Source organism: Oryctolagus cuniculus, chromosome 16 (genome assembly GCF_051225735.1).
Source record: "Oryctolagus cuniculus isolate XC-2025 breed Fujian yellow rabbit chromosome 16, ASM5122573v1, whole genome shotgun sequence".
NCBI lineage: Eukaryota > Metazoa > Chordata > Mammalia > Lagomorpha > Leporidae > Oryctolagus > Oryctolagus cuniculus.
The window spans coordinates 19959024-20021202 of NC_142882.1; the positions used below are offsets into that span (position 1 = coordinate 19959024).

Genomic DNA, 62179 nt, shown 5'->3' on the forward strand with positions numbered 1-62179 from the left:
CCACAGCAGGGAGCGGGACCGGAAGTGGAGCGGCCGGGACTCGAACCTGCGTCCCCGGAAGCCGCTGCGGCACAGCGCGGCCCCTGTACGGGGTCTCAGTCGGCATCAGGTTCTCCGGGTCCGTCCGCGCGGTAGCAGGGGTCGGGCCTCAGCCCTTGTCCTGTCCGGTGGCCGCGTCTGGCCCTGGGGCCCCCTCCCCCCCCCTTCCTGTGGCTCCATCCACGTCCCCAACATGGGCAGCAGGGTGGTGGTGGGGGGAACCTGAGCGGTCAAGGTCATGGTCAGGGCTGCCTCCCACGGCGCGCATGCGCAGGGAGCCAGCTCAGAAAGCCAGGACTTGGGGACTCGGACTGGGTACTGGCTGGGCTGGGAGATGCCTGGGGGTGGCCCGAGCTGAGCTGCAGCCGCTCCGGGCCCAGCGCGCAGCAGGTGCCCAGCTGAGCCTGGGGGGATGGAGCCACAGGAACAGGAACAGTCTCTCATCCCCGCGCCGTCCTTTGTCAGTCAACAAACACTGGAGTGAACCAGGGACTCCACGACCTGGAGCTGGGGACAGGGGCCGGGGCTGGGGGCGGGGGAACCAATTGACAAGAAGTGGGGGGGGCTCTGTCTCTAAGACGCCGCCTGCCAGGTCCAATCTCAGGGGGAGAGGAGGGTCCAAGTGTGCCTCAGTTTCCCTATTTGCCAAAGGAGGCTGAGGCCGGAGGGAGCCGGCGCCGGCTCCCGAGGGCGAGGCTGGGAAGACACCTGGGCACGCGGCTGGGATGGCAGCCCCCCCAGGGGGCCGGGGCGGAAGCAGGGCCCGGAGGAGGGGTGGGGGAGGGGCTGCGGCCCCTGTAACCTGATCCGCAGGAATGCGCGAGGCCCCCACCTGGGCCCTGGCGGGTGGGGGTGGGGCTGTCCGTGCCCGCCCGACCCGCCCCCCGGAGTCCCCTCCGCCTGCCCCCCCCCCACTGCCTGGTAAAGGCTTTCTTTCCCTGGGGGCCGCGTGCTGCGGGCCGCGTGGGTGTCCGGCTGTGCCAGCAGCAGCCTGCCCCAACCAGAGATGCCAGTCCCGGGCCGGGCCGCCAGGGTCGCTCCTGCCTGGCCCGTGTCCCCATCACCCCCCTGGGGGGCTGATGAGGCTGCTGGGAGGAGAGGCGCCCGCCCTCTCGCCCAAGCCCCTGGGGGCGAACCTCACCTGGCCTCCCCCAGCCCTCTCCTGCGCGGGCTGCACCGTGGTGACCCGAGAGAGCTCCCAGCGAGCCCCTGCTAGGTCGTCCTCGGTCCACTTTCAGGAGGGGGAGACTGAGGTTCACAGAGAGAACACAGGCCCCTGAGGGTGCCCGCCCTGGCCAAGGTCCACGCGCACAGGGCTGGGGCTGGCCCCACCCACCTACAGCTCGCCCAAAGTCCCCCCACGCCCCACACACACTCCGGGGCGCAGGGCCACTGGGCAGCACACACAACACGTGCAAAGGCCCAGGGGTGGCCAAAGTTCAGCGAGGGTGAGAGGAGGTCAGGGGCAGCCTCCCGGCCCGGCTAAGGAGTGAGCTCCCTCCCGGGGCCAGCGCGGCTCAGGGCGGGTGGGGAGCGTCCCTGGGGTCCTCTGTCCCCTCTCCCTCCCACGCCTACCCAGCCGGCTTAATGAAGCCCTCGCCACCACGGGGGCCCTGCAGGCAGGCAATAATTAGTAGCTGGGACTCCTGCTCATCCGCTTCGCCCTGGGAGCCGCTTCAGGCCCGGGCAGACCCAGGGTTAAACGCGTGGGCGGGGCCGGGGTGGGGGGCCCCCTCCTCGGCTCCCCCCAGGCCCTGATGGGGACGCCGCGCCCTCCCCCGGGCCGCCAGGTCCCCGGCGCACAGCAGCGGCGGGCGGCACCGTCGGAGCAGCGGGGCGGGCGGCGCCAGGGACTTATTTATCCGCGCCGGACCCCCACCCACTGCGGTCCCTGGAGGCCGGCGCCGCCCCCGCCCGGCCCGGGCCCACGCGCGTCCGCGGGGCGGGGCCTGGGGCCGGGGCCGGGGCCCTGGGGCGGGCCCATCACGCCACCCGGGAGGCGGCGCCGGGGCAGCGGCCGTCCGTCCAGCTCGCCTGCCCCCCGTCCCCGGACGGCCAGGCGGGCGGAGGCGGGGGGAGGGGAACCAGCCCGGGCGCGCGGCCCCGCCCCCATGACGTCAACCCACAAGGCTGCGCGCTGTTGTGCGCTGTACCGCGCGTCGCCGGGGCAACGGCGGCCGGGGCGCGGCCCCGCCCCTGCATGCAAATGAGGACGTCGCCCTGGCCCAATGGCGAGCAGGGGCGGTGAGCTCATCGCTCGGGGCCGAGGCTATAAGAGGGCGCCCGGGCGGCGCGGCGCAGGAGCCGCCGCCAGCGCAAGGCCGGGCGCAGCGGCCGCGGCCGGGGCCGAGCGCACGCGGGGGGCCGAGCGCGCGGGCCCCCCGGGAGGCCGCGGCCACTGCCCCTCCCCGGGGCGGCGGAGCATGGAAACGCCCTTCTACGGAGACGAGGCGCTGAGCGGCCTGGGCGGCGGCGGCGGCGGCTTCGCGGCCCCGGGCCGCCCGTTCCCCGGCGCGCCCCCGCCGGCCGGCGGCATGCTGAAGAAGGACGCGCTGACGCTGAGCCTGGGCGAGCAGGTGGCGGCGGCGCTGAAGCCCGCGCCCGCGGCCCCGCCGGCGCCCGGCGCGGCGCCCCCCGACGGGCTGCTGGCCTCGCCGGACCTGGGGCTGCTCAAGCTGGCCTCGCCGGAACTGGAGCGCCTGCTCATCCAGTCCAACGGGCTGGTGACCACCACGCCGACCAGCGCGCAGTTCCTCTACCCCAAGGTGGCGGCCAGCGAGGAGCAGGAGTTCGCCGAGGGCTTCGTCAAGGCCTTGGAGGACTTGCACAAGCGGAGCCAGCTGGGCGCGGGCGCGGCCGCCGCGGTGGCTGCCGCCGCCGCCGCCGCCGGGGGGCCCTCGGGGACTGCCGCGGCCGCCGCGCCCCCCGGCGAGCTGGCCCCGCCGCCCGCCGCGCCCGAGGCGCCCGTCTACGCGAACCTGAGCAGCTACGCGGGCGGCGGCGGCGGCGGCGGCGGCAGCGGCAGCGGGAGCGGCGGGGGCGCGGCGGGCGCGGGGGCCGCCTTCGCCGCCGAGCCGTTCCCGCCACCCCCGGGCGCGCTGGGGCCGCCGCGCCTGGCCGCGCTCAAGGACGAACCGCAGACGGTGCCGGACGTGCCGAGCTTCGGCGAGAGCCCGCCGCTGTCGCCCATCGACATGGACACGCAGGAGCGCATCAAGGCCGAGCGCAAGCGGCTGCGCAACCGCATCGCCGCCTCCAAGTGCCGCAAGCGCAAGCTGGAGCGCATCTCGCGCCTGGAGGAGAAGGTGAAGACGCTCAAGAGCCAGAACACGGAGCTGGCGTCCACGGCCAGCCTGCTGCGCGAGCAGGTGGCGCAGCTCAAGCAGAAGGTGTTGAGCCACGTCAACAGCGGCTGCCAGCTGCTGCCCCAGCACCAGGTGCCCGCGTACTGAGCCGGCGGCGGGCGCATGCGCGGCCCCCGCGCGCGCGGGGCGGAGCGGCGGGGGCGCGCGGAGGCCCGGGGGGCGCCCCGGAGTCGGTACCACGGCGCGGTCCCCGGAGGGAGCGCCCCTGACTCGGAGACCACGGTGGGGCGTCCCGGACTCGGAGACCACGGAGGGGGGGGCGCCCCGGACTCGGAGACCACGGAGGGGGGGGCGCCCCGGACTCGGAGACCACGGCGCGGCCCCCCTCCCGCCTCTCCCAGCGGAGCCCCCCTCCCGCCCCGCCCCCCCCCGGACTCGACAAGCTGGACCCCCTGCTCCCGGGGGCCGAGCGCAAGACCCCCGCTGCCCGCGCTGCCTCGGGCCGCCCCCCTGCCCCCCGCCGCTCTGTGCGCGGCGCCGCGGGCGAGGGGCGCATGCGGCTCCTTTTACTTTTATTTTTTTGGTTTTTTGTTTTGCCTTTGGAAGCGAGGAGATCGGAGTGTGCGGTTCCGCCCTATTTATGTTTCTACTCGGGAACAAGCGTCGGTTGCGTGCGTGCGTTTTCCTTGTTGGTTTTTTTTTTAAAGAAATGGGAAGAAGAAAAAAAAAAAGACCCCGCCCCCTCCCCTCCCCTCCCCTCGCCTTCCCCCCCGCCGCCCTTTTTTTTTTCCTGGTTTTGTTGTGTGTTGTTCCGCTCCGAGCCCACATTCCTGTCGCTCTCCCTGGGTCCGCCCCGTGTTCTGTTTGCAGTAAAAGTCTCCGTTCGCCAGCTCGGCTCCGCGCCTCCTCCTTGCCCCCCGCCCCCGCCGCGGGGCGGGGCCTGGCCGCCGCCCCGCCCCCCGCCGCGGAGGGGGCAGTGGGCGGGCCGCCGGCAGGGCTCGGGGTTGGGGTGGCTGGCGGGAGGCGGTGTAGACGGGGGCAGCCCCGGGCCGAGGCCGGGAAGCTGCACAGGCCAATTTTATTTGATTTTTTGGTAACTTTGCGCCGTGGGCCTCTGCTTCCCTCTCTGTGCAATGGGGGGACCACCCTGGTCTGGCCTGGCCTGGCCTGGGAAGCCCCGGGGTTAGGAGCCGGTGCCCAGAGGGTAGGGAGTCTGATGGCTGGGCTTGGGGGTTCCGCGGGGCAAGGGAAGACAAACGGGGGTGCGGGGAGGCGGCGGGGTGGGGGGCCTGCCTCCGGGCCTGGAGGCGTGGCCACGCGGCCGGCTGGAGGGCCCACGGAGCCTCCCCGGCCTTCGCGGGTGGGGCCCCGGGCTTGTGACTCACTCGGGGACCGGGAGACGCCCCCGGTCTTGGTGTGACGGCCCCACCCCGCCCGGCCAGCAGGTGCAGCAGGGAGGCCCCCCCCCAGCTGCCCCCGGCCCTCGACCGCGGGAAGCATGGGGTCTCCCCCAACCCCGTGCGCCCCCGGGTGTCGCCAGAGACCGTGGGGGACAGGGCTCCGGTTGTGGGGAGACGGCTTCCGGACCTGTGCCCCAGCCGAGCTCTGGCTGCCCAGGGGGCCGCTGGGTCGTGTGCGGGAGGCTTGGAGGGGCAGGGGTGGGGTGGGTTCGGCCTCTGGGAAATGCAGGGTCCAGCACGGAGGCCCCGGCTCCTCGCCCGCGCCAGGACCCCTGCCCGCCGCGCAGCCGGCCACAGCCACTTGGGGGGGGAACGGCGTGAGCACGCAGGTTTTCTGGGCTCACAGATCTGACCCCAACTTGACGGGGTCAGTCCCCTGGCGTGACCTCAGGGCCTTAGTACAGAGCCTGCCTGGTTCCCCCCCCCATCCTCAGAGGCTGCCACTTCCTTGAAGGCCCCCCTGATAACCTCCCCCAGCACTGTCCCTGAAGCCACACCCACCACCTGGAGGAGGCTGGGGGTCCCCCCCCGGTGAGGCCCCCGCCGGCCTCTCAGTGGCTCCCCGGGGAGGCCGGGCCCGGCCGTGTGGCTTGGGCTGGAGCCCGCTGCGCCGTGGCCAAGGCATGTGTCAGCCCCAGCCCGGCCAGCGGTGACTCACCCTGGGCCCCGGCCCAGCCTGGGGAGGTGGCCCAGGACTTGGCCTCGCGTCCCCTCCTCCGGGGCCGCGGCTCGGGTCCACACCCGCTGTGGCTGTGGGGCCCCCAGGCCGGCCAGCCCTTCCCTCGGGAGCCCCCAGACCCGAAGCGAGACCCGGGCTGCCGGCGCGGTCTCCCTTGCTGTGAACCCTGCCCTGGCTCCCCGGTGCCCCCTGGGTAAAACCCAAACTCCTACACTACCCTCTGAAGCCCTACTGGCTTGGCTCCTGCTGTGTCCTGCCCTCCAGCATGCAGGCCCCTCTTTCTCCCTTTCTGGCTCAGCTCTCTGATCGGTTTTTTCCTACTTAGCACCGCCCACCCCCTACCCAGAACAGATCCAGCATAGGGTATACAGTAGGTGCTCAGAAATTGCCCAAAGGGACGAGCAACCGGAGCTCCCTCTGGATACGTAACGTGGGGGCGGGGGTGGACACAGGAATAAGCAGCCGCCGTGACCTTTCACCCCGCCCCTGGACCCCCCCCCCTTCTAGAATGCCTGCCCCCGAGGGCCGCTGGGATTGGCCGGAACCCGGTGACCGGTCACAAAGGCGCCGTGGCACCAGGTCCCGAGGCCGCCGGTCGGGCCGGTGGGTTCAGCTTCAGGGGCAGGTGAGTGGGGCTGGGGGCTTCGGCGCCGAGCCCGGGGGCCGCCCTGTGCTCCTGGTTGGGCCGCCGGGCGGCCGTGAGCCGTAGGGCGGCTGAGCCCCCCCGAGGGCAGGGGTTGGCGGTCCTGGCCCGTGTGACCCCTAGGGAGACAGGCCGCCGGGGGGCCGTGTCCGCCCCGTCTGGCTCCTCCCCTGCCCCTCGCACTCAAAGCCTTCGTGGGACGGCGGGAGGGGCTCAGGGGCCGGGGTTTGCTCCTCAAAGCAGGGCTGGGGGGGGCCGAGTGAGCCCCTGTCCGCTGGGTCACCCCCCAGGTAGCCCTAACACACGGCCTGGGCTGGGCCCCGGCTTTGTGGCCATCTGGGGAGTGACCCAGTGGATGGACGGCCTCCCTCCCTCCCTCCGTCACCCCGAGAGGGACAGGCTGAGCTTGGAACCGGCATGTGCAAAGGCCCTGTGCAGTGACCCAGCGCTGCCTCCCCCCGTGGGAGACTGGCTGAGGACTTGAACCCGGGGCCTGTGCCTGTCGGGGCCGCTGCCTCTGCCCGGCTCGCTGGGGTCTCCCCGGCGTGGGGAGGAGGGGCTGCGCCCCCACAGCCCCCGGGGGCTGAGGAGGGCTGGAGCCAGAGGCAGCCCTGGGCACAGAGGTGCGGCTCGGCCCGGGGCGGGTCAGCACCTGAGCCCAGGCCGCCGCACTGCCCGAGTCGCTGTGCACCCTGGGAAGGTGGCGGGCGAGGTCCAGCCTTTGTGGTCTGTTTTCCTCCCCCCCCCCGCCCGCACCTTGTCCAGGGCGGCTCCGCCTCCTCTTCCGGGCTGTATAGAGCTCCGCAAGGGGGGGCGGGTCTCATTCCTTTTCCCATCTCTGGGCCATGCGGGAAGACCCCGCCCCCTCCACGGCCCGGTGTGCGCCCCCAGTCCCCAGCCCCCAGGACCCCCATCGGCGACAACAATGAGTGATTGTGACTGCGCGTGAGGCCCCGCCCACCCGCAAGGGGCGGGGCTCCCAGCCACTCCCCGCTGGCCCAGGAGACCCCCCAGACTCAGGGATGGCAGTCCCCGAGGACACAGAGAGGGGGCTCCGCTTCTGACCCCCGGTGTTGAAGCCAGGGGTGTCACATGGGCCTGGGGGGCGGGGTCCCTTTCCAGGGCAAAGGGCACCCCTGGGCCTCCCTTCCCGAGTTGGGGTTTCGGACCCCGGGGCCGACTGTGCTGACTGAGCGACCGGAGGGCGGCCCCGCGGTGGTCCCCTGGGACCCGGGCAGGTAACCCCCCACCCCCACCCCACACGCCAGGAATACGAGTCCGGGTTTCAGGTCGTCCCTGTCTGGCTTAGAGAGAGAGAGAGAGAGAGAGGGCCTCCCTCCGCTGGGTCACTCCCCAAGGGACTGCAACAGCCAGGGCTGGGCCAGGCCAAAGTCCAGAGCCAGGAGCCCCACCCGGGTCTCCTGCGTGGCTGCTGGGGCCCAGGCCCTCGAGCCCCGGCTCCCTGCTGGCCCACACCCTGGGAAGCAGCTCCAGTGCGCCCCACCCCCCACACGGGAGACCCGGGCGGGGCTCCTGCCTCTGGACTTTGGCCTGGCCCAGCCCTGGCTGTTGCGGCCACTGGAGGAGTTTGCCTGTGGACGGCAGGTCTCTGTCCCTCTGTCTTTCAGATCCAAGTAATTGAAACAATGTAAAATGCCCGAAAGGAATTAGTTTTTAATGTGAAGTGGGCGCGATGCTGAGAGTGCCCAGCAGAGGGCGCTGGCGAGCCACGGGCCGCCCGCCCCAGGCTCCGGGTGCGGCTGTGGCCCCCCTGCAAGTGCGCGCCGCCCACCTGGAGCAAACGTTGCGGATCTCCCGGCAGCCGGACCGAGCCCCGGGGGGCCCGCGAGCTCAGGGGGACCCTTCGGCCCGGCCTGGCCGCCCCTCTCTCGCCTAGGCGCGACCTGGCCGCCGCAGCCTCTGTCCCTGCTCTCTCGCCGTCTCCTAGGAGACCTGAGTCCCGCCCACATCTGCCTGCTGTGAGGACTGTCCAGCAAGAGCTGAACCGGAAGTGGAGCAGCCGGGACTCGAACCGGCGGCCCTAGGGGATGCCGGCACTGCAGGCAGAGGCTTAGCCGGCTGCACCACAGCGCCGCCGCCCACCCCTCCTGGCACTGCCGGCCACTCTCCCCCCAGGGACAGCAGCCTGCCATGCCCCCAGCCATGCCCCCAGCCTCCCCGGGAGTCCCAGGCGCCCCAGGGCGCTGTGTCCTCTGCTGTGGTCTGGCGACCGCGGTCCCAGCGATTGGCAGGCACTGCTGGCCTGCAGCCGAGCCCGCTCCGCCCCGCTCCAGCCGTTTGGAGCTGTGGGGCCCGGTCTCTGGTGCCCAGGCGCCCGGTGGGATGTCCCTTGCTCATCTTAACGCTCCTGCTTCCCTGGCCCAGGGCACAGAGCCAGCCCAGAGCAGTGTTGCTGCCACCGCGTGGGATGAAGACTGGAGCCGGCCTCCTCCTACAGGCTGGCTTCCAAGACTGCACCTTCTTCTCCCGCTCCTCCACCTCTGATGACCTAACAAGGTAAGACGATGGCTGCGCCAGGGGTCCCGCAGGGCCGGCCCCGAGGAGGGCCCCCCACAGGCTGTGGGGCCCATGCGTTTATCCAGAGACACACAGACACAGACACACACGCGCGCGCGCGCATGCGCGGTCCCCGGCCTGCATGACCACCGCTCCTCGGGGCACGCACAGAGCAGGTAGGAGGTGCAGGTGTCGCATCCGGGCGAGGACGCCCACTGGGCACCAGCACGGAGAGCGGTTGGGCAGCGAGGGGCGGAGCCAGCGAGGGGCGGAGCCATAGGCAGGCGGCGGGGGTGGAGCCAGCGTGGGGCGGAGCCAGCGAGGCAGGCGGAGGGGCGGAGGGGGGCGGGCGCCGGGCACGGGCAGGAGGGGCCTCCAGGAGCAAGACCTGGGCTTCCGGGAAGGGTCCGCTCCAGCCGGGAGGTCTCTGACCCACACGGCGCCCACTGCCGGCCCGGCCCGGCCCATCGCCCTGCCGCCCCCGGCACGCCCCCCGGGGCATCCGCCCATCCGCCAGGCTTCTGCCTCCGCCTACCCCGCCCCTCATCTGTCCGCCCACCGACCCACCCGTCCCCCACCCATCCGCCCACAGGCAGAGCTGACCTGCTCAGGAACCAAGACAATGCAGCAAGCAACACAGCTCCAGTTCACGAACCAGGTGTCACCCAATGGGCAGCGCGCCCCCGCGCCCCCGCCCGCCCCGAGTCTCCAGCGTGAGCCCCCCAAGTCCAAGGAGAGCCTCCCGCCGCGGCCGGCCCCGGAGCCGGCGGCGCCGCCGCGCCGGATTCCGCGCCTGCGGGCCGTGGTGGAGAGCCAGGCCTTCAAGAACATCCTGGTGGACGAGATGGACATGATGCTGTCCCGCGCGGCCACGCTCATCCAGGCCAACTGGAGGGGCTACCGGCTGCGGCAGAAGCTGATCTCGCAGATGACGGCGGCCAAGGCCATCCAGGAGGCGTGGCGGCGCTTCAACACCAAGCGCATCCTGCACTCGAGCAAGGCGGCCGTGAAGCGGGCGGCGCCGGAGGACGGGGACATCCCCTACCACCCGCCGCAGCAGGTGCGCTTCCAGCCCCTGGACCGCTGCCCCTGCCCGCGGCTGCCCGTCATGGTCAGCAAGGAGACCCAGTTCCCGTCCTCGGACAGCCTGGCCACCTGCGCCCCGCACGGGACCGCCCTCCGCACCACGCCCTCCTCGCAGGGCGTCCCCGGAGCCCCCGCCGGGGTGGCTTTCCTGCCGCACCAGGCGGTCGCCATCCGGCTCCCATGCCCCGTGAGCCTGGGTCCCAAAGGCCAGCCGTGCCTGCTGACCGAGACCATCAGAAGCGCCTGTCTCATCCGGCACATTGAGGGCGACGCGGTGAAGACCAGGCACGTGACGGCCAGGGGCGGCAAGGCGGGGGCCCCGGAGCCGGCGCCGGGCCCCAAGTGCGCCCAGGCCCACGCGGACACAGAGATCTTCAAGGTCCCCCCCGCCGCGCCGTGCCCGACGCCCACAGCCGCCAAGGCCCCGGCCAGGACCTACGGGACCTGCGCGGCCACCAAGGCCCCGCCCAAGACCTGTCCCGTGCCCACCATGATGGTGGTGAAGTCGCTCCCGCACGCCTGCCCCCCGCACACCTGCCCGGCGGCCACGCTCCCCAAGGCCCAGCCTCAGGTCCGGCCCACAGCCTCGCTGACTAGCACCTCTCCGCCCGCGCGCCCGGCTGGCATCATGGCCAAGATCCCGCCCCAAGTGTGCCTGCTGGCATCCATGCTCAAGCCCCCGCCCCAGGCCCGCCCGGCGGCCCCCGCGGCCAAGACGCCGCCCCAGCCGTGCCCAGTGCCCGTGATGACCAAGACCTCGCCCCATATACGCCTGGCGGCCGCCAGAAGCCCACTGCAGTCATGCGCCGTGGCCCCCGTGCCCAAGACGCCGTCCCAGACGTGCCCCGGGGCTGTGGTGGCCAAGCCACCGCCCCAGACGCGCCTGGCCGCCATGATCAACAAGACGCCGGCCCAGATCCGCTCGGTGGCCGCCGTGCTGAAGACCCTGTGCCTCGCCCCGCCCCCGGCGGCCGGCAACCTCAGAGCTCCGCCCCCGGCCGTGGCAGCCGCCGGGCTCCCCAGCGCCTCGTCCCACATACACCTGAACATCCCCAAGACCAAGGTCACGGTGAACGTGAAGCAGACGGCCGGCGTGGTCAAGCTGTCATCGCACTCCTGCCTGGCTGACGGAAAAGCCAGGGTCCCCCGGCCGCCGGCCCTGGAGGCCGCCGCCGCCAAGATGCCACCCGGGTGTCTCCTGGAAGCCGAGAAGGGCAAGCCGTGCGCCCTGCAGAGGCAGCCGGCGGTGAAGGCGGAAGCGACGTCCAAGACCAACGTGGCCGTGGACCTGGCCAGGCTCCCGTCGTGGACCAAAGTCACCGAGAGCCAGAGCAAGCCCCCGGCCCAGCAGCACCCGGCCACGGAGGTCATCAAGGTCCAGTCCCAAATGTACGTGCCCGTGGAGACGGCCGAGGCCCTGCCACAGCCCCAGCTGGCCGTGCCCCTGACCAAGGCCCTGTCCCAGGCCCACCTGCCCTGCCGGCAGCCCAAGGCTGTGTCCCAAGTCCACGTGGCCACCTCCCTGACCCAGGCGTCCTCGCAGGCCCAGCTGTCCACCTGCCTGAGTGAGGCCGCATCGCAGACACAGCCGCCCGGGGAGCTGTCCGAGGTCCTGCCCGAGGCCGCCCTGGCCGCCTGCCCCGCCACCGCACTGCCGCCAGGCACCTGCGCGAGCAAGGCCTCGGCCCCCCGTGTCCACCCACTGGCCGAGCAGACCAAGGCCTTGTCCCAGGGACGCCTGCCCACCTGCCTGAGCAGGTCGTCCCCCCCGATGTACACACCCACCAAGCTGGCCAAGGCCTCGTCGCAAGCCCGCCTGGCCACATGTCCGCCCAGCACCTGCCCGGCGAAGGTCTCGTCTCAGGGACGTGTGTCCACCGAACACCTCCAGGCCGCGTCCCAGCTGGCCGCCTGCCTCACCAAGTCCTCCACGCGGTCACACCCGCCTCCGGAGCTGACCGTGGTTCTGCCCCAGGCACACCTGACGGCCTGTGCGCCGACCTCCGTCTCCCAGGAGCTCCTGGCCACGTGTCCAGCCAAGGCCACCCCCCAGGCACCCCCGCCCGCCAAGCTGGCCAAGACCCCTTCGCTGGCCCAGCTCATTTCGTGCCTGTCCAAGGCACAGTCCCAGGCGCACCTACCCGTCGGCCTCACCAAGACACAGTCGCAGGCACAGCTGGTCACCGAGGCGTCCAAGTGCATGTTCGCGGCCCGGCCGCCCGCCGACCTCAGCGCCAAGACCCAGTCGCAGCCGGTCCTGGCCCGGCCCAAAGCGTCCGCCCAGCCCTGCCACCACCTCGGCACCCTGGGCGCTTTGCCCCGAGCCAGGCCTGAAGACAGACTGACCCTGCTGCAGGGCAAGGCGGCCCCCGAGCCCCCCGGTGTGCTGGTGCCTCTGCTGGCCCCCGCTGGACACACCCCGTGCAACATGGAGTCCTGGGGTGACAGCGGGCCGGCCCGGGGGCAGCCGCCCGCGCCCAGCCAGGACGACGCGGCCGCTTCGCAGATCGCCTCCCTGTGCGCCGAGCTGGCCGCCGTGCTGGGCTCCCAGGAGGACCTCCGGGCCCTGCTGGCCAAAGCCCTGTCCCAGGGTGAAGTGCGGGCCGCCTTGAGCCAGGCGCTGTCCAAGGAGGTGCTGGGCGCCACGGTGGCCAAGGCCCTGCCGCAGGGCATGCTGGGACTGGCCCTGATGAAGGCGCTGTCGTGGGGCGAGCTGGGCATCGCGCTGACCCGTGCGTTGTCCCGGGGCGAGCTGCGGCCGGAGCACACCAAGGCCATGCAGGGCAAGCTGGCCGAAGTCCTGGGCAAGGCCCTGAGTGACGAGGAGCGGGCGGCCCTGAGCCAGGCCCTGTGCCAGGGCGAGCTGGGCGCCGTCCTCAGCCAGTCCCTGTCCCAGGCGGCCCTGAGGACCGGCGCCATCTTCCCCAAGGCCGTCCCTAAAGCAGCGGGAAGCGGGGCGCCGGCCACGCTGGAGGCGGACTTCCGGGGCAGCCCGACAGCCTCCTGGGGGCCCACCCTGGGACTCGTGAGGCCGCAGCCCAGCAAGGTCAGGGTCTCCCGGGTCGCCGGCTGGGGGGGCGTCCCCGTGGGCCAGCGCGCCGCGCTCTGGGAGGCCATGGGGGACGGGCCCGCGGTCGGGGGGTTCCTCTGCTCCCCGCTGGCCTCTGTGGGCACCACCAGCCATCACCACTGCCCCGTGGCCGTGGGCCTGGACTGGGGGCCCGGGCCAGGCAGGGGCTTCTCCCTGAAGCAGACGGCTGCGTGCCTGATGTCCGATTTTAACCCCCTGGCGAGCGGCGAGGGCCCTCACCTGCCCAGCCCGCCGCACCTGCAGCCGCCCCCCAGTCTCTGGCAGCCCCTCATTGCCAATGGCGTGGGCCCCAGCACCAACCAGCCATCGGTGGCCTACGGCAATGCCCCGAGCTCCCACAAGCCGAACGTGGTCAGCAGGGGAGCCGCCCGGCCGTGGACGGTGACGGGGGAGGGCAGGGTGGCCTCGGGGAGGCTCGTGAGCAGCGAGGGGCGGGGGAGGGCCCCCCACGCCTTCCTGTCGTCCCCCGCCTGTCGCGGTGCCGCCTGCTGGTGTCAGTCCCCGGGGGCCAGCAGGGTTCCCCCCAACCTGTACCCCCACCCCTCTGGCGTTGGTAGCCCCAGTAAGCCAGCCCGGGCCTCGGAGGAGACCTTGGCCAGACTCCCAACCCCCAAGCAGGCGCCGCTAAGCGTTCGGGACATGATCACCAAGATGGCCCCGGGCCCGCTGAAGGCGGCCATGGCGGGCAAAGTGCAGGTGCACAAGGCCCAGCTGGGCTGTGACCTGTTCCAGACTGCCTCGGGCAGCAGGCTGGCCCCGGGCCTCCCCCAGGCGCCCGCGCCCAGACAGGGCAGGGCTCCCGCCCAGGGCCCCCCCCAGGAGCTGGCCGCCGGCCACCCCATCTCCATTCTCACCGAGCTGGTGGCCGGCCGGCAGCCGCGGCCGGAGCGCAGCCTGGCTAAGAGCTTCCGCCAGGCCTCCGCGGCCTACAGCCCCGTGGAGAGCAATTCCCAGAGCTCCATGCAAAGCTGCAGCTCCCTCAGCCTCTCCACCATGTCCGTGGCCAGCCTGATCCCGGTCGACCTGGTGGAGGCATCCTGGGAGGGCACCCTGGAGGAGGCGCTCCCACTGGACGCCCTCCTTTCAAAGGAGGCCACCCAGAATGCCCAGAGGCTGGGGGACAGGGAGGGCGTGGCGGGGGGCGGGCGCCAGCTCATGGTCGCCGACCTGTCCCCGCAGCCGCCCCCGGCCCCTGGGCTCCTGCCCATCCTGCGCCACAATTCAGCCTGCAGCCGCCTGACCCTGAGCGTCCACTGGGGTTCCGACAGCGAGAGGGGCCAGTTCTCCTCCTGCCACAGCTCCCTGGACCTGCTGGGGAGGGGCCCCCAGGAGCAGTACAGGATGGCGATGAGGAGGAGCCGCAGCCTGGGCTCCGTGGTCCCCCCCATGTACCAGGCGCCATTCCTGGGCGGCAGCATGGCCCCGAGTCCAGCCCAACCCACCTTGGCCAGCGGGGTGGCCCCAGGCTTAGCCCAGCTCTCCATGGCCAGTGGGGTGGCCCCCAACCTCACCCAGCCATCTGCCACCAGTAGGGTAGCGTCCAGCCAAGCTCACCCATCCATGGCCAACGGAGCATCCCCCAACCTAGGCCAGCCATCTATGGCCGGTGGGGTGGCCCCAGGCCTAGCCCAGCCATCTATGGCCAGTGGTATGGCCCCAGGCCTAGCCCAGCCTTCTATGGCTAGTGGGGTGGCCCCAAGACTAGCCCAGCCTTCTATGGCCAGTGGGGTGGCCCCAGGCCTAGGCCAGCCATCTATGGCCAGTGGGGTGGCCCCAAGCCTAGGGCAGCCTTCTATGGCCAGTGGGGTGGCCCCAGGCCTAGCCCAGCCTTCTATGGCCAGTGGGGTGGCCCCAAGCCTAGGGCAGCCTTCTATGGCCAGTGGGGTGGCCCCAAGCCTAGCCCAGCCTTCTATGGCCAGTGGGGTGGCCCCAGGCCTAGCCCAGCCATCTATGGCCAGTGGGGTGGCCCCAGGCCTAGCCCAGCCATCTATGGCCAGTGGTGTGGCCCCAGGCCTAGCCCAGCCATCTATGGCCAGTGGGGTGGCCCCAGGCCTAGCCCAGCCATCTATGGCCAGTGGGGTGGCCCCAAGCCTAGCCCAACCTTCTATGGCCAGTGGTATGGCCCCAGGCCTAGGCCAGCCATCTATGGCCAGTGGGGTGGCCCCAAGCCTCGCCCAACCATCTATGGCCAGTGGTATGGCCCCAGGCCTAGCCCAGCCTTCTATGGCCAGTGGGGTGGCCCCAAGCCTAGGGCAGCCGTCTATGGCCAGTGGGGTGGCCCCAGGCCTAGCCCAGCCTTCTATGGCCAGTGGGGTGGCCCCAAGCCTAGCCCAGCCTTCTATGGCCAGTGCTATGGCCCCAGGCCTAGGCCAGCCATCTATGGCCAGTGGTATGGCCCCAGGCCTAGCCCAGCCTTCTATGGCCAGTGGGGTGGCCCCAAGCCTAGGGCAGCCGTCTATGGCCAGTGGGGTGGCCCCAGGCCTAGCCCAGCCTTCTATGGCCAGTGGGGTGGCCCCAAGCCTAGGGCAGCCGTCTATGGCCAGTGGGGTGGCCCCAGGCCTAGCCCAGCCTTCTATGGCCAGTGGGGTGGCCCCAGGCCTAGCCCAGCCTTCTATGGCCAGTGCTATGGCCCCAGGCCTAGGCCAGCCATCTATGGCCAGTGGGGTGGCCCCAAGCCTAGGCCAGCCATCTATGGCCAGTGGGGTGGCCCCAAGCCTCGCCCATCCATCTATGGCCAGTGGGGTGACTCCAAGCCTAGCCCAACCTTCTGTGGCCAGTGGGGTGGCTCCAAGCCTTGCCCATCCATCTATGGCCAGTGGTATGGCCCCAGGCCTAGCCCAACCTTCTATGGCCAGTGGTATGGCCCCAGGCCTAGGCCAGCCATCTATGGCCAGTGGGGTGGCCCCAAGCCTCACCCATCCATCTATGGCCAGTGGGGTGGCCCCAAGCCTAGCCCAGCCTTCTATGGCCAGTGGGGTGGCTCCAAGCCTAGCCCATCCATCTATGGCCAGTGGGATGGCCCCAAGCCTCACCCATCCATCTATGGCCAGTGGGTTAGCCCCACGGTCACGCCAGCCATCAATGGCTGGTAGAATATCCCAAGGCTTAGCCCAGCCATCTATGGCCAGTGGGGTGGCCCCAAGCCTAGGGCAGCCATCTATGGCCAGTGGGGTGGCCCCAAGCCTCGCCCAACCATCTATGGCCAGTGGGGTGGCCCCAAGCCTAGGCCAACCTTCTGTGGCCAGTGGGGTGGCCCCAAGCCTAGCCCATCCATCTATGGCCAGTGGGTTAGCCCCACGGTCACGCCAGCCATCAATGGCTGGTAGAATATCCCAAGGCTTAGCCCAGCCATCTATGGCCGGTGGGGTGGCTCCCAGCCTAGGCCAGCCGTCTATGGCCGGTGGGGTGGCCCCAAGCCTAGGGCAGCCATCTATGGCCAGTGGGGTTGCCTCAAGGTCACGGCAGCCATCTGCAGTCAGTAGGGTATCCCCCAACCTACCTCATCGATCCATGGCCAGTGGAGTGGGCCCAAGCCTAGGGCAGCCATCTATGGCCAATGGGGTGGCCCCAAGCCTAGGTCAACCTTCTATGGCCAGTGGGGTATCTCCCAACCTACATCGCCGATCTATGGCCAGTGGAATTGTCCCAAGCCTAGGTCATCCCTCAATGGCCAGTGGGGTGGCTCCAAGCCTAGGTCAACCATCTATGGCCAGTGGAGTGGCTCCAAGCCTTGGTCAGCCATCTATGGCCAGTGGGGTGGTTCCAAGCCTAGGTCAACCATCTATGGCCAGTGGGGTGGCCCCAAGCCTTGCCCATCCATCTATGGCCAGTGGGGTGGCCCCAAGCCTCGCCCATCCATCTATGGTCAGTGGGGTGGCCCCAAGCCTAGGTCAACCTTCTATGGCCAGTGGGGTATCCCCCAACCTACATCGCCGATCTATGGCCAGTGGAATTGTCCCAAGCCTAGGTCATCCCTCAATGGCCAGTGGGGTGGCTCCAAGCCTAGGTCAACCATCTATGGCCAGTGGAGTGGCTCCAAGCCTTGGTCAGCCATCTATGGCCAGTGGGGTGGCCCCAAGCCTAGGTCAACCATCTATGGCCAGTGGGATGTCTCCCAGCTTGCTTCGCCGATCTATGGCCAGTGGGGTGGCCCCAAGCCTTGCCCATCCATCTGTGGCCAGTGGGGTGGCCCCAAGCCTAGCCCATCCATCTATGGCCAGTGGGGTGGCCCCAAGCCTCGCCCATCCATCTATGGCCAGTGGGGTGGCCCCAAGCCTCGCCCATCCATCTATGGCCAGTGGGGTGGCCCCAAGCCTCGCCCATCCATCTATGGCCAGTGGGGTGGCCCCAAGCCTAGGTCAACCCTCCATGGCCAGTGGGATGTCCCCTGGCCTGTCACGCCGTTCTATGGTCAGTGGGGTGGGCCCGAGCCTCACTCACCCCTCTATGGCCAGTGGGGTCTCCCCCGGCTTGTCTCGTCGGTCCATGGCCAGTGGGGTGGGCCCGAGCCTGGGCCAGCCATCGCTGTCCAGTTGGGTGGTCCCAAGCCTCACCCATTCATCTCTGGTGCTTGGGATTCCCCCCAGCCTAGCGCAGCCACACATGGCCGTGGGGGTGACCCCCAGCTTGGCCGAGCCGTCTGTGACCGGCCTGTTCCAGACCCTTTCATCCAGTCGGGTCATCTCAAGGCCGGTCCACCCATCTCTGGCCAGCCGTGGAGTGCCCAGCTTGTCCCAACCTTCCATGGCCCACCTGGAGCCCCTCAGCCTGGTCCATCCGCCCATGGCTGCGAGGTTAGCTTCCAGCCTGTCCCAGCCGTCCGTGCTCAGTGGCATGGGGCGTGGCCTCTGCGACCCAAACTGGGTCTCCAGGGTGAACCCCTGCCTGCCACCCTCCAGGGCGAAGCTGGCCCCGGGCCTGGGCCACCCGTCTATCATGATCTCGGTCGGTCCGGGCAGGCAGTACCCATGTGTGCCCGGTAGCACGGGCCAGGGTCTGAGCCAGCCACCTCTGGGCTTTGAGCTAGCGGAGAACCAGGAGGCTGTGCCGATGGCGGGGATGCTGTCCCACCTGCAGGAAGCGGAGTTTGACCAGGTGTCTCTCGGCTTCCAGCCCCCCGTGATCTGCGGTAGGCAGTCCAGCGTGGTCACGGTGTCCACGCCCAACCTCTACCACGTGTCCGTGACCAATGAGGACGGATGCTGTCTGGCTGAGGGAGCCGTGAAGTCCCACCCGGCTGCGTTCAGGGGCATGGTCCCCGGGCCAGCCCAGGCACCTGTCGCCACCCCCGGCATGTTCCTGGGTGTGCCCGGTGTGGCCCGGGGCGTATCCCGGAGAACTGTGGCCACTTCTATGAGTCAGAGTCAGCCCGCGGGGGCCGACGGCAGCGCCCCCGTGGCGCCCCAGTTCTCGGAGGCAGGGGCCCCTCTGATGGGAGAAGGCCCCCCCTTGGCCCCCGGCCTCTTACCATCCCCGACGGCTGAGAGACTGGACACAAACCGGTCCAGCATGTCCTTGAGCAGTGTCGGCCCTAGTGTCTCCCAGATCAGCATGGCCGTCCCCGTCACCCTGGAGCCCAAGCACCCGTCGGTGGCCACGGTGGTCCCCTCCAGGTACCAGTACCCCGGCGTGGTCCCGCAGGACGCCATGATGGCCATGACTGGCAGTGACCTTGTGTCAGGTCCTGTAGGCAGTAGGGTGACCACATCCGTGGCTCCGGGCACCGTGGCCAGTGGCATGGCCCTCAGTCTTCCCCGGGGTTCTGTGATCAGGGGCGTGGGGCAGAGCCTCCCTCCGGGGTCTGTGATGGGCAGCTCGGTCCATGGTAGCTTCTCTTCGGATCCCACGGCCAGCAGCGTGGCCTACAGCTTACCTCCAGGCTCCGTGGCCAGTAGGGCGCCCCCTAGTGGAGTGGCAGCATCAGGCGCTGGCAAGAGGAGGCAAAGTTTGTCTGTAGGTCCCGTGGCCAGTGTGGCCGCTCCAGACCTGCCCCCAGGTTCCATGGCGAGCGGGTCTCCCAGCTCTGGGGGCCACAGCCTCCCCCAAGGGTCCATGCTCATCGGGCTCAGTCCCCGCCCTTACCACAGCTCCGTGGCCAGCGAGGGCACCACAGTGCCCTTCCAGGCATCGCAGGCCACCGGCCTGGCTCAGGCTTCGCCTCCGACTCCCTCGCGGGCCTCTGTGGGCAGGAGATTGTCCCATAGGATGCCCACAGTCCTGTCGCTGGCCACGCAGTTCGGCCAGGACCCCGGGCTGGCCTCGTTCGGGACACTGGATGACCAGTCCCCTGCGAGGCCCCGAGAATACGAAGATGGTCTGTCCCAGGCCTCGGGCTCCAGCGGAGACTCCATGAAGTCCGAGGTGCTCGAGGCCACCCCCTGGATGTACCCCGGGACCCCAGCCGCTGGCGCCGACAACAACCGAGGGCCCCTGTTGGAGAATGAGGCCGTGAAAAGCCAGGTGCCGTTAGGGGGGGCTGCTCCTGGCCCATCTGTGGGGGCCCCCGTCTCTTACCAGTCCTCCAGTTTGCCCATGCACCCCATGGCCAGCAGCGTCACCCCGACTCTGCAGTCCAAGTCAGCCATCGGTAGGGCGTCCCCTGGTGGCCGCAGCATGCACGCACGGTCGACGGCCACGGGCAGGACCTGGAGCCAGGCCACGGCTCCCGGGGTCGCCGAGGTCCCGTCCATCTTCCAACAGGAGCCCATGGCTCCCAGTGGACCTCAGAGCCTCTCGCAGGGGACGGTGGCTTCTCCTGTGGGCCCCAGGTCCCCCCAGCTGGGCTCCGGCAGTGCCATAGCCGCCAGTTTGCTGCCGGGGTCCATGGCCCAGATGGGGAGCCCACATGCTCAGAGGCCCAGGGCCCCCAGCACCGTCTCCCAGGGGCCGCCATACGGGCCCCCGGCGCGGAAGCTCAGCTCCTTCCCCTCGGACTCGGCTCCGAAACCCGTGCCTGGGAGCCCGGCGCAGGGCAACCCCAGCCCGCTGAGCCCCCGGAAGTCCTACCGGTCCGTGCACGGCAGCATCGTGCCGGAGCTCATGGACCAGGCCACGGCCGCGGCCCTGCCCTCCCTGCAGAAGCAGGTGTCCCGGGCCCCGGCGGGCAGCGCCCCCTCGGCCGGCATCGTGCCCATCATCCACACGGGCACCACGGCCACGCCCGGCGCCCCCATCCCTAGGCTGTCCCCGGGGGTCCGCAGGGTCTCTCTGGGCTACGAGTCTTCCCCGAGTGGCTCCCGGAGGCCGATCCTGGACCAGGACTCACACGAGACCGTGAGTTCCACCCCCAAATACCCCAAGTCGTCCCTGGTCTCCGCCATATTGCAACGTCGCCGCAGCTCCACTGGCTCGGCCGGGAGGGCCATCAGGCCGCCGGCAAACGCCCAGGGCGTGCAGGGCCCGGCGTCCCGGGGCACCGGGAGCACGGCCTCTGGCCGCCGCAGGCCGTCCATCATCCCCACCCTCCTCCAGGCCCAGGCCTCCCTCTACGGCCCCCCCGCCGCCGCCGCTGCCCCCCGCCGCCAGCCCTCCCTGGCCCCTGGTGCTGGCCGCGGCCAGGCCTCGCGTAACCTCACCAACTCGGCCATCTTCCACCGCAACAAGACCCCCCTGACCCCCGGTGTCCTTCAGGGTCCCGTGGACGCTGGCGTGGCCGGTGGCCAGTCGTGGAACTCTGCCATCCCAAGCATGGCAGTGAGACCTCTGGACAGCGCCCTGGCCGCCCGGGCCAGCAGTGGCGCCGCGCCTGTGCCGTGGGACGCCGTGGGCCGCGAGGGGGCTGCCGGCCCCAGGCAGTCAGGGGAGCTGATGGTGTCGGTGCAGACCATGGAAAAGATCATCACCCACGCCGTGATCACCATCCAGGCGTGCGCGCGCGGCTACCTGGTGCGCCGCACCATCCGGCTGTGGCACCAGTGGGCCACCATCATCCAGGCCACGTGGCGTGGCTACTGCGTGCGCCGGAACCTGGCCCGGCTCTACCGCGCCACCACGGTCATCCAGGCCGCCTGGCGAGGCTACTGCACGCGCCGGGACCGCGCCCAGCAGGTGCTGCTGCCGGCCATGTGGGCGGAGATGGACGGGAGGGCCCGGAGCGCCATGGACCAAGGCTGCTTCCAGGGCGCCGGGCCCCGGACGGGCTCCGACCACCGCTGCTTCCAGTCCTGCCAGCCGCACGTCTGCAGCTTCTGCCAGTCGCTGAGCACCGGGCTGGGCAGCCCGCCCAGCGTGGTCATGCTCGTGGGCTCCAGTCCCCGCACCTGCCACATGTGCGGCCACACCCTGCCCACACGCGTGGTGCACGGCGTGGGCCGCAGCATCTTGGGCCAGGGCGTGGGGCCCTGGGCCTACGGCACCCCGCTGGCTCCCCAGAGGGCCCGGCAGCCCTGCGGCCCCAACAAGGCGGCCATCGCCATCCAGGCCGCCTGGCGAGGCTTCCGGATCCGGCGCCAGCTCCAGCAGCAGCAGATGGCGGCCAAGACGCTGCAGGCCACCTGGCGGGGCCACCACACGCGGAGCTGCCTCACCACCGACGCGCTCCTGGGCTCCGGCGGCCCCTGGGACCGGCCGCGCGCCACCGCCCGCCGCGGCTCCAGGAACGCCCACTGGCCCGGGGTCTAGGACTCTCCTGGCTGGGGGAGGGGCGGACCCCCGTCCCGGGAAGGGCCATGCGGCTCTCTGGATGTCACAATAAATCTTCCACAGCCTGGATCTTGGTCTGTGTGTCCAGGGTCTGCGGCGGGGAGGGGGGGGGGAGGGGGAAGGGGACCAGTCCAGAGCGGTCTTGGGGCCCCACCTTCCACCCCTGGGGGGTCTGGGCCCACACCGGGGCCCCTTAGTCATTTCTTGGAGACCTGGGATGAAAGAGAGAGAGAGAGAGAGAGAGAGAGAGAGAGAGAGGTCTTCCATCTGCTGGCTTCCTCCCCAGATGGCCACAAGGCCAGGGCTGGGCCAGGCTGAAGCTGGGAGCCAGGAGCTCCATCCGGGTCTCCCGTGGGTGCAGGGGCCCAAGGACTTCAGCTGTCACTGCTGAGTGCGTCCCTTGTCATGGGAACGCTAAAGATTCTAGTCACACCCTTATGGGGGGTTCGACGCTGGGCCCACAGCCGGGGGGTCCACGTCTGGATGACACGGAGCTGGACACAGGCGCTCAGAGCCCCCCCCCGGGGGGTCAGGGAGGGGCCGAAGGTGCTGGGGGCAGCTTGGAGGATGCGGACCTGACGCGCGCCGGACACGGCCCAAGCCTGCTGCTGAGCGGAGGCTGGGCTGGCGCCGGCGGCAGCCGAGAGCGCCCCCTGGTGGCCTTGTATCCTGCACGCCCCCTCGCAGTTCCGCGCACCGCCAGCAGGGGGCGAGCGCGTGTCTGCGGGAGTGCATTGGGAGCGGGCACCTGGCCGGTCACCTGGGCAGCCCGGGAGGTGGGCCCGCCCCGGCGCAGGCATGGGGAGCTCCCGGCGGCCGCCGCCGCTGCCGCTGCTGCTGCTGCTGCTGCTGCTACCGTTGCCGAAGGCTGACACAGCTTCGTCCACTAGGACCGTCGTCGCCTCCGCAGGTAAGGGCAGGTGCAGGGAGACCTGGGCTTCCAGAAAACTGAAAGCGACCTTGGGCTCCCAAGCCCCGCGCCCAGCGCAGCCGTCTGTCTCAGCACAGCCCCCGAGGGAGACGGGGGAGGCCCCCAGGCCACGGGGTGGGGGTGCTAGGGGAGGCCCCCAGGCCACGGGGTGGGGGTGCCAGGTCCTTCTCGGAGTCTGCCCTCGCTCCGTCCTGCTGTCCTGGGTGTGAGACGGACCTCGGGGTGCAGGGAGTCCAGCCGCCCGCCCCAGCCTGAACTCAGCACCCCGTGTGCGTCCCCAGTTCAGGCTCAGCTCAGCCTGGACGCCCTGGGCTCCCCACCTCCGCCCCCAGGCACCAGTGGGGGCCTGGCGTGCGCCGCCGCCGCCTCCTTGAAGGCTACCTGGGTTTGCTCAGTTCCCTTTCAACATTCAGAGAGCTGGGTTTCCCTGGCCGCCCCCCCCCCCCCAGCCCCTGAGTCCTCTCCCTGCCCACGGAGCCTGGCGTCCCAGGCGCCCCCCACCCCAAGCCTGAGTCCATAAAAACGGGAATGAGGTCGGCCCGGGTCCCACTCCCCGGCCAGGGCCCTCCCCGCCCCGGGCCTGGCGCCTGGACGGAGCAGGCGGGGCGGGGGGCGCGGGCGGGGGGGGGCACAGCGGGGCGCCCCTCCCTCCCGGCCCGCCCTGGGCTTCACTTCCGCCTCTCTGCGGCCTGGGCGGGTGCGAGGAGGAAGCCGAAACCGACCGGGACGGGTGGGGCGGGCGCGCCTGGGGCCGGGCAAGAAGTCGTGGCGGGCGGGGCGGGGCCCGGGCGCGCTCCCCCCCCCCCGCAGCCCCTCCGGCCCCGCCCCCCATTCGCCACAGCCCCTCCGGCCCTGCCCCCAGCTCCCCTCCCCCTGCAGCCCCCCGCCCCCCACCCAGGTCCCGCCCCCGCAGACCCCCGGGCCCCCCGACCCCAGCAGGAGGGGGGCGGGCGGGGTCCTCAGACCCGAGGTCAGCCTGGCCCCCCCCCCCCCCCGCCAGGTGCACGGGCGCGGACGGTGGGGGAGGCTCCCTGGGCTCAGGGCCGCTCCTGGGACCCCGCCCCTCCCCCACCGCGAGGAGTGGGCGGGGCCGCGGTCGGAGGGGGGCTCGGGGGACCTCGGCCCTGGCCGCCCCGCCTCCAGCGCGCAGAGGGTTTGTTTGTTAGGGTTTATTCATTTGAAAGGCAGAGAGAGAGAGAGAGGGAGAGAGAGAGAGGCCTTCCATCTGCTGGGTCACTCCCCACATGGCTGCAATGAGGCTGGACCAGGCCCAAGCCAGGAGCCAGGTGCTTCTCCTGGTCTCCCATGGGGTGCAGGGCCCAAGCACTTGGGCCATCCTCCACTGCACTCCCGGGCCACAGCAGAGAGCTGGCCTGGAAGAGGGGCAGCCGAGATTCGAACCCGCGCCTCTGCGGGAGGCCCGGATGTTCCCGCTGGGCCGCTGTCGGGGACGTTTGGAAGATCGCGGGGTGGGGGTGGGGGCCGGGGCCGGGTCTCCGTCCTCCGCTCCCCGACCCCTGACCCCTGACCCCTGACCCTGGTTTTCTTTACAGGGGAGGAAAGTAGCGGTCTGAGCGCCTCCCCCTCCAACTCAGACCCCTCAACGACACAGGCAAGCTCCGCCCCCTCTACAACACCAACAGGCTCCTCCCCCTCAACCTCTCCAACCCCCGCCTCAACGACACAGACAAGCTCCGCCCCCTCGTCTACACAGACAAGCCCCGCCCCCTCGACATCACCAATTGGCTCCACCCCCTCGACTTCTACAACCCCCACCTCAACGACACAGACAAGCCCCGCCTCCTCATCTACACAGACAGACCCCCACACCTCTATACCAACAGGCTCCACCCCCTCAACCTCTACAACCCCCACCTCAGCATCACAGGCAAGCTCCGCCCCCTCGTCTACACAGACAAGCCCCGCCCCCTCGACATCACCAATTGGCTCCACCCCCTCGACTTCTACAACCCCCACCTCAACGACACAGACAAGCCCCGCCCCCTCATCTACGCAGACAAGCTCCGCCCCCTTAACGCAGATGAGCCCCATCTCCACAACGTCACCGGCCAGCTCCGCCCCCTCCAGTTCAGAGACTCCCACCCCTGGCCCAGGTGAGCCTTAACTTAGGTGGGGGGGGCAGGGGCTCCAAGGTGCAGTTCGAGGCCTGGCCGCCAGGGGGCGGCAGAGCCGTGGGAACGCGCAGCCTCTCGGGCGGCGGCTGCGCCACGGGGGGGGGGGGGTAAACAGCTAGCGGATTAAGCACCTAGCAGATTAAGTACCTAGCAGATTAAGTACCTAGCGTATGTCAGGTCCCAGAATCCGCAGTTACACAAGGATTCCTGCTCCGGAGGGGAACGGGTTGAAAATTACACCTGACGATGCTTCTAAAAGGTAGAGAAATTTGAACTCCATGTGGGGTTTTTAAATTCATTTATCTGAAAGTCAGAGTTATAGAGGGAGAGAGGGAGACCTTCCATCCTCTGGGTCACTCCCCGGATGGCTGGGCCAGGAGCTCCGTCCGGGTCTCCCCGCGCTCGGGCCCTCACTGCTGCCTCCCAGGCCGTCGCGGGGGGCCGGACGGGAAGTGGAGCAGCCGGGCCGCGAACCGGCGGCGGCTTCACCCGCTGCGTCCCGGTGCTGTGCCAGGGCTCTGCCTCTGCGCGCGGCCCCAGGAGGTCACCGAGGTGGGGCGGGCGGAGTCCATGCGGCTTCCCCGGGGCCGGCCCCGCTGGGCTCACCCGGGGCCGCCTCTCCCCGCTGCAGGAGACCCGGGGACCCCGCGGCCACACCGGGACCCGGGCGCCGTGGTGGCCGCGTGTGTGCTGCTGTCCGCTCTGGTCGTCGGCGCCGCGATGGCGGCCGTGCACTGGGGCCGGCGCCCGCAGTCCGCCTTCCACAAGATGGAGGAGATGACCCTGGTGAGCTGAGTGGGGGTGGGGGGCGGGGCGGGGCTGGGCCGCGGGTCCCCGCGGGCGCCTGACCTCTTGCCCTGTCTCCTTTCCAGGGAAACCTCAGCGACTCAGTGTCCTTTGCCCGCCTCCCGCCGGAGTGAGGGGCTCCCGGCTGTGTGCACCTGCTGTGTGCCCGTCCCACCTGCCTGGGGCTCCCGGGCAGGGGCAGAGCCGGCGGAATAAAGGCCTCCCAGAGCCTCCTGGGACCAGCGCTGTGTGCACCTGCTGTGTGCCGGTCCCGCCCTGGGGCGCACAGGGAGGGAGGGAGGGAGGGGTGGGTTTTCTCCCCGAAAACACGGGCTCCCCGCCAGCAGGGCGGCACGCGCCCATCTTTCTCCAGGTCTTCAGGAGCTGGGTTCCCAGGAGGCAGGGTCAAGGCTGGGGATGGGGTGGGTGGGGAAGTTCCAGGAGCTTGCGGGGGCCGAGACCCCCCCGCCGCCTGTGGCCTGAGGCGGAGCACTCGCTCTCACCCTCCCCTCCCATTGTACGGAACGGAAAACTGAGGCCTCCACGCGCCCCCTGCAGGACAGCCCTGACTTCTTCCCCCTTGGGGCTGTGTGCCTTGGCCCCGCCCACACGGTCTCCTTGAAGCTGCCCCCCACCCCGTCCCCTGGATATGGACATGCCCAGAAGTCAAGGGGTCAAGGTCACACTTCTCACTCATTACACCATGCTTTGATGAGTTTGCCGGTGAAACATTGACTTCCAGGCAGGAGTGGGCATGGGGGAGGGGCCTCGGCAAACCTTGAGCCCCTCCCCCCTACAGGGCCTCAGCTGTCCCCCCCCCAGCCCCTGCAGATTCGGGGGCTGCCCCTCCCGGCCCCTCCCCCGCCCTTGCACCTGCTGGGGCCCAGCCTCTGTCCAGCGCTCGGGTCAGCTGCCCCGCCGTCCCGAGGGAGGCACGTGCCCACTCAGCGAAGGGCTCTGCTGGGGGTTGGAGGTGGGGGCGTGGACGGGAGTGACCCTGGCCCCCCCCCCCCCGCGGTCACAGGACTCAGACTGAACTCGGCCTTGGCAGTGAGCAAGCGCCAGCCTGCTGCGCCTCCCAGAGCACGCCGGAGCTGGAAGGGATGTGGAGGGTCCCAGGCAGGGGGCTGGGGTGCTGGTAACACCCCCAAGACCAGCCGGGCGGGGCGGGGAGCCTGGAAGCCAGGAAGTAGTTTCCAGGCCCCCCGAGGTCCCTCCAGGCTGCTGCGTGGGTTCAGGAGGGGGCTGGGCTTGGGGGCACGGGTGGGCATGAGGGGTGTCCCAGCGAGGACCCCTGCTCACATCCAGGCGGTGACAGCGGGGTGCGGGCGCGAGTTCCCGGCCTGGGGGTGTCCCGCGGGGGCGTGGCCGGGGTCCCATAGCCCTGTCCCCAGGTCCAGAGATGGCGTGAGACATCAGCTTGGGGGGGCCGCCGGGGGCACACACGGTCTTTCCCTGAGCGCCGGCGCCCAGGTCCCGGCCGCGGTCCCGACCCCAGGTCCTGCGCATGCGCGCCCGTGGAGTCCAGGCTTAGGCCGCGACCACGCACGTGGGACACCCCGAGCTCTCCGTCCTGGCCTCTGCGGCCGTCTGGGGAGCGAACCGGCATGAATCAGTCAACAGCTTTGCCGCGGCTCGCGTGGACCAGGCTGAGCGCACAGCCCCATTTCACAGATGAGAAACTGAGGCGCGGAGACCCATTCAGCGCGGAGCCCAGCAGGCTGCAGCCCGGCGGGCCGGGCACTCGCTCAGTTGTCCTGCGGCCACACCGCAGCCTCGGGGCGGAGCGGTTCTAGGGGCGCGTTCACTGGAGGGTCCGCACGTCCCCTCTCCGACCCCCACCCCAGAGGCAGCGTCAGAGGATGGACGCCAGGCACAGAGGCCGCGTCCACCGCCCCCCGCGGCCTTCCCAGAGCCAACAAGACCCCTGCTGGGGCTGACTCCGAGCCCCTCCTCCAGCTGAGCCGAAACCCTCGCCGAGCACGCTGCTTCCAGGATCCCGCGTGGCGCCGGCTCTGGGGGTGCGGAGGCTGGGACCCCGCCGCTTCCCAGCTCCCAGCTCCCTCCGGCCGGACGGCGCCGTGGTCTGGGGGCGCTCCCAGCACCCTCCTCCCCATGCTCTGCCTTCAGCACCTTGGGCGCGGACAGCTCCCCCGGCCGGCCGCGCGTGGAGACCCCGGGGGCGGCGCCGGGGCGGAGGGGGCGTCCAGCGGGTGGAGTTTCCCCCGCGGCCGCCCAGGCGCAGCCACGTCCCCGGAGCCCTTGCACGCTTCCACTCGGACCCGCACCACTCCGGCGGGAAGTCGGGGCGCTCCTGGCCCACCTCCTTGCCCAGGCGGTGGGGGCAGGGGGCGGGAACGGCAGAGCCCTATGCTGCGGCGTGGGGAGGCCGTCGGAGCCTCCGTGGACCCGTGTGGTGAAGTCGTGCCTGTGAGAGCTCGTTTCGAGCATTTAGCAGGCTGGGAGGACTTCCTGGAGGGGGTGGGGCTCCAGGTGTCTGGGGGGGGGAGCGAACATCTGAGCAACAGTGACCGGGTGGGGCTGAGCCTCGCAGGTTCAAGGGGCAGCAAGGGCGGAGGTGAAGCCGGAGGGAGGGAGTTCTTGGAAGAGGGCCGATAGTCCCCGTGGGGCCCCTGGGGAGGTCAGACTCCGACCCCAGGGGCGATGAGGGGCCCTGGGCTGACCCGTGTGACCCGGCCTCTCCCTCCCCACTCGGCCCGAATCCCCCATGGGGACTGGGGGACCTCAGCTTGCCGATCTGTGAAGTGAGCGCCCTTTGCTCTCTGGTGCCACCTGGTGGCGGGGGGGGGAAGTGCGCACCCAGGCCAGGGCCCCCAAATGGTGTGTTGAGGGGCCCGGTGTGGGACGCGGGCATCTGGGGCCGGAAGCCGGGGCCCCTTCCGCTTCACGTGTTTGTCTGCCTTCCGCGCCCCCTGGGACCACGGGGGCCTCTCCCACAGGGCTGAGTGACGTCCCCCCAGGGCCACGCGGGGGCCTCCGTCCCCTGGGAGTCGCTCTAATGAGCTCTGGCCCCCGAGGCTGCCCCGTCGGGCCGGGTGTTGGGCTGCGGAGTTGGAGGGGGCCGGTGCTCCCGGGCCTCAGTCTGCCCATCCAGCAATGGAGACAAAGTCCCCAGTCTGGGGCGGCTGCCTCCGGCTGTCCCACGGCCGCCGGCTCCAGGGAATTCTGTCTCGGGGAGCTTGGGGGCAGGCGGCAGCCGCGGGGACGGGCGGCAGCCCAGGGCAAGGGGCCTGATCGGGGCCAGAGCCCCCCGCGGGGCCTGGCTGGGTCCCAGGTGTGCCAGGGCCCCCCTCCTGGGACCCCCAGCCCTGTAGAAGGGGCGGGGCCAGGCTGAGCGCTGAGAACCCAGCAGAGGCCACAGGACCCTTCCAGTGCCCTGGGTCCTACCGGGGGCGGGGCTGAGGTACCTGGGGGCGGAGCTAGGGCCTCCGGGGAGCAGAGCTGAGACCCAGGGGGTGGAGCTGAGGCCTCCAGGGGGTGGAGCTGAGGATCCTGGGGGTGGAGCTGAGGCCTCTGGGGCGGAACTGGGGCTCCTGGGGGTGGGGCTGAGGCTTCCCGGGGGCAGAGCTGAGTCTCCTGGGGGCGGAGCTGAGTCTCTCAGGGGCGGAGCTGAGTCTCTCAGGGGCGGAGCTGGGGCACCTGGGGGCGGAGCTGAGTCTCTCAGGGGCGGAGCCGAGGCCTATGAGAGGTGGAAGGCTTGGCACCTGTGGAGATAGGATGTTTGTGCAGTGCAGGCGGCGCGAGAAGGTGCAGGCGTCCGGAGACGGGGCCTGGGGGCGTCCGAGCACCTGGGGGCCATGCGGGGGCTGTGGGAGAGGAGCTCCGAGCCTCAGTGTGCGCACCTGGACAATGGGACGATGGGAGCAGCCTCCGCGCCCCGTTCGACTTCCTCATCTCGCGCTTCTCCGCGGTTAGCAGCAGAGGTGGCGTCAGATCGAAGCCCCAGGCCACCTGCTACATACCAGGACTGGAAGCCGCAGCTGGCTCCGGGCCTCAGTTTCCCCGGAGGGGGGCTCATCAGGGAGTGGGGCGGGGCTGGCGGGCCTGATGGGACGGAGGCGAGGCCGGGGCGGGGCTGCCAGGCGGAGGCGGGGCCTTAGCAGGGCTTCTGCCCTCTGCCGAACGCTCCTGACCTACTGGGGAGAAGCCCCCGGCGCTGCCCTCCTGGCCGGGGGTCCCACAGGCTGAGCTGGGCGAGCTCCCCAAGGCGGGGGGCGGGGGGGAGGCGGCCGCGCCCCTGGAGGCCCAGCCTGACGTGGGAGCAGGGCTGCCTGACAGGCCCCGGCTCACCCCTCGGGGGCCCCTTCATTCCTGGTCGAGTATTTATTGGGCGCCTGCTGTATGCTGGCTCTCTGGGCCGCGCCCCTCCCCTGGCTCCTCACGGCCGCCCGCTCCGGGCACTTGGACAGCTCCCGGCTGGCCGGCAGTGACTGATGCTGGGGCCTGGGTTCCAGTCCGGCCCCCTGCTCATGCGCACCCTGGGAGGCGGCTCGGGCCCCTGCCGCCCACCTGGGAGACCCCTATGGGGTTCTGGGCTCATAGCTGTGACCTGGCCCAGCCGGTTGAGCCGACTGATGGATCTCTCCGTGTCTCTGACTCTGCCTTTTAAAGAAATTAAAAACAAGATTTAAAAGAATTAACCGTTCGCGTCTTAACATCCCTGCTATCCGACACCAGCGCCCCTGGGAACTGAATGCGGGCGGGCTGCGCCCCCTGGCGGCGAGAGCCAGAAGTGCGGCCTCCCCGTCCGGTCCCCTGCCTGATCACGTGCCCACGACTCCCGCCCTGACATCAGCACTGGGAGATATGACGTCAAGGTTGCCACGAACCATCAGAGATCCCTCCTCGGACCCGGAAGTCATCAGGGGCCGTGAACTTCAAATCTCTCCTTGAAGACTTTTTTTTTTAAAGATTTATTTTATTTATTTGAAAAACCGAGTTACCCAGAAAGAGAGGTAGACAGAGATCCGTCCACTGGTCCACCCCCCAGATGGCCACAATGACAAGGGCGGGGCCAGGCCGAAGCCGGGAGCTCCATCGGGTCTCCCCTGCACCTGGCCTATCCTCCACTGCTCTCCCAGATGACTAGCAGGGAGCGGGCCTGGAAGTGGAGCAGCCGGGACTCGAACTGGCGCCCCTGTAGGATGCCAGGGTCACAGGCGACGGCTTCACCCACGGGGCCACGCCGCCGGCAGCCCCCAGCGTCCAGTACGAGGCAGAGTTCTGTGTCCCCCTGCACCTGTTTGCCCACTGCCCCCTTAGCTCGAGCTGTCCCACCCCAGGCCCTTTGCACCTGTCGCCCCCGCCCCCAAGGCGGCTCCTGCGTTCCTGAGCTCCCTGGGCAAAGCAGCCTCCCTACAAGGGTTCATTCATTCACTCACTGCGTCATTCATTCATTCCGCCCGCGCCACAGCGCTAACCACTGGCTCAGTCAGAGTCAGCGCCATCCTGTGCGGGGAGAACCGTGTGATTTCGGGGTCACGACCACCTCGGGTCCCCAGAGACGAGGGTGAGACACCAGCGACGGGCAGAGCGCCCCCACAAGCGGGCGCGGCAGGCGCAAAGGTCCTGCGGGACACGGAGCCGCTGGGGGGGGGGGCGGCTTCGGACCTGGGAACCTGCCTCTCCCCCACCTGCTGCCTCCCCACCCCCGCCAGGCAGGAGACAAACTCGGGGCCCCCCTCCCCGTCTGCCAGCCTTGCCAGCCACCGCTTCTATTTTTACATCCACACACGGGGTGCTGTGGTCTCGTGACTGCTTCCCCCGGGGGACTCAGAGCCCCACACACCCCGCCTAGAGCCCCCGCCCGCGCAGGGACCCGCGCACCCGCCCAGAGCCCCCCAGTGGGGGCGGGGCCCAGGGCCCCAGACGGGGAGGGGCCGGGGTCGTGACGCTCAGAGCCCGTGGGGGCACTCACACGTGACTCAGAGAAGTGAATTTCCCGGCGCGCACGCGGGGGCGCCGGGGGGGGGCAGGACTTTCCAGGCCGCGGCGCGGGGCGGGGGCGCCGGCGCTGTGTCGGGAACAGGGCGAGTGCCCCCCAGCCCCAGCCCATCTCCGCTCCAGTTTTGGGCAAGGGAGGGGCCGGGGGGTCCTGGGGACCCGGGACGGGGCGGGGGTCAGAGGGTGGCACCAGCGGGCCCGGAACGGAGCGGGGGCCCTGCCGCCGACCCCGCAGCGAGAGCAGAGCCGAGGGCGCCCCCGCCCTCCGCCCTCCGCCCGGCCCTGGGTTCTCGGTAGCGGGGAGGGGTCACCTGGCCCCCGACCCACGCTGGCTGGGGATCTCCACCGCGGGTCTGGGGGTCCCGGGCACTGAGCCCCGCCCATTCTGTTTCCTGCTCGAGACGGGGCGCGCCGGGGGAGGGATTCGCCGGCGGCCCCCCTCCCCGGGGGTCTTCAGGTCGGGGACCGCGCGAGGGGCTGTCCGACGAGCCCCTTCCTCTTTTAGCTTCTCAGGAACCCCCAGACGCAAGGGCGGGGCACGAGGGTCTCCCGGGCCCCGGTTCCGCTTTCCTGAAATTCAGGAGACGGGGCTCCTAACGAGAAGTCGCCGCACCGCGGACCCGGCAGGGGCAGCCCCGACGCCCCCCGACCTGGGGTGGGCGCGGCCGGGAAGGGAACCGCCCCCCCAGAGACCCCTTCAACCGCCTGGGATCCCTCCATTGGCCAGGGGGACGGCGTCTGCGAAGCTCATTGGCTTGCTGGTCCGTCACTGCACCTCTTAGCCAATGAGCTGACGCCAAGCAGCCCCGCCTTCCTGAGGGAGGTGAGAGGCGGGACCTGCTTCCCCGATTGGACGCGCGCGCCGGGCCACGCCCACTTCTCGCGTCCATCTGCACGGCAGCCCCGCCCCTCCCGGCTCTGCCTGCGTCCGGGAGCCGCAGCCGCCGGCCCGACCCCGCCTCTGGTGGCGTCACGGCTGTATCTGCATGCGAGGCCCCGCCCCGCTCTTTGCAGGACGTCACGGAGGACTGCAGGGGCCTCAGCCACCGCCGCCGCCGCCGCCGGGCAGCCCCGCACGCTCTCCGCGCCCCGGTCCCGCAGCTGCCGCCCCGCGCTCCGCCTAGGGGTATCCGCCGCGCCGGTGCAGGGCGAGGTGAGCCCCCGGCGGCCCCGAGCCTCGGCGCCCCGCGCCGCTGAACCCTCACGTGACTGACAGGCGGGTGGCGGTGGGGAGGGGGCGGGGGAAGGCGCGTGGGGGCGGGGAGGGTGCGGGGCCGCGGGCCCGGGGGTCCCCCGCCGCCGCCCGAGCCTCGCTCCCCCACCCCCGGGCGCTGCGGCGAGGGGGGAGGGGCGGCGAGCGCCTTGCGGGACGCTGCGCGCGGGAGGCTCTTGCGTGCGCGTGCGCGAGGTGTGCACCTGCGTGTGCGCGCCCGCCTACCCTGGCGCGGGAGCCTGGGTTTGCCGGCATACGGGCCGCACGCGTGTGCAGAGAGCCGCGTGCACGCCCGAGGGTCCACGTTCCTGTGGGTCTGCGCGGCGTGAGCGCGTGCACGTCCCTTCTTTGCCCTGGCCTCGAGGTTTGGGGTTGCAGACGCGCGTCCCCGCGTGGTGGGGGTGGGGCGGTGCTGGCAGGTGCACGTGCGCCTGCGTGCCGGGGACCAGGCAAGATTGAGGGGGGGCGGCCGTAGTCACCCCCACTCAGGCTGCAGCCGTAGGTTTAGGGTTACAGCGGGACCTGGGCTGCTAGCGGGGATCCCCTGCGGTCTGCACCGGTCAAGGTCACGGCCCGCCCCCTGCTCAGGGCTCCTGCTGCCAGGGGCAGCCGAGGCCGCAGCCCCCTCCCCGAGCCCGGGGCTCCCTACCCCCGCAGCCCAGGTCTGGGTCCCCGGCAGCCCCGGCTGCAGCCAGCTCCCGCTCTCACCCCCCCCCCCCCCCGCGCAGATGGCGTCGGCCACGGACTCGCGCTACGGGCAGAAGGAGCCCTCGGACCAGAACTTCGACTACATGTTCAAGATTCTCATCATCGGCAACAGCAGCGTGGGCAAGACCTCCTTCCTGTTCCGCTACGCCGACGACTCCTTCACGCCCGCCTTCGTCAGCACCGTGGGCATCGACTTCAAGGTCAAGACCATCTACCGCAACGACAAGAGGATCAAGCTGCAGATCTGGGTGCGCAGCATGCAGTAGGCGCCTACTGTGTGCCAGCCCCACGCGCTCGGCCCCCAAATGCCAGCCAGAGCTTGGGCGGGGCTCCATCCGGGTCTCCCACGGGGCAGCAGGGACCCCTGCCCCTGGGCCAGCACCTGCTGCCTCCCAGGGCGCGCATGCGCAGGGAGCTGGGCGGGAACCCAGGGATGTGGGGCCCCGCGCGGCGGTGTAACTGCTGCTCCACAGTGCTGCCTCGGTTTCCCCATCTACAAGGGCTTCCATGTGGGCTGTGTAGATTTCAGCTGGACCTTGTTCCGTGGGGCAGGTGCGCTGTGTCCACCTGTGACCGCAAACGAGAACTGTTCATCCGGGGCCAGCGCTGTGGCCTCGTTCCTAAAGCCCCCACCTGCAGCGCCCGCATCCTGTGTGGGCGCCCGTGCGAGTCCCGGCCGTTCCACTGCCCATCCAGCTCCCTGCTATGGCCTGGGGGAGCTGTGGATGATGGGCCGAGTGCCTAGGCCCCTGCACCCGTGTGGGGGACCCGGATGGAGCTCTAGAGCCGGGACTGGGCCCCAGGCACTCGGATAGGGGGCGCGGGGAGTTGCGGTGGAGTTCACTTTGGGCGCCACGCACCTGCCACCGCCCCTGAGCTGCCCTTGTCGCCTCCCACCCTAGGCCCTGGAGCAGGGCTTTGGGAGTGGTCCGTCCCCCAGGGCGGGGCTTTGGGGTGGTCCATCCCCCAGGGTGGGGCTTTGGGAGTGGTCCGTCCCCCAGGGCAGGGCTTTGGGGGTGGCCTGTCCCCCAGGGCGGGGCTTTGGGAGTAGCCCGCTCTGAGCATGCCCCTTCCCCAGGACACGGCGGGCCAGGAGCGGTACCGCACCATCACCACCGCCTACTACCGCGGCGCCATGGGCTTCATCCTCATGTACGACATCACCAACGAGGAGTCCTTCAACGCCGTGCAGGACTGGTGAGCGCGCGGGGCGGGGTCGCCTCGCTTAAGATTTACGCAGAGAGGAAGGGAAAGGGAGAGAGAGAGAGAGAGGGAGGGAGAGGGAGAGGGAGGGAAGGAGAGAGGGAGGTCGGTCTTCCGTCTGTTGGTTCACTCCCCAAATGTCTGCAATGGCCAGGGCTGGGCCAGGCTGAAGCCAGGAGCTCCATCCGGGTCACCCCCATGGGTGCAGGGGCCCAAGGGCTTGGGCCATCTTCCACTGCTCTCCCAGGCCACAGCAGAGAGCTGGATGGGAAGTGGAGCAGCCGGGACTAGAATCGGCGCCCCTGTGGGATGCAGGCACCGCAGGCCGGGGCTTTACCCGCTGCGCCCCAGTGCCGGCCCCGGGAGATGACTCAGGGTCGAAGAGGTTGCTTGAAAGGGCAGGGAACCTTCTGGAACAAGCACTGGGCAGAAGGCACAGGACTCGGGTTTCCAGGAGGGGCTGCCCAGTGTGAGGCCAGAACCGCCCAGCCCTAACTCCACCGTCACCGCCTCCTGCAGGTCCACCCAGATTAAAACCTACTCGTGGGACAACGCACAGGTGCTGCTGGTGGGGAACAAGTGTGACATGGAGGACGAGCGGGTGGTGTCCTCGGAGCGCGGCCGGCAGCTGGCCGACCACCTCGGTGAGCGCCTGCGCCGGGGCCAGTGCCGAGGCCGTGTGGGGGCTCCGGGCTCACCCTGGGACCCCCGCGGGGCCCTGGACACAGCGTGGACGCGAGGGGCTGGGTTCTCTGGAGGGCAATAGGGAGCCAGGGATGCTTGTGGAGGGAGGCCCAGCGGGAGCCGTCGGAGGCCTGCAGGGGGGCGGCTGGCCAGGGTCCTCGCGGTAGCCACAGGTGCCCAGTGAAGGGTCAGGAAAGGTGGGGAATGCGAGCCGGGATGCCCGGTCCGCGCGGCTGGTCCCTGCCTGTAGCCGGCTGCCTGGCGCTAGGGGCCTGCAGACTCCCTCTCCCCAGAGCAGCATCCGAGGCGTGGCCACCAGGAGTGGGCGGAGCTCCTGACACCCCCCCCTCCCCACCCCAGGCTTCGAGTTCTTTGAGGCCAGCGCCAAGGACAACATCAACGTGAAGCAGACGTTCGAGCGCCTGGTGGACGTCATCTGCGAGAAGATGTCCGAGTCGCTGGACACGGCTGACCCCGCGGTCACGGGCGCCAAGCAGGGCCCACAGCTCACGGACCAGCAGGCGCCCCCGCACCAGGACTGCGCCTGCTGAGCGCCGCCCCGCCCACTCGACCCAGACCCCGCCCCGACTCCGCCCACCCGGCCCCAGCCCAGCTGTCCGAGACCTGCCCCGACTCCCGTATTTATTACCGTAGCTATTTATTTATTTATTGACCGCGTGCCCCTCGCTCTGTACATACAGCCCTGCCCCCACTCCGCGCGGCGTGTCGTGGCCCCGTGACCTCCCCGCTCACCTCCGGGACCCCTCCCACCTTTATTTTTTTTAACGTTCACCCTCCATTGACAGTTGTCAGTAGCAAAGAGGGGGCCACATGACGGGGCGGGGCAGGCTCTGGGGCCAAGGGAGATGGCCAGTGCCCCACCCCCACCCCCAGACAACCAGGGGAGGGGGTCCCCGCCTGCCACGCCCTCGGGACGACCCCTCCCCACCCTGCCCCAGCCCCCGTTCTGACGTCACCTAGGACATGTTAAGGCCACACTACACACAGCCCAATAAAGCGAATGGACCACGCTGTGTCCTCGAGCGCCTGGGGGAGGGGTCGTGTCCCTGCCTCTCCCAGGCTGAGGGGCCTCGAGCCGGCCGCCGGCCGCCGGTCGGGGGCGGCTGTCCACCATGCAGGTCGGGTTTCTCAGGGAGACAGCGGCGCAGGCTGGGGCAGGGCCGGCGCCCAGGACCCCGGTGGTGCGGCGGGCGGAGCGCCCTCTGGTGGAAGGGCTGCCCCCCTGCAGGTTCGCCCTGTCCCGTGTCCAGTCCGGCTCAGTCCACTCGGGTGGCCACGGCCATGCTGCCTGGGGACATCAGGGGCCCGGCGTCTGTCGCACAAGAGGGTCTGGTCACCAGCCATTCAGGGCCACCTCCAAGCCAGTGCCTGGCGGGCCGGGGCGGGGCCAGGCCGGGCAGGGTCCCGGCCCCCACGCCTCCTGCCCTCCCCACGCTCACCCGGTACTTGAGGTAGGACAGGTAGGTGTCCCAGCCCAGCGTCAGCCCGTTGATGTAGGTGACCCGGAACTGGGCAGGCACGAAGAGGAAGTTCACCAGCTGCGCGGCCGGCCACACACACCAGTCGGCCTGCGGGGTGGGGCGGACGGTGAGGGGCGGGGCCGGGACAAAGGGGCGGGGCTCCGTGAAGTTCAGAGCCTAGTGGATAAGGCTGGGGCAGAGGGCGGGGTCGAGTAAGGGGCCGGAAAGAGGGGCGGGGCCAGGCTGAGGGGGCGGAGCTGGGACCCAGAGGTTCGTCAGGGAGAATGGGCGGGACCGTGTGAGGCGGGTAGGTGCTGAATGGGCGGGGCTGGGACAGAGGGGAGGGGTCGAGGAGCCGAGGGGCGGGGTCGAGTGGGTGGGCCGGACCGAGGGGCGGGGCCCCACCTTGTAGAATTCCCAGAACTTGGCGCGCAGCTCCGCGCAGCTCTCGCTCAGGGTCTGGCCCTCCAGGGAGCCGAGGCCTGGGGAGGAATCAGACGGGGACGTCGGGGGTCCTGGGGAAGGGGGGCGGGGCCTGGCCAGGGGGCGGGGCCTGGGAGAGGCTGAGTGCACAGGACAGCTCGGGCCCCGCACCCCGCGCCCCGCACTCCACCTGCCGCATCCCGGGTCCCACACCCCAGAGCCCGTCCCCACTTACCCAGGAAGTACCAGACGCCCAGCACGGGCGACGCGACCACCTGGTCCACCAGCACCTTGCCGAGCGCGGGGCGCAGGCCGCGGGGCCCCGCCGCGGGGAGCAGGCGGTCCAGCCACAGGTACCAGAAGTGCAGGCCAGGGCCCATGGTGCAGCCCACGGCGAGCATGCGGGCTGCGGGGCGGGGGGCGTCAGGTGCAGCCCGTCCCTCCCGGCCGCATCCCAGCCCAGTCCCCCCCACCCCGGCACTGCCCCCCTCCAGGGCTGTGCCGGGGACCCCAGAGCCGCAGGGCGAGGAGGATCCCCCGGAGCGGCAGGGGAGCCGCAGAGACCTCGGGAGTCGAGGTCGCCGCTCGGGTCCCCGGGTCGAGGTCAAAGGTCCCCGGGGTGAAAGGTCAGCGCGCCGGCCTGCTCACCCGAGCGCCACAGGTCGAACGCCTGGCCCGGCCGGGCGCGCATCTCCCAGGCCTGGCGCGCGCCGTCCCCGGCCGCCATGAGCGCGCCGCAGCTCAGTGTGTTGGTGACGAGCAGCGCGCGGCCCTGGAACAGCACCCGCAGCCCCCGGCCCGCGCCCGGCGCCATGGCCCGCACTCCGGCCGCCCGCCCCGCGCCTCCCCCGGCCAATCGCGAGCTGCAGACGCTTCCGGAAGGCCCGCCCCCAGCCAAGCTGGCCAATCGCGATCAGTCTGTGGTCCCATTTCCCGCCCCGAGCACTACGGGTCAATGAAAGGCAGCAGAGACACCGCCTTCCGGCGTGTCCTGGGCCAATCGCAATGAACCTCGTGAGGACGATCCCGCCCCTCTCTTCCCGCTGGTCTGGTCCTGGCCAATCGCAGCCCGCGTCCTTGCCTGTCATCCCGCCTCCCGCGGTGACGTAGCCAATCCCAGGCGGTCATCTCTCTCGGGTCTGGGGGCTCCAGTTTCCTGATCCTCCTGAACAGCGATAACGATCTGCCGACGACCCTGACGGCGCGCGGCCGCTCGGCCGTGTGTCAGGAAATTCACAGAATCATGGCGTGACCGACCCGGCGCCGAGACCCTGGACCCACGCGGCTCTGGGGGGCGGGGACGCGGGCAGCGGCCGGGGCGGCCCTGGGGGGAGGGTCCCGGCCCTGGAGTGAGGGTCCCGCCGCCCCCGCCCCGCCTCTGGAGTGAGGGTCCCGCCGCCCCCGCCCCCGCCCCGCCTCTGAAGTGAGGGTCCCGCCGCCCCCGCCCGGGCTCTGGAGTGAGGGTCCCGCCGCCCCCGCCCGGGCTCTGGAGTGAGGGTCCCGCCGCCCCCGCCCCCGCCCCGCCTCTGGAGTGAGGGTCCCGCCGCCCCCGCCCGGCCCTGGAGTGAGGGTCCCGCCGCCCCCGCCCGGGCTCTGGAGTGAGGGTCCCGCCGCCCCCGCCCGGCACTGGAGTGAGGGTCCCGCCGCCCCCGCCCCCGCCCCGCCTCTGGAGTGAGGGTCCCGCCGCCCCCGCCCGGCCCTGGAGTGAGGGTCCCGCCGCCCCCGCCCGGCCCTGGAGTGAGGGTCCCGCCGCCCCCGCCCCGCCCCTGGAGTGAGGGTCCCGCCGCCCCTGTCCCGGCCGTGGGAGAGTCCCGGCCCTGGGGGGAGGGCCCCCATCCCCCGCCAAGCCCTGGGGGAAGGGCCCCGCCGCCCTGCCCCGCTCCCCAGTTCTCCCGAATAATCATCTTCCCTTTTTTTCTGGTTCGCTGTATCTTTATTCTTAGAACTTTTATTTTTTTCATCGTATTTGTCTGACATCTGCTGGTTTCACTTCCCGGGCGCGGGTGCCCCATCCGGGTCTCCCACGCCCGCGGCACCTGCTGCCACCCTGGGGCGCGCATGCAGAACAGCCTGGATGTTGGCTGGGAACAGAATTCCTGGCCGGCAGACTCCTAGTCACCCCTCTAAACCCCAGCCCCAGGGCCCAGCTTCCACTCCTGTCCTGGGGTCCTCCAACACGGCCGCCCCCTCCCCGCGGGACTGAGGGGTCTGACCTGGCATCCCCTGGGCCCCCCAGGCCTGGTGCAGGCCCCCGGGCGGCAGAAACGCTGGCGCGGCACGAGTCGCACATCCAAGGTTTATTAAACTCGTTTCGATTTAGCACCATTCTCGGTGAGGCAAGATGCTTGGTCTTGTGGGATTCGGGGGCTTGGGTGTTGTGGGACGTGTAGGAGTTTCCCGGCTGGGGGAAAACCCGTAGAGGGGAATCCCGGGTGAGCACGCGAGGGCCTCCTCTGGTCACTTGAAGCAGACCTCCCGGGTGGAAGTGGACTTCGAGGGGCAGGCCTCCGGCTTGTCGCCCTGCCCGGGGCGGGAGCTGTGAGCCCCAGCGCCCGCCCGCAGAGGGCCCCGCGCCTCGCCCGAGGGCGCCCCCTTCCGGCCGGCTCACCTGGTACAGCTGGCACACGAGGCTCAGGAGCTGGCTGGGGTCGTCCAGGGGCTTCTGCAGCGGGCGAGACCCCCGGCGCTCAGCGCCGCGCCCCCGGCCCGGCCCCGCCCGCCCGCGCCCCCGGCCCCGCCGCCTCCCCCGGCCCGGCCCCGCCCGCCCGCGCCCCCTACCCCGTTGACCAGGATCCAGGGCACGAACTGATGCGGCGGCTGCAGCGCGTCCGTGAGCTGCGCGTTCATGTGCATGAGCTGCGCGCCCCGCTGCCCGTCGGCGCAGCCCAGGACGCTCTGGGCCGTGACCCCCGGGGCGTAGAGCGCCAGGCACTGCGGGGGGAGGGGAGGGGGCGGCTGTGGCCTGGCTTCCTCCCCCCCTTATCTCCCCAACGGCCAGTTCCGGTTCCCTAAGGAGCAGGTGCCCCGGGCGCGCTGTTCCCGCGGCGGGCGACACCCGTCCCCCACCGCCCACCACCTCCGCCCGGGGGCCGCGGCTGGCCTAGATGTTTGCTGAGTGAATACATGACCGCGGCCTCTGGGAGTCCCCAGGGGCCGTGGGCGGGGCCTCTCCCGTCCTCATTCCCGGCCGCCACCTCCGAGCAGCCCTCCCCGATGCGCTCCCGCCCGCGCCTGGGCCTCACCGGCTGCAGGTTCTGCTCCATGTCGTCCAGCTCCTCCAGACACACGATGGTCAAAAAGGCGGCGTCATGTGGCAGCATGTCCAGCAGGCAGGCCTGGGGCGGCGAGGGCACGGCTGGGGGCGCGGGGCCGCGCAGGGGACCCCTCCCCTCCCGGGCCCCGCGCCCCGAACCCTGCGCCCCGCACCTCCACGCGGCTGAGCCTGCACTCGCGCGGGCCGTGCTGGCAGCTGAACTCCCACGAGCCATTCACGCTCTGCTCCTGCAAGGTGCGGGTGCGGGGTGAGTGCCCGGTCCCCGCCCGCCCCGCAGCTGCGCGTTCCCGGGTGCCCGCCCGCCGCCCGCCCCGCACCTGCGCGTTCCCGTAGGGCACCAGCGACACGTTCAGGATCTCCAGCACCAGCAGCCAGGTCGGGAAGAGGCCGCGCACCAGGAACAGGCGGCAGCCGGGGCACAGCGGCTCGTAGTAGAGGCTCACGTTCACGGGCGGCGCGGGCGGCGGCGCGGGCGCCCGCAGGCACAGCCCCGGCACCTGCTGCACACAGCAGGCGCACCATGCGCTCCTCACCCGGGGCCCGGGAACCTTCCTAAAGCGCACTATGTCTTGCACACAGTAGGCGCCTAGCGCATGCACAGCGCTCTCCGCATCCCACGCGGACACTGCTTTCCGATCGCCTCCCCGCCCCCGCCCTCCCCAGGCTGCATACCACAGGCGCCTAATGCATGCTCAGGTCCTGACCTGCAGCCCCCGCGCCCACGGCGACGCCCTGCTCCTCAGGGGCCCACGTGAACCTCCTCCAGGACCCACTGAGCACAGGCGGCGCCTAATATGTGCTGACTTCCGGCCCCGGCTGGAAGCCGCCAGGCCGCCCGTGTCCCCGAGCCCCACGCCGGCCGGGCCGCATACAGTCGGCGCCAAGACTGCAGGCTGCGAGCCGCTTCGCCAGCCTGGGACCCCCCCAGTTTACGGGGCGGCCCGCGGCTCCCCGCACAGCAGTACACAGCAGGCGCTCAATGAATGCTCGCTCAGCCGGCGTGCGAAGGGTCCGCTCCGTCCCCCGCCTACCTTGCAGGCGGCCGCCCCCGCGGGGCCCCCGGGCAGCAGCAGCAGCGCGAGCGGGAGCAGCGCGAGCGCCGACGGGGCCATCGCGGCCGGGCAGAGACACGGGCGGGAGCGGCCGCGGGGCCGGGGGAGGCGCCTTTAACCGCGCGGGGATCCCGCCCCGGCCTGCCCCGCCCCCGCCCCGCCCCCCGGCCCGGGCCGGCGTCCCCCTCGCGCGGCGCGTCCCTTCCACGCCGCCGGGTCACGGGTTTCGGGGGCCAGCGCCCGCGGGACGCACGCTGGCGCGGGGGCCGACGCCACCCGTGTCCCCCGCGGACATGGGCACAGCCGGCCCTGGCCGCCTGCCCCTTGCGCGTCCCTCCCCCGGCGGGACTGGAATGCTGGGGACCGGAAGGGGTGGGGGCGCGCTGCCGGGTCCCCGGGGAGTCCCCGTGTGCGCGTGTGTGGGGGGAGGAGTCCGGAGCCCAGGTCGTCTTCGAGTGGGGCCGCGGTCCCTGCCCCGGGCGGGCGGACCAGCGGGCCCCGCCTGCCCCTTGATCCCGGGGTCGGGGGTTCGGAGCCGGGGTGGCGGCGCTCGGGGGAGGGCGCTGGGTGGGCGGGTTCGCTTCATGAGTCTGGGCTCGGCCCCCGCGGGGCTGTGGGGAGGAAGCGGGTTGAGACCCCCCAAGCCGTCCTGGGGGCGCGTGTAGGCTCCGCGCCGGAATCCCCCCAGCCCCTGTGGTGCCCCTCAGCCCCAGGGGGCGGGGGAAGCTCCCACAGGAGGTCAGGACAGCCGCCACCCAGTCCACAGGGCGCCCCTGCTCGGCCTAGCCTGGGGGCCGGGGGCCCTGGTCGGGACGCCCTTGATAACGAGGAGGAAGCCCGGCCGCCGGCTGAGTGGAGGGACGCAGGTCCCGTGATCTCCCCAGGTCGGGGAGCGGTGGTCCCGGCTGGAAACAGAGGAGCAGGGAGCGGCCTCCAGCCCTGCGCGGCGCGGTGGATGCGGTGGCAGGGAGATCAGGACCCCGCCTGCCAGGGGAGACCCCACCCCACCAGGCCTGGCCACTGGACCAGGAACTCAGACCCTAGGTGCGGGCGGGGGCGGGGGTCTCTGCCCCCCAGCATCCCGGTGCGCAGGGGTGGGGTCAGCGGCCAGTGGGGAGGGGCGGGAGGTCTCTGCCCCCCCAGCATCCTGGTGGGCAGGGGGCGTAGGCTCTGCGCTCCGAGTGGCGGCGCGGATTCCCCCCATCCGAGGGGCGGCGCAGATCCCCCCATCTCGGCATGACCAGGGCCCGCGTGCGTGCGTGTTCCAGGCTTTATGATCGCGGCAGTATCGAGGGTACCGTACAAAACCCGCCGCCCAGCCTGGCCGGGCGGGCAGCATACAAAACCGGGGCTCAGTCCCCGGGAGGGGCAGGGCGGGGGGCCCGCCGGGAGCCTGGGCAGGGGTCGCGCGCGGCCGCTCCCGCTCGCGCTGGAAGGGGAAGTGGGGGCGCGGGCGGCGGGGCGGGGTCCCGCCCGGCCCCGGAAGTCCTGGCCAGGCTCAGCGCGGGGCAGGTGGCGGCGGCGGCGGGGGCGGGGGCGGCCCGGGCCCCGGCGCGCGCACCGGGTGCGCCAGCGTCACAGTGAGCGCGTCGTTGTGCTGCACGAGCGAGGCGTGCTGGTAGTGCAGCACCAGCTCCTTGAGCGAGCCGTACAAGTTGTAGGGCTCCGCGAAGCCGAAGCCCGTAGCCGTGCGGTAGATGACGCAGTGCTTGGTGTCGCCGTCCACGCTGCGGGGCAGGAGAGGCGTGTGGGCGCGGCTGTGCAGGCCTCTACCCTGGCCTCGCCCCGCCCACCCACCACTCCTTGCCACGCCCACCCACTCACCCTGCCCACCACTCCCTGCCACCCAGGATCTCACCCCGCCCCACCCACCACTCCCCACCAAGTCCACCCTGGCCTCTCCCCACCCAGGGTCGTGGTCTCAGATGACCCCGCCCATCACTCCCTGAACCGCCTCCACCCACCACTCCCCGCCCACCCGGCCCCGCCCCAGGGGCATGGTCTCATCTGTCCCCCTACCCATCACATCCTGAACAGGCCCACCTACCGCCCCACCCACCCTGGCCTCTGCCCTGCCCCATTCCCCGTCCCCGGGGCGTGGTCTCCCATCCCTGCCCCGCCCCGGGGGCGTGGTCTCTACAGCCCTGCCCCCCGCCGCACTCACACCACAGAGCAGGCGTAGCAGCCGCGCTGGCTGCTCTCCCGCACCAGGAAGGTGCCGTCCCGCCGGCCGCTCAGCATCTCCTCGGCTTGCGTGCGGTTGATCTTGCCCACGTACCACGTGCGCTCCTCGTGGTGCGGCAGGTCCTCGTCCTCATCCATCAGTGCATACTGGCTGCAGGGGCGGGGCCTTGGTCAGCCCTGCCCACTGCCCACCGCCCGCCCCGCACTCACTCCTTGCCCCGCCCCTCGCCCACACTCACTCCTCGCCCCGCCCCTCGCCCGCACTCACTCCTCGCTCTCGTTTTTGATCCCCAGCCACTCATTGATCTTCTTCTGCCGAGCGCCCTTCTGGGTGAGCCACCTGGGGGGGGGCAACACACGGTGGGCGGGGGCCGAGGGCCCTGGGGACGGGCTCCCCGGCCACACCTCCGCCCCAGGCCCCGCCCCGGCCACTCACACCAGGTACTGGTCTCGGAGCTTGCGCAGCTGCATCAGGTCCGGCTTGAGGCTGTTCATGCGCTTGTCGATCTCGCGGTTGTCCGAGGCCTGCGCGCGCAGGTCCTGCTCCAGCTTCGTGCGGCTCTCGTGGATCTCGGCGATGCGGGACTTGAGGCGCTCCGAGTTCAGCAGGATCCTGCGGGGGCGGGGGAGGGCTGGGGTCCTCCTGCCGGCCTGCCCACTCCCTCCCAGCCCCGCCCCTCCATGTAGGCCCCGCCCACCTCTGCATCTCCTTCTCGTTGCCCTCCCGCCGGAAGCGCTCCAGGTACTCCCGGCTGCACTTCTCCTGGGTCTGGCCCTGCTCCTCGAAGATCTTGATGGTCTCGTTGAAGGCCTCGATGGCCGTGCGCTTCATCTGCAGCTCCTGGGGGGAGGGGCGACGCTGGGCGACCGCTGGCTCCAGGCTGGGGGGCTGAGAGACCCTGCATTCCAGACTGGGGGGGCTGGGCGACCCTGCGCTCCAGACTGGGGGGGCCTGACTGACCCTGGGCTCCAGACTGGGGGGCTGAGCGACCCTGCGCTCCAGGCTGGGGGGCTGAGAGACCCTGCATTCCAGACTGGGGGGGCTGGGTGACCCTGCGCTCCAGACTGGGGGGCTGAGCGACCCTGTGCTCCAGACTGGGGGGGCTGGGCGACCCTGTGCTCCAGACTGGGGGGCTGAGAACCCTGCGCTCCAAACTGGGGGGGCTGGGCAACCCTGCGCTCCAAACTGGGGGGGGGCTGAGCGACCCGGGGCTCCCGACATGGAGAAGGGCCATGGACTGGGGGCCCTGCCACGCACGGGGGAGACTGGGAGGAGCTCCTGGCATCCGGCCGGCCCAGCCCCGGCTGTTGTGGGTGTACACAGAGCTCCGCCTCCCTCTACCGGAGCTGCTGCGGCCCTGCGCAGGGCTCACAACGCCCATGCTCAGCTCCCCTGAGAGCAGCGGGAAGGGGCCTGGAGCCTGGGGCTCCAGTGTGCAGATGGGGAAACCGAGGCACGGACACGCAGACCCGTGGGGGACATGGCCAGGCCCAGGTAGGTTCTAGTGCCTCCCCACTGATTTCTAAGGCCCTGGCGCCGCCCCCCTGGTACCTGGCCCCACCCTCTGAGTACCTAGCCCACCCTAGCCCCACCTCCCAGCACTAGTCTGCCCCCAGTACCTGGCCCCGCCCCTTGGGTACTGGCCCTCATCCCCACCCTCTCAGCCCCGTCCTCCCGGCCCACCCCTGGGTACCGGCCCCGCCCCTTTCCCAGTCCCCGCCCTCTCGAGTACCCAGTGCCACCCCCGACCTCGCAGCTACAGCCCCGCCCTCCCGGCCCCGCCCCTGGGGTACCGGCCCCGCCCTCCCGGCCCCCCGTACCTGGGAGGTGCGCGTGTACTCCTCGTAGAGCTGGTCGTACTCGCGGCTCTTGTCCTGGAACTGCTGGTGGTAAACCTTGAGCTGGGCGCCCACCGCCTCCACGCTGTCCTCTTTGACGACCTGGTCCTGGGGCGGCCGCGGGGCCGGGTCAGGGTGGGGTGGGGAGGCCGTGGGCCGGGGCCCCGCGCCCCCCCGCCCCGCCCGCGGGCCCACGCACCTGCTGGTACCTGGACACCGGGTAGAGCAGCCGCGTGTCCAGCTTGGCGTTGTACTGCGCCAGCGACTCGTGGCGGTAGTGCGTGATGAGCTCCACCACCGAGCCGAAGGTCAGCGGCTCCGAGAAGCCGTAGTGGCCGTCGCGGTGGAACACCTTGATGAGCTTGTTGTTGCCGCCCTTCCTGGGGGCGGGGCGGGGGCGTGGGTGCCGGGCCGGGCCAGGGTCTGGCCCGGTCCCCTCCACCAGAGCCATCCCCGCCCCCGGCCCACGCTCACCCCGCACACATGGCCCTCCATGTCCCCGCGGGCCCCGCCCCACCCCCGCCCCCTCTGCCAGCGGCCCCACCCCCACCAGAGCCGGCCCCCGTCCGCTCAGGGCCCGCCCCCACCGCCCAAGCCCCGCCCCCTCCACCAGAGCCCTCCCGCTCCCGGCCCACCCCCTGCCCCTTCGGCCCCCACCTCAGCGTCAGCGTGTACTCCCCCTGGATCTTGCTGGACGCGTCCCGCACCAGGAACGTGCCGTCGGGTGTGTCCCGCAGTTTCTCATTCACCTCCTCCCTGCGGGGACACGGGGGTCGGGGGTCCCGGGGCTGCCCACATGGAGGCCCTGCCCCGCCCCCGCCAGGCTCCGCCCCCGCCAAGCCCCGCCCCTGGCCTACCTGGAGATGTCCCCCCAGTACCACTCAGCATCCTGCAGGGACAGGGGGCTGCCCCCGTTGGCCAGGCCCGCAGCGGCCGCCTTCGCCTTGGAGGGCTTAGGGGGCAGCGCTGGGGAGCGGAATAAGCAAGCACACATTAGGCGCCGCCTGCATGCCAGGGCAGCGCGCGGACAGGCGCGGGGCGTGCGGGGGCGGCACCTGGGGGCAGCAGCTCCTGCTCTTCCAGGTGCTCCCGAAGCAGCTTCTCCACCAGCAGCGCGGGGAAGTCGGGGCCGGGCTCGCTCCTGCGGGGCCGGGGGACCGTGTGAAGGCTCTGTGCGCACGCGCCACCCGGCACCGCCCGCACCCCTGCACACAGCCGGCGCGGGGAGACCCAGGCAGGCGTCCCGGGGAGGCAGCAGGCACTCCACAGGAGCCCCCGCGCGCGGCCCGCAACACAGCAGCGGCCCTGGCCCCAAGCCCCCGCAGCCGGGGTCCCCACCGCCGCCCCCTCCGGGGCAGCCGCTCACCCGTCCGGCGCGCCCCCTGGCGGCGGCGGCGGCACGCGCAGCAGCAGCGGCCCGAAGGCGGCGCCCAGGGCGCGGAGCGAGGGCCCCGGGGCGGGGGCGCGCCGGGCCGCACGGCCCAGGTGCTGGAGCAGGAAGCGCAGCGTGAGCGCGCGGTGCAGCGGCAGCGTCGGGGGCTCCAGCACCGGCCCCACGGGCCCCGTGGCCTCTGCGGACACACGGTCAGGGCCAGGGTGAGCCGGGGGCCCCATGCCGCTGGCCCCAGCCCCTGCCCGGGGCTCCCTCGCCAGGCTCACCCCGCAGGGCCCTGTGGGCCTCGGCCGCGGCCTCAGCGGTCACGAGTGGCGCGGGTAGCGCCGCGAGGAAGCTCTTGACACCGTCCGCCAGGGCCGCCGCGTCCCACTGCTCCAGGTCGCTCAGGCTCCAGTCTGCAGGGGCAGGTGCAGGGGGCGTGTCCACCGGGGCTGGCTCCTCCCCCACCCCATCACCCAGGCGCCCCTCACCTGTGCGCGGGGCGGGTGGCTCAGTCCTCAGGTACGATTCACTTTCCAGCCCTAGGGGGGACAGCGACAGGTGAGGCAGCTCCCAGCCGGCGCCTGGTCACCTTCCCGACTGCCCCCGCGAGTCTGCGCCGTCCCCTGGCCCCCAGAGACGGAGCCCGTGATCCCGGAGGGGCTGAGTCGCCCGTGGCGAGAGGTAAGCAAGTGAGCGGGGCTCACCCGTCTGCTCCAGGGCTTCCACCAGCTTGACGAGCAGGGGCGGGGCTGCGTCGGGCGGCGAGAACTGCTCGGGCAGGTCCGGGAGTGCCGAGCCTGGCGGAGGAGACATGCGCCCGGTGAGGCCCCTGGAGGGGTTTCCGCCCGCTCTGCTGGGGGGGGGGTACCGGCAGAGGTCAGCAACCCCTCTGCAGGGCCTGGGAGGGCCGAGTCCACAGGAAAGAATTTTTCGGGTTAAAAAAAAAAAACAGGAGTTTGGGGCCGGCGCTGTGGGGTAGCGGGTAAAGCTGCCACCTGCAGTGCCCGCATCGCACAGGGACGCCGGTTCGAGCCCCGGCTGCTCCACTTCCGGTCCAGCTCCCTGCTGATGGCCTGGGAAAGCAGCGGACGATGGCCCACGTTCTTGGGCCCCTGCACCTGCGTGGGAGACCCGGATGGAGCTCCTGGCTCCTGGCAGGCCCAACCCTGGCTGCTGAGGCCATCTGGGGGGACTGGCCAGCGGCCGAAGACCTCTCTCTCTCTGCCTTAGTAACAAAAAAATAAAAACTTCGGGAGCCACCCAATTCAGAGCCCCGGTGCCCACGCCCTCGGCCCTGCCCTGGAGTGCGGGGTGCCGGCGGTGGGGTGGGGGGAGCGGCAGACAGGGGGGCTGCGCCCGCGGCAGAGAGCTCCGGGGGGCGCGCAGATGGGGCGTTGCCGGTCTCCGGAGGGCTCTGCACTCCTGGTGCTTGGGCCACCCTGGGCTGGCGACGGCGGCCGCGACCCCCGCGGTCACCCAGGACCTCCTCCCATCCTCCCACGTCGGCTTTTTTTTTTTTTTTGCTTCAAAAAAAAAATTCCTTGTATACACCCCCCCCACCAACCCCTCCCGCGCGTTTCCCGCCCTGCAGGCCCTTTGTGCGCGGGGCTCCGCGGGGCCGCCCGGGCGCTCGGCAGGGGCGAGCCGGGGCCTGCGGGGGCCTCCCTGACGGATGGGCCAGGTGGCGCCGCCGGGAGCCGCCGGGAGCTGGAGCGACGCCCGGCTGCGTGCGCAACGCCAAAAATAAACGAAAACGCGCGGCGGCCGGGGGAGGGGGCGGCGGTTCCACGCCTCCGCTCAGCAGCGCCCGTGCCCGTGTGCAGAGTGGGGGTGGCCGGTCCACGGCTGTGCAGCGGGGGCTGGGGCGGAGCAGCCTCCCCATGGGGGGGGGTCCTGGCACAGAGGCGGGCGCCCCTCCCCCCGCCATCTGGGCTGGACGGTGCAAAGGGCCTGGGGCCCGGAGCTCACAGCCCTGGCCGGCTGGGGCAGGCGGCCGGGCAGCTGCTCCGTCCCGCACGGGGCTGTGTGTGGGGCTGGCCCAGGGCCAGACGGAGGAGGGAGGCGGCTGTTACCAGGCCCAGTGGCAGATCCTGGCCGGGAGCCCGGCTGGGGCCGCCTCCTGCTCCCCCAGGCCGAGGCGGGACGCTGCTGGCCCACGCTGGCCGGGAGGCCCCTGCCCCGGACCCTGGCTGGACCCCTGGAGGGAGGAGGGGGTGACCCCAGGGTGCACAGCCGGCCCGTGCCTCCCAGGCCGACCCCCAGTGGGGACGCGGGGCCCTCCTGGGGCTGTCGCATCAGGCCAGCCATTCCGGGCCGCCTCCCTGGGGGTGAGAGGAGGGGTCCTCCCGCGCCCCCTGCCCGTGGGCTCTGCGGCTGTGGTGCAGGATTGGAGCCGGGGTCACAGGGCCGCTCCGTGGGGCGCTCCCATCAGCAACCTGTAGTGCAGCGCACCGGGGGCTCTGGCCCGGCGGTCACCTCGTCCCTGCTGACCCAGCCCCGCGCTCAGGCAGGGGAGGTGCCCGCTCGCCCTGGCCGGACCCCTCTTTCCGCAGGAGAGAACGGCCGGAAGGGATCACTGCTCACCTGGCTCAGGGGGTCCATCTCGCGGCCGCGCGGGCAGCGGGCGGGGGCCTCGGGGCCGGGGCCCGGGCCGGGCCAGGGCCACGGGCCCCAGGAACTCCACGTAGGTGCCGGGGAAGTCGCCCCGCTGCCGCGTGCGCTGGTTGAGGCCGGGCATCCAGCCCACGCTCTGCGGGTGGCGCTCGGCGCCCTCGGCCACGCCCAGCGCCTGCAGGGCCGCCCGGCTCACCACCAGCACGTCCCCGGGGAGCAGCTCCAGGTCCTCGGGGCGCTCGCGGCGGAACGGGTACAGCGCCCGGTACTGGAAGCCCTCGGCGCCCGCCATGGCCGCCTGCGCGTGCGCGCGCGGGGGGGGCAGTCTGGGCCGCTCACGTGGCTGCCCGGGGCCCCGCGGGCCCCATCGGCCGGGGCTACGGCCCGGGGGTCCGCGGGGTGGGCGTGCGGGAGGCGCTCCGACGACGTCTAGGCACAGCGGAAGTCACGGGCGGGCGCAGGGCGCAGGGGCCCGGCCGGGGGCTGCAGGGGCTCGCTCCACCATCCAGCGCCCTGGCCGCGGCTGGCTCTCGGCTACCGCATTCCGCAGCGGGCGGCGGGGCAGGCGCGGGCCGATCACTCCCTCCCGAGAGGGGCCATGGGCAGCCGGGGCGGCGGGCGGCTCGTGCGGCTGCGCCAGGCGAGGGGGCCCATGCCCGGCCGGCGGTGCTGACCTGGGAGAGAAAACGTGGCAGGGTCAGCTCGGCCAGCCCCTCCCGCCCCAATCAGAGCCTCCGAGCCGGGCCGGGGCCTCACTGGCCCCATCTGTGCAATGGGCGCACTGACAGCCCTCACAGGCCGCAGGCTCGCCCGGGGCCAGCCAGCGCCACCACCGCCAGGTTGCCCCAGTAGGGGCTCTCGGGAGGGGGCAGCAGGCGGCGGCGGGGACAGGGGCCCCAGTCCTGGCCCCGCAGTGGACCGGGCCGGGGCAAGGCGCCATCCAGGGCGGCTCAGGTGGCAGGAGGGAAGGGGGATCCCGGCCAGGGGAGCCTGGGGGGGCCAGTGTCCAACAGGCAGCATAGGCTTCATGATTCTGGGGGCCCCCCCTGGACTGCCACCCCCCGCCGGTCAGGTGGGTAAACTGAGGCCCACAAGCCGCCTGCCCGCCCCCGCTGCCTCGCGCGCCCAAGTTTGTCGGGCCTTCGGGCGGGCCGGGGCCGCGCGGCGTGGACACAGGGCCAGCGTGCTCACGTAGACGCGCGCTCCGGCCTGCGTGGACCCGGCCGCACAGCCGGGGGGCCCGGAAGTGGGGTCGACCCCGGCCCTTGTGCACCCGGCGACGCCTCCGCCTACGGCCTCCGGCAGCCCGGGCCGAGGCTCCAGCCCCCAGTCGGCCCGGGGCCGGCCCCAGGCCTCCCCCCCGCGGGGCTCCCAGCAGCCCCCGTCCTCCCAAGGGTCCCGCGTGAGACCCCAGCCCCCTGGCCGCGGCGGCCGGGACTCACCTGCTCGCGGCCCCAGCCACGCCGAGCCCAGCGCGCCCCGTGGCTCCGCCGCCGCCGCGGGGTCCCCGCCGCGGTTCCGAGCTCGTGGGCCCGCCCCCGGCGGAAACGGCCGAGCGCGCTCGGGCCGCGCGGGCGAACCGAGGCGGGGGCCGGGGTGCGGGGCCGCGGGCGTTTCCGGGAGCCGCCGGACGCCCTCCCGCGGGACTCGATGGCCGGCTGCGGGCAGCCACGAGACGGCCGAGCGCGTCCGGACAGGGCCGAACGCGCCGACGCCCGAGCGCCTCCGGAAACGGCCGAGGACCTCCGGGGCTGAGCGCCTGGTGTTGCCATGGCGACCGCGGGCGTCCGGAAACCGCCGAGTGGTCTCGGCGTACGGAAGCCCGGATGGGACCCTGCGCTCCCGGAAATGCCGCTGACGCGCGCAGGGGGCGTGGCCGAGGGATGCCGAGCGCGTCCGGAAAGACCCGAGCGCGCTCGGGCCGCGCACTGCATTCTGGCACCGTTGGAACCAACCCCTGGCGCCCGGAGCAGCCTCGCGCGAACTCCTATGCAGCCTTCACGGCCCACCCGTGGCCCCCACCAAGGCAGACACGGACCCCCGTTTGTAAATGCGGCTTTTATTCGCGGCCAGCTCCAGGCATGGTGGGGGGTGGCGTCTCATGCATAGCTGGGTCTAACCTCCAACACCAGGCGTGGGCTGGGTGGGCGGGGGTCTCGGAGGGGTGCGGGGCGGGCAGCAGCGTCTCTCGGGCCCGCTCTGGCTGGGGCTGCACTCGGACCCCCCTCTCCTGCGACCCCGCCCCACGGCCTGGCTGAGGCTCCGGGCTGCTAGGACGGCGCCTGGCTGACCCGCGCGACCACCCCTGCCCCTGCCCGGCGGCGGGGAAGAAGCATCGCAAGCCGCCCCTGAGCCCCTGCGCTCTGTCTCGGACTGGATGGGGACGCCCAGGCTCGGGCGTGGGAAAGCCCCGTCCCCGAGCCACGCGCCGGACAGCGAGTCAGACACATCAAGGGGGGGGTTGCCAATCACTCGGGCCCCGCCCCAGCCCGGGACGCACCTGCCCCTGCCCACTGCTGAGACCCTCAAGGCGGCCGGGGCGCAGCAGGGCGTGGGGGCAGGGACCCCCGGGCTCCCGCCCACCTCGGGCCCAGGGCGCGGGATGCGGTGAAGCCACAGCGGGCGCGGACACAAGGGCGCGCGCGGACAGACGGGGCGTCATCCAAAGTGCGTTGTCCCGGCCCGCGGGGCGGGGGCGGGGGCGGGGCCGGGGCCAGCGGCGCGGGGGCGGGGCGCAGCCTGCCTATTGCTTATAAAAAAGTAATAAATTAATCGCAGGGCCTGGGTCCGGGGATCCTCGGGGTCTCCCGCCTCGCACGTGCCGCGGGGCCACTCAGTGCCGCCCCGCGGGCCCGGGGGCGCCCTCCACGGCGATGCGCGGCACCGCGGCCCCGGGCGCCTCCTGCGGGGGCAGGTCGGGGGGCTCGTCAGGGGGCTCCTCGGGGGGCTCGTCGAAGCTCACTTCCTGCACCGCCTCCTGCTTCTTGAAGGAGTCGCGGCGCTCGGACAGGTGCAGCCGCCGCATGACCACGAGCTCCGAGTCCGGCCGCTCGCCGGCGCCCAGCTTGTCGGCCGACTGGCCCCGGCGCAGCAGCCGCGGGGAGCGCGCGGGCCCGGGCAGCGGCGAGGGCGCGCGCGGCGGGCCGGCCAGCGGCGACGGCGGGATGCTGCTCGTGGACTTGCGGCGCCCAGCCTTGTGGCGCGGCGGCCCCAGCTTGGCGGCCAGGCCGTGCAGCGAGCTGGGCCGGGCGTGGTGGCCGCCGCCCGGGGACGCGGGGCTGCTGGAGCCCGGGGAGCCGCTGGGCGGGGACGCGCTGTCTGTGGACGGCAGGGCCCGGGTCAGCGCTGCCGGCGCCTTGGGGCCACCGGCCACGTCCGGACCTGCAAACACCGGGAGCTGGAAAACTCCCGCTCACTCGCCGGAGCCCTACCTCCCAGGCCCTCGCCCCTAGGAAGCCCCCGCCCCTGCCGGGCCGCCCCGCTCACGCACCTGCGGCGGCGTCGGGGGCGGGGCTGCGGCTGGGCGTGGTGGGGCTGGGGGAGAGGCTGTGGGTGGGCGAGCCGGGCAGGCTCTCGCTGGACGACAGCGAGTGGTGGAGGCCGGAGGAGAAGCTGCGGCTGGTCTGCAGCACGGACGCCTGCTTCGAGAGCTTCTTAAACAGCGACTTCCGCCTGGGGGGGCGACAGACGGGGGTTCCCGACGGCCCGCCCCCGACAGCGCAGCCCGCCCCAGCACGCAAACCCTGCCCCCAGCAGGCAAACCCTGCCCACACCGTATCCCAACCCCGCCCCTGAGCCCCCAACACCGCCCCCAGAATGCAAACCCCGCCCCCGACCCAGCCCCGACGGCGACAACCACGCCCCAACACCCCAAACCCTACCCTCATTATGCAATCCCCGCCCCCATGGGTTAAACCCCGCCCCCAGCGTCCTCCAAGCCCCGCCCCCGAGGCGCCGCTCGAGCATGCGCGGTTCCACCCACCTGTCCTGAGTCTCACGCCGCCGGCCCCGCTTGCCCCTCCGCGCCAGGCGGCCCCTGGCCACGTTCTTCCGGGCGGGGCCCACCTTGATGGACGTGTTCTCAAGCGCCGTGGTCCGCAGCGAGATCTTGTTGCCGCTCTGCGGGGGGGAGGGTGATGGGCCCCGGGCGCCAGGGTCGCGGGGGTCACAGCCCCCACTGCGCATGCGCCCGCATAGCCCCCTCCTCCCTCCTGTCACTCCCGGAGTGAACGACCCGCCCATAATGCCCACCCGATGGAGCCCAGCCCCCCAGGGAGCCGAGTGTAGGGGGAGACGGACGCCCCAGGCCCCACGGGGCAGGACGGATCCGCAGGGGGCCAGGCGCGCGGGCACCCGGGAGGGCTTCCTGCAAGAGGCGGGTACCTTGAGCAGCAGCTCCACCACGTCCCTGTGCACCAGGCCCAGCACCGACTCCCCGTTGACGTGCGTGACCAGGTCCCCGGCTCGAAGGCCCGCCTCCTGGGCGGGGCTTCCCTCCTCCACGCTCTGGGGGGACACGGGGGTCAGAGGACCGACCCCCGGGACCCCGGCCCCCCCCGTCCCCCGGGACCCCCACCCCCACTCACCCAGACTACGTGGTGCACCGCGTAGACGTCGCTGTCGCCCATGTAGACGCGGATGGCCCGCAGGCTGAAGCCGTATTTCTTGCCCGAGCTCTGGATGACCACGGGCGGCCGCGGGCTGCCGCACACGGGCCAGGGGTCGCGGCTGGGCGAGGAGTCACGCGAGGAGGGGTTGGAGGACAGCGAGCGCGGAGACAGCGGGCTCAGGGGGCCGGTGCCATCGTCTGCGGGCGGGGGGCGCGGGGTCAAGGCCACCACCGCCGGCCCCTGACCCCAGCCGCCGCCCCCTGCCCCCGGCCGCCACCCCCGCCGCACCTGCGGTGACGATGAGCGACAGGGCCGACACCGACGCCGACTTGGGCACGCGGCCTGCGCTGCCCCCCGCCTTGTCTCTCGGGCCCCCCGGGCGGCGGCCCCGGCCCGCGTCCAGGGCCCGCGGCGTGGAGTGCCGGGTGCCGGTGCTGTTGCTGCGCAGGCGCGCGTGGCTGAGCGCGGCGGGGTCGGCTGCGGATGGGCGGGGCGGGGCGTCAGCCTGACTCAGCCCCTCTGCGCCTGCACGGGCCGCACGCACCTCCCTCCCCGGGAGAGGCTGACGCCCAGGGGCCCCAGGTCCCCGCTGTCCGAGAGCCTCGGCTAGGGGCCAGCGCAGGGCAAGAAACCACTGATACGGACGCGGGTTCGAGTCCCGGCTTCGCCTCCGACCCGGCTCCCTGCTGAGGCACCTGGGCCCCTGCACCTGTGTGGGAGACCCGGATGGAGCTCCTGGCTCCTGCCTGGCCCAGCCCTGGCCATTGCGGCCATTTGGGGAGTGAACCAGCAGATGGAGATCTCTCCCCCTCCCCCTCTTTCAAATCAGTAAGTCATTTTAAACTCCTGGGTAGCTGGAGAACTACTCACCCTCGAAACCCTTCTCCAATAGCCCCGCCCCCTCCCCGGGGCCCCACCCACCAGAGAGGCTGGAGGGCGTGGCTGGCGGCGGGGGCTCAGGCTCGCCCAGCACGAAGACCGGCCGCGCGGGCCCCTCGTCCTCCGAGGAGAAGGCAAACTTGGGCATGGCGTCCACGCTGACCGCGCTCGGGACGCTCGGGCTGGGGCCGCGCTCGGGCTGGGACGAAGGCGAGGGTCCGGAGGGACCCGAGGGCGCCCAGGACCGCAGGCTGCGGGGAAAAGCAGGCGTCGGCTTCGCCCCGTGGACGGAGAAGGCGCCAGCCCTGGCCCTGCCCCGTGTTCCGGGCGGCAGCGGCCCTCCGCCCCGGGACCCCGGGCAGCCCCAGGCCTGTACCGGATGTCAGTGCTCAGCCGGCGGCCGCCCGCGCCCTCGGCCTCCTCCCGATCCTCGCTGAAGCTCCTCTCCGCGAAGCCGGGGCCTTGCTGCACGGCCAGGAACTCCGAGCTGCTGTAGACCTGGAGGGATCAGAGGACCCGAGTGGAGCCGGCGGCCGCCCAGCTGCAGCCGGGAGAAGAGCGGGAGACCCGGATGGAGCTCCGTGGGGCCCTGCACCTGCGTGGGAGACCCGGGTGCAGCTCCTGGCTTCGGCCTTGGCCGGCTGGGAGCTCCGAGCCCGCACACCGGAGCTCGCTCTCCCCTGCTCTCCCTCGCCCCCCCTCCGCCTCCTGCGTGAGGCAGGCGACCCCTCGCAGCAGGGACACAGGCCCGCGCGGCCCTGCGCACCTTGCTAAAACGGTGGGAGCAGGACGAGAACTGCGGGATCTCGGCCGACGACTCCTCGTCGTTGGTGTCCTCGTCCGAGCCCAGGTGGCGGTACCGCTCCGAGCGCGCTGCGGGCGACACAGGGAAGGGGTCTCCCGAAGGCAGGCGCTGCCCGTGCGACGGCCCGGGGGTCCGCCCGGTACAAGCCCAGAGCCCGGAACTGGACGGGCTGAGGGAGGATCCCCTGGGTCCTGCGTCCACACAGGGGAGGCCCGCCAGGCGGCGAGAGTCCCGCCCCATCCTGCTGTCACTGCAGGCCCCGCCCCAGCGCCGCCCCCGTCACTCACTGTCGAAGTAGCTGGTGTCATCCTCGGCCTCGAGCTGCGGGACAAACTCAGCCTTGTGGCGCAGGAGCCCCGCCCAGTCCAGGGCCCAGAAGAAGGCGTGCGCCTTCACCTCGTGCGCGCCACCTGCGTGCGCATGCGCGGGTCAGGAGGCCATGGGTCCAGCCTCCAGCCCCACCCCCAGACTCCAGCCCCGCCCCAGGCCCCGCTGCACCCCCCGCGCTCACCCGTGCCCAGTGGGTCCAACCTGGCCCTGCCCACAGCCCCGCCCACTGCCCCGGCCCACGCTCACCCGTGCCCAGCCGGTCCAGCGGGCTCTGGCGCAGCAGCCGGGTGATGAGGTCCTGGGCGTCGGCCGGGAGGGCGTCGTCCCCCTCCGGCCACACGATCTCGTCTGGAGCGGGCGCAGGGCCGGGTTCAGGTCCAGGGCGGGGATGGGTCCCGGGGTCCCGGTGGGTCCCACCCTGCCCATGGGTCCCGGTGGGCCCTGCTCCCGCCGCCGGCACGCACCGCTGACCACCTGGCCGAACAGCTCCTCGGGCGTGTCCCCGAAGAACGGCACGCAGCCCACCAGGAACTCGTAGAGCACCACGCCCATGGCCCACCAGTCCACCGGCTTCCCGTAGCCCTGGCGGAAGATGACCTCGGGCGCGATGTACTCGGGCGTGCCGCACACCTGCGCGGGTGCGGGGGAAACTGAGGCCGGGGCGCAGGGGGGTGCTGCAGGGCTGGGGCGGGGCTCGGACCACACAGGCCCAGCCACGCCTCTCAGGCCCCAACCCGACCAGCCACCACGCCCCTCCCCTCTCAGGCCCCGCCCACCCTGGCCTGCCCACCACGCCCGGCCCACCTGCTTATCCACGAACTCGCGGGCGTCCTTCTCGATGTGGCCCTCATACAGGTTGGCGGCCATGCTCATGAGCCCAATCTTGGACAGGCCGAAGTCCGTGAGCTTGATGTGGCCCAGGGAGGTGATCAGGAGGCTGGGGGGGGTGGCGGGGGCTCAGGCCGGGGAGGGGGTGTGGGCCCCGCCTCCGCCCAGGAGCCTGGGATCCTGGACAGAGCCTCCTGTGTGGGGCTGAGCGCCTGCTGTGTGCAGCCACAGCGCCACCCCACGCGGCCCCGCCCCTCGCCCCGGCCCCGCCCCTCACTTGTCCGGCTTGAGGTCCCGGTGCACGATGCCGTAGTTGTGCAGGTACTCGAGCGCCAGCACCGTCTCGGCGAAGTACATGCGCGCCATGTCCACGGGCAGCGGGCCCATGTGCTTGAGCAGGGAGGCGCAGTCGCCGCCTGGGGGGGGCGGGGGCTCAGGCCACGCCCAGTGCTGCCCGGCCCCACCCCCTGCTCACTCAGCCCTGCCAGGGCCGCCCGTGCACCTTCCGGGTACTCTAGCACCATGCAAAACCCGCCCCTCACCCCACCCCCGCCCTGTGCCCGCCTGGCCCCGCCCCGTGCCCGCCTGGCCCCGCCCACCTTCCACGTACTCCAGCACCATGCACAGGTGGCGGCGCGTCTCGAAGGAGCAGAAGAGGCCGACGACGAAGGGGTTCTCGGCGAAGGTGAGGATGTCGCGCTCCACGAATACCTGCTGGATCTGGTTCCGCAGTGCCAGGTTCTGCTTGTTGATCTTCTTGAGGGCGAAGCGCTGGCGCGACTCGCGGTGCCGCACGAGGTACACGGCGCTGCGGGCGGGGGCGAGTGATGGGGCGGGGCTGGGGCCGGGGGTGGTGGTTGACGGGGCGGGCCAGGGGGCAGGGGGCGCTGTGGGTGGGGCGAGTGACACGGCTGGGGTGAGGGCGTGGGCGGGGCCGGGCCAGGGGGCAGGGGGCGCTGTGGGAGGGGGGCGAGTGAGGGAGCTGGGGCTGAGGGCGGGGGTGGGTGCGGGAGGTAGCTGACGGGGCGGCCAGGGGGTGCCAGGCCAGGGGCGGGGGGGGCCGGGCCAGGGAGCCGCACGGCGCCGACACCCACCCCGCACCGGGCCACCACCTGCCGCGGGGTCCTGGTCTCCACCTCCCAGCCCTGGGAGTCCTCAACCCAGGGGCTGAGGCAGGGGCTGCCCAAGCCTCAGTCTTCCCGCAGCCATCTGAGAAAGGGGGCCGCAGGGGACGGAACACTCACCCGTAGGCCCCGTTGCTGATGAGTTTGATGGTCTCAAAGTCGCTCTCGCAAGGCTTCCTCCGGGATGGGCCCAGCAGGGCCGGCCTCTGGGCAGGGGGAGAGCGGGCTCAGGGCCCCGCCCAGTAAGGAGCAGGCCCCGCCCAGTGCAGAGCTGGCCCCGCCCTGCCTGCCCCAGGTCCCAGCTGCTGTTGGACTCCCTTCCTCTTACCCAGGCTCCAGCCCCGCCCACCTCCTGCTCACCTCCGGGGACTCGGGGGCTGGGGGCTGCGTCCCGGCGTCGAGCTGACCCAGGGGCGGGATCTCTGCGGGACGGGGGCGGGGCATGAACAGGGTCCCTCAGCCTGGCCCCGCCCACACCGGAAGCCCCCCGGAGCCTCCAGGGCTGGGCACGGGGGTCTCCTCAGCACCCAACCCCGCGGTCGCACTCAGCAGTGGTACGGAACCTTCTAGAAGGGCGAGTGGGCAGCCCCCACCACAGCCTCGGCCACACCTGGCCAGGGAGCCCAGCCCGAGCCCATTTCCCCCATGGCCAGCGCGGCGCCCACGACACCCAGGCATCCGGGTTCGAGCCCCAGGCCCCAGCTCGCTGCCGCCCCAGGTCCCCGGATGGAGCCCCAGACCCCGGCCGGCGCGGGCACCCTGCTCGCTGCCGTCCCCGCAGCCCGGTCCTCACCCTCCAGCGGGTCCCTGGTCAGTCCCAGCTGCCCGATGATGTAGCGGGGCAGGTCCGCGCCGACGCCCTGCCCCTCGCGCGCCTGGCCCTCAGCCGCCTCCAGCAGGTGGTAGAACTCCTCAGGGTCGAACTCCTGGGGGGAGCGGTCAGCCAGGCCTCGGCTGCGCGCAGGGCCCTGCACGCACCAGGCCCCGGGCCCCACGCCCCGCACGCGCCCGCACTGCACGCACCAGGCCCCGGGCCCCACGCCCCGCACGTGCCCCCACTGCACGCACCAGGCACTCCAGCAGCCGCGCCGGCCGCGCGATGATGATCAGCAGCTTCCGCACGAGCTGCACAATGACGCCGACGTCCGCGCTGTCCGAACGCTCGTGGGCCTGGGGAGGCGGGGCCGTCGGCGGGGGCGGGGCCTCACGGGGAGCGCCCGCCCAACCAGGTAGCTCAGGCCCCTCCCCACCCAGGCCCCACCCCATGCCCTGCCCCGCCTACCCAGCCAGGCCCCGCCCCCGCCTCAGGCCCCGCCCCCGCGCACCTCCTGCAGCAGCCTCTCCAGCTTGTCCTGCATCTCCAGGAAGTAGCGGGAGGTGACCAGGGCCTCGGCCGACTTGGCCAGGCAGTCGCGCGCCAACTCGGCGATCTGGTGCTGCACGAAGCCCAGGACGCCGTCGGCCAGGGCCAGCCGGGCGCCGGGCGCCGCGGCCGCCAGGAACTCCCGCAAGCGGCCCTCCATCTGTGCTGTGGCCTGGCGGGAGACGGGGTCAGGGGTCAGGGGCCAGGCTGGGGGACGGGGGACGCAGTACGGGTGTCGGGGCCGGGCCAGGCTGGGGGACGGGGGTCAGGGGCCAAGCCGAGGGACAGGGGGACGGAGCCAGGGGTCAGGGGCCAGGGCCAGGAGTCGGGCCGGGGGACAGGGGCTGCACTACGGGTGTCAGGGGCCAGGCCAAGCCGGTGGACGGGGGTCAGGGCTAGGGGCCAGAGGCCCGAGGCGCGGACCAGGCTGCAGGAGCTGGGTGCACCGTGGCGAAGTCACCGCTAGGGGCGCCCGCGGCACCAGCCCTGCCGCCTGCGCATGCGCACCCGGGAGGCGCCCACCTTGGGGAAGCGCTCCCGGTACACGTGGTTCATCATCACGATCTCGTTGTCCACGGAGCCGGTGGCACGGCCCGGGCTGCGGGGGGGGGGGGGGGGTTCAGCGTGAGGCGCGGTGTCGAGCCCGAGGAGGGGGTCGTGCCCAGGGAGTGGGCTCTGGACGGGGGTGGGGGTCTGGGCCAGGGAGAGGGCTCTGGGCTGGAGGGGTGGGCTCTGGGGCCAGGATGGGGAGGCCTCTGCCGAGGGAGGCTCTGGGCCGGGGAGGAGGCTCTGGGTTGGAGGGGTGGGCTCTGGGCCCAGGACAGGGGTGGGGGGCCTCTGGCGGGGGGTGGTCAGGCCACACCTGAGGCTGCGGGACCGGGGCCGCAGGCGCGGCGAACGCCCGCCCTCGTCATCCGCCACGCTCTCCGAGCTCCGGAAGTGCTTGGACAGGAAGTGTAGCTCATCAGGCGTGGGCTGGAACGGGAGCTGGTGCAGCCGCTCCCGGGAGGACGAGCTGGACTGGGGGGCGGCAGGGGGTCAGCACCGCGCCAGGACCGCAGCGCCCCCCGCGCCCGGGCTGGCCGACTCGCGCCCAGCTCCTGTGCATCCCGTACAACCCCACCTCCCATGCCCCCCTGCCCGCCCCCGGAGCCCCGGGCCCCCAGTCCAGGTCCTGGCGGCCCCCGAGCTGGGTTCTCCGGGGCCTGGAGGGGCAGCCTGGACTTTTGCTGAGTGAATAAGCAATCGACACTTGGGGGAATCCCGCGGACATCTCCCCGGTTACCGAGACGGTGGAGCTGGGCGTGTTGGTGCCATAGCCAGAGGACGGGAGAGAGGCGAGGGACCACCTCCTGCCGTCGGCCCTGTGGGAGAGACAGGACTGTGGGCGGAGGCCGGGCAGAGCGAGCCCGCTGTGCGCTGCCTCCAGGGAGCCCTCCCGGACTGCAGCAGCCACCCGACCAGGCCTCGTGCCCGGCACGGTATACAGCAGGCGTCCCATAAGTCCGCAAACGCTCAGTGGAGCAACTTTCCCAGGGCGGCCCGGGGTGGGCGTGGGGCGTGGCTACCGAGGGGAGGGGACAGGTCGGCAGCGCGCATGGCCGCCCCAGCCCCCCACTCCCGACAAGGGGCCCACTCACCTGCGGGCGAAGGGCAAGCCGAGGGCACCAGCGGCCGAGAGGTTCCGGGGGCTGTCCAGGGGGCTACCGCCTGCGGGGCGAGGCCAGAGCAGGGGCGGGGTCAGAACAGGGGGCGGGGTCAGAACAGCGGGGCAGGGGCGGGGTCGGCGTCCCCGGCCCCCCAACCCCGCACTCACCCTCGCCCCGCACTCACCTGTGGGCACCGACAGCGGCGACAGCGGCCGCGACAGCGTGGGCGACGGCGTTCCGACCACCAGGCTCCGGCGGCTCCCGCTGCGGCAGCTGCGGGGTAGGGGGCGCTGAGCGCGGGGACCCCGGCCCGCCCCAGGGCAGGACGGGAAGTGGTGGACAGACCCCAGCCCGCCCGGCGTTCAAGGCCCTGCGTGCCCACGCGGCCTCACGGTGGACTCCGCGCTCCGCCCGGGGCCGGGAGCACCGGCCAAGCAGGCGGGCATGGACGGACCCTGGCCCCAACCTCAGGCAGCCCCGGCCGGCGCGGGGACGACCCCCAAGTAACACGCAGGTGGAACCCGGCCACGGCCCAGGGACGCGGGAGACACAGGGCCCCCCAGGACCCTCCAGCCCAGGACCCCCAAGACCCCCCAGCCTAGGGAAGCTGGGAGACAGGGGACCCCCAGGACCCAGGGATATGGAGACACAAGGGCCCCAAGACCCCACAGCCAAGGGACGTGGAAGACACAAGGACCCCCAAGACCCCCTGGCCCCCAAGACCCCCAGGGCCCAGGGATGTGGGAGACACAGGGCCCCCAAGACCCCCAGCCCAGGGCCCCCAAGAACCCCCGGCCCAGGGCCCCCAGACCCTCCCGCCCAGGCCCCCCAGACCCCATGGCCCGGGCCCCCCAAGACCCCAGGGCTCGGGGACGCTGCACAGCAGCCCCCCACGCCCCGCCCACGGTTGCCTGGCAACCGCCGCTCCCGCCGCGCGCTCCGCCCCCTCCCTCCGCCAACGCAGCTCCGCAGCTGCACCGGGCGGGTGGGGGGAGCAGAAACGGCGCCCCCCGCCCCGGCAGGCAGGCGAGGTCAGCCCACCGCAGGGAAGGGGCGCCCCGGGCCTGGCCCCCCTCCCGGCCGGCGACACTCAAGGTCCGAACGGGGCTTATCCCAAGCCCCAGCTGCGCCCATTTCGCGGACGGGGACACCGAGGCCGGGCCGGGCCCAGCCACAGCCCACGGGCGCAGAAGCTAAAGCGAGAACCGATCTCAGCTTCCTGCCCACCCCCTGGCCACATCCGCCCCCTCCCGGGACAGCCGC

General features: G+C 72.1%; 8 protein-coding genes across 17 annotated transcripts in view; 4 read left to right on the forward strand and 4 right to left on the reverse strand.

Moving 5' to 3' along the window:
* The first annotated feature begins 2320 nt into the window (after positions 1-2320).
* On the forward strand, positions 2321-4233 carry JUND (JunD proto-oncogene, AP-1 transcription factor subunit). Its single transcript, XM_070059010.2, has 2 exons — positions 2321-3626; positions 3690-4233. The coding sequence occupies exon 1, from the start codon at positions 2463-2465 to the stop codon at positions 3489-3491; it is 1029 nt and encodes a 342-aa protein (XP_069915111.1). The 5' UTR covers positions 2321-2462; the 3' UTR covers positions 3492-3626; positions 3690-4233.
* Positions 4234-8505: 4272 nt separating this feature from the next.
* On the forward strand, positions 8506-21527 carry IQCN (IQ motif containing N). The gene is made up of 2 exons (XM_070059007.2): positions 8506-8643; positions 9236-21527. Exon 2 carries the CDS (start codon positions 9266-9268, stop codon positions 21437-21439), a length of 12174 nt encoding a protein of 4057 aa, XP_069915108.1. The 5' UTR covers positions 8506-8643; positions 9236-9265; the 3' UTR covers positions 21440-21527.
* A 654-nt stretch (positions 21528-22181) lies between these two features.
* On the forward strand, positions 22182-25554 carry CIST1 (colon, intestine and stomach enriched 1). Its single transcript, XM_070059006.2, has 4 exons — positions 22182-22370; positions 23945-24505; positions 25158-25312; positions 25399-25554. The coding sequence occupies exons 1-4, from the start codon at positions 22259-22261 to the stop codon at positions 25444-25446; spliced, it is 876 nt and encodes a 291-aa protein (XP_069915107.1). The 5' UTR covers positions 22182-22258; the 3' UTR covers positions 25447-25554.
* A 6731-nt stretch (positions 25555-32285) lies between these two features.
* On the forward strand, positions 32286-36113 carry RAB3A (RAB3A, member RAS oncogene family). Its single transcript, XM_070059002.2, has 5 exons — positions 32286-32429; positions 33218-33445; positions 34276-34394; positions 34920-35044; positions 35445-36113. The coding sequence occupies exons 2-5, from the start codon at positions 33218-33220 to the stop codon at positions 35633-35635; spliced, it is 663 nt and encodes a 220-aa protein (XP_069915103.1). The 5' UTR covers positions 32286-32429; the 3' UTR covers positions 35636-36113.
* MPV17L2 (MPV17 mitochondrial inner membrane protein like 2) lies at positions 35726-37848 on the reverse strand. Of its 2 annotated transcripts, none has more exons than XM_089315801.1 (5): positions 37637-37848; positions 37284-37394; positions 36971-37047; positions 36545-36673; positions 35726-36417 (listed from the first exon to the last, which is right to left on the reverse strand). In XM_089315801.1, the coding sequence occupies exons 1-5, from the start codon at positions 37800-37802 to the stop codon at positions 36403-36405; spliced, it is 498 nt and encodes a 165-aa protein (XP_089171927.1). In that variant the 5' UTR covers positions 37803-37848; the 3' UTR covers positions 35726-36402. The 2 variants fall into 2 exon arrangements, with proteins under 2 accessions (XP_089171927.1, XP_069915106.1); XM_070059005.1 differs by having other exon boundaries at positions 37224-37394; positions 37637-37847.
* A 1422-nt stretch (positions 37849-39270) lies between these two features.
* Positions 39271-41403, reverse strand: IFI30 (IFI30 lysosomal thiol reductase). Its single transcript, XM_070059001.2, has 7 exons — positions 41294-41403; positions 40580-40759; positions 40415-40489; positions 40231-40323; positions 39767-39919; positions 39597-39650; positions 39271-39508 (listed from the first exon to the last, which is right to left on the reverse strand). Exons 1-7 carry the CDS (start codon positions 41372-41374, stop codon positions 39446-39448), a joined length of 699 nt encoding a protein of 232 aa, XP_069915102.1. The 5' UTR covers positions 41375-41403; the 3' UTR covers positions 39271-39445.
* Positions 41404-42570: 1167 nt separating this feature from the next.
* On the reverse strand, positions 42571-50992 carry PIK3R2 (phosphoinositide-3-kinase regulatory subunit 2). 2 transcript variants are annotated; one of them, XM_070058997.2, is made up of 16 exons: positions 50771-50992; positions 49299-50002; positions 47420-47512; positions 47204-47254; positions 46997-47128; positions 46704-46908; positions 46393-46478; positions 46195-46303; positions 45995-46093; positions 45537-45717; positions 45320-45445; positions 44197-44339; positions 43935-44111; positions 43767-43838; positions 43479-43649; positions 42571-43041 (listed from the first exon to the last, which is right to left on the reverse strand). In XM_070058997.2, the coding sequence occupies exons 2-16, from the start codon at positions 49618-49620 to the stop codon at positions 42813-42815; spliced, it is 2196 nt and encodes a 731-aa protein (XP_069915098.2). In that variant the 5' UTR covers positions 49621-50002; positions 50771-50992; the 3' UTR covers positions 42571-42812. The 2 variants fall into 2 exon arrangements, with proteins under 2 accessions (XP_069915098.2, XP_069915097.2); XM_070058996.2 differs by lacking the exon at positions 50771-50992 and adding an exon at positions 47711-47833.
* Positions 50993-52025: 1033 nt separating this feature from the next.
* MAST3 (microtubule associated serine/threonine kinase 3) overlaps positions 52026-62179 on the reverse strand; it is a 14758-nt gene continuing 4604 nt past the window's right edge. For 3 of the 8 annotated variants that reach the window (XM_070058992.2, XM_070058990.2, XM_070058986.2), the window contains 25 exons: positions 61101-61189; positions 60908-60977; positions 60553-60631; positions 60130-60287; positions 59790-59865; positions 59230-59439; positions 58973-59074; positions 58698-58830; positions 58265-58326; positions 58025-58110; positions 57380-57588; positions 57058-57196; positions 56757-56889; positions 56417-56582; positions 56199-56300; positions 55910-56032; positions 55584-55690; positions 55194-55315; positions 54809-55068; positions 54227-54415; positions 53915-54135; positions 53712-53834; positions 53311-53447; positions 52819-53000; positions 52026-52709 (listed from right to left, as the gene is read on the reverse strand). In XM_070058992.2, the coding sequence (XP_069915093.1) occupies positions 52162-52709; positions 52819-53000; positions 53311-53447; positions 53712-53834; positions 53915-54135; positions 54227-54415; positions 54809-55068; positions 55194-55315; positions 55584-55690; positions 55910-56032; positions 56199-56300; positions 56417-56582; positions 56757-56889; positions 57058-57196; positions 57380-57588; positions 58025-58110; positions 58265-58326; positions 58698-58830; positions 58973-59074; positions 59230-59439; positions 59790-59865; positions 60130-60287; positions 60553-60631; positions 60908-60977; positions 61101-61189 (3826 nt within the window). In that variant the 3' untranslated portion in view covers positions 52026-52161. The remainder of the gene's footprint in view (positions 52710-52818; positions 53001-53310; positions 53448-53711; positions 53835-53914; positions 54136-54226; positions 54416-54808; positions 55069-55193; positions 55316-55583; positions 55691-55909; positions 56033-56198; positions 56301-56416; positions 56583-56756; positions 56890-57057; positions 57197-57379; positions 57589-58024; positions 58111-58264; positions 58327-58697; positions 58831-58972; positions 59075-59229; positions 59440-59789; positions 59866-60129; positions 60288-60552; positions 60632-60907; positions 60978-61100; positions 61190-62179) is intronic. The other 5 variants (XM_070058995.2, XM_070058989.2, XM_070058993.2 and 2 more) reach the window with 3 other exon arrangements.

Bases quoted from the DNA above. Each gene is read 5' to 3' on its own strand.
- JUND (XM_070059010.2), top strand. From the start codon at position 2,463: ATGGAAACGCCCTTCTACGGAGACGAGGCGCTGAGCGGCCTGGGCGGC.
- IQCN (XM_070059007.2), top strand. From the start codon at position 9,266: ATGCAGCAAGCAACACAGCTCCAGTTCACGAACCAGGTGTCACCCAAT.
- CIST1 (XM_070059006.2), top strand. From the start codon at position 22,259: ATGGGGAGCTCCCGGCGGCCGCCGCCGCTGCCGCTGCTGCTGCTGCTG. The intron at 24,506-25,157 runs GTGAGCCTTAAC...TCCCCGCTGCAG, and splicing joins GACTCCCACCCCTGGCCCAG to GAGACCCGGGGACCCCGCGG. The intron at 25,313-25,398 runs GTGAGCTGAGTG...TCTCCTTTCCAG, and splicing joins AGATGGAGGAGATGACCCTG to GGAAACCTCAGCGACTCAGT.
- RAB3A (XM_070059002.2), top strand. From the start codon at position 33,218: ATGGCGTCGGCCACGGACTCGCGCTACGGGCAGAAGGAGCCCTCGGAC. The intron at 33,446-34,275 runs GTGCGCAGCATG...CCCCTTCCCCAG, and splicing joins GGATCAAGCTGCAGATCTGG to GACACGGCGGGCCAGGAGCG. The intron at 35,045-35,444 runs GTGAGCGCCTGC...TCCCCACCCCAG, and splicing joins GCAGCTGGCCGACCACCTCG to GCTTCGAGTTCTTTGAGGCC.
- MPV17L2 (XM_070059005.1), bottom strand. From the start codon at position 37,802: ATGGCGCCGGGCGCGGGCCGGGGGCTGCGGGTGCTGTTCCAGGGCCGC. The intron at 37,395-37,636 runs GTGAGCAGGCCG...CCCGCCCCGCAG, and splicing joins GTTCGACCTGTGGCGCTCGG to CCCGCATGCTCGCCGTGGGC. The intron at 37,048-37,223 runs GTAAGTGGGGAC...ATTCCTCCCCAG, and splicing joins GGGCGTCTGGTACTTCCTGG to GCCTCGGCTCCCTGGAGGGC.
- IFI30 (XM_070059001.2), bottom strand. From the start codon at position 41,374: ATGGCCCCGTCGGCGCTCGCGCTGCTCCCGCTCGCGCTGCTGCTGCTG. The intron at 40,760-41,293 runs GTAGGCGGGGGA...TGTGTGCAGCAG, and splicing joins CGGGGGCGGCCGCCTGCAAG to GTGCCGGGGCTGTGCCTGCG. The intron at 39,651-39,766 runs GTAGGGGGCGCG...CGCCCGCTGCAG, and splicing joins CCTGGATCCTGGTCAACGGG to AAGCCCCTGGACGACCCCAG.
- PIK3R2 (XM_070058996.2), bottom strand. From the start codon at position 49,620: ATGGCGGGCGCCGAGGGCTTCCAGTACCGGGCGCTGTACCCGTTCCGC. The intron at 46,909-46,996 runs GTGAGCCTGGCG...GTGTGTCCGCAG, and splicing joins GGCCCACAGGGCCCTGCGGG to AGGCCACGGGGCCCGTGGGG. The intron at 46,304-46,392 runs GTGCCGCCCCCG...TCCGCTCCCCAG, and splicing joins GCAGGAGCTGCTGCCCCCAG to CGCTGCCCCCTAAGCCCTCC.